The following is a 72,089-nucleotide window of genomic DNA, read 5'->3' as shown; positions in this document are numbered from 1 at the left end:
ATTGTTATATCCCAGGGAAAGGCTAGTGGAATGTAAACGCCTGTTTGGGGTTCGCTTTGGCTGATTCGTCTTTCATTTTGGCTGACATGTACCTCAGATACCCCAACCTTAGTCTTACTGTATAGACAGGTTTGCCTGCTCTTGGCATTTTCTTATCCATTATTTGTTTTTTATTTAACTAGGCAAGTCAGTTAAGAACAAATTCTTATTTTCAATGACGGCCTAGGAACAGTGGGTTAACTGCCTTGTTCAGGTTGCAAGATCAAATCCCCGAGCTGGGCAGAACGACAAATCTGTTGTTCTGCCCAGCTCGGGGATTTGATCTTGCAACTTTTCGGATACTAGTCCAATGCTCTAACCACTAGGCTCCCCGGCCACCCCATGTCAAATTGAGAAGTTTATATTTTTTATATTTTTTTATCATCATATTGCCAATTGAATCTATGGACCATACATTTTCAACAAAGGAAAGCATAACTACTGTGCCTGATCCTCCCTGCAACATTTCCACTCTTACCACTGCTACAAGGTCTCTATTTTATAGGTCGCTATGGGAAAACCAATACTCTGGTTTTCAAGCAATAGAGTTACTGTCCTATTGTGAGTTTGGACCATTTATTAAGGACCTTTATTGAGAACTGATCCCATTATCAATACATACAGTAATATTTACATTCCATAGCAAATCCATATTGATGCATGTTTTCATTTGATACCCTGTCATCATTTAAAAGATTGTGGAACAGGTGTACCATTACAACATTTCTCTCTCCTTTCTTTGGAGGTAACTAGCTGTGTCAGTGCCAATGAGAACTTGATCTCTTTGGATTCTGACCAACATACACTGCACCAATCAGCTATGATTGTATTAGTCATTTGAGTGGAGTTTTCATTCCAAAACAAAACACTGTTAATTTTGTTTGAATAGTCAGTGATTGATATGTGACCACTGCCAAGTTGGGCATTATATGCTGCCGGCTACTGATGTGAGCGCATAAAATTATGTTTTGCCTGACCTTCAGACGGCTATATTGGTCCACTAATACAGGACTCGTAAAGGCCACTAATACAGGACCTTGTTTGGCTGGGCAGCCAGCTCTAGGAAGAGTCTTGGTGGTTCCAAATGTCTTCCATTTAAGAATGATGAAGGCCACTGTGTTCTTCAGGACCTTCAATGCTGCATAAATGTTTTGGTACCCTTCCCCAGATCTGTGCCTCGACACAATCCTGTCTCGGCGCTCTACGGACAATTCCTACGACCTTATGGCTTTTGTTTTTGCTCTGACATGCAATGTCAACTTATATAGACAGGTGTGTGCACATTTCCAAATCATGTCCAATCAATCAAATGTACCACAGGTGGACTCCAAGTTGTAGAAGCATCTCAAGGATAATCAATGGAAACAGCATGCATCTGAGCTCAAGTCTCATAGTAAAGGATCTGAATACTTGTATGTTTTCATTCTCAAAAATATAGACTCTTAGCTTTCATTTGACACCCAATTTGATATCCTCCTATAAACTTCACATGTTTGTGCTCATGAGTCCTTTTCATTGAAATGCCCTTACATAGATTTAAAATCAAGGTTATTGGACAGTTCAATGTATGGATGCCTTGAAAGATGCACATTTTCGTTGTGCTAAAAATCATTAGAGACAAGGAATGTTTTATGGCATTCCCATGGTTGGATTAATGCTTACATAATAGAAAAGCAACCAAAAATATGTATTGGGTTCAGATACACAAGTACAATTCAAAAATCACTAACCCCTGAAAATGTTTGTCGATTTTTATTTTCTTCTGAACAGAGGCGATCATTCTTGAGTGCAACAGCAACAAACTGGCAGGTGTCCAGCTCCATTTTGTGAAGAGAATCAGTTTCACACAATTTGCCTTGAAATAGGGCAAGACAACCACAAAAGAGCACTATTGCACACTTGAATGATTTCTACACAGTCCAAGGTCTTATGTGATTATTGGAAAAGTTTCAAGTCTGTCTCAGAAAAGCTCTTCTTGGTTTCAATGGGCTTGGGTATGATAGGTAGGTGTGCTGAGTGAATGGTTTTTTTAAAGGAATTCTTTGTGGCTCTCACAACAGGAGCAGCCAACTCTGAAATGAGAAGGATATGATGTCTGCATGCTTACTAATCAGGTATAGGACTAAACCACCGGCTTCAGTCCATCTCCTGAACATGGATGGTAATCTATCGACACTGACTTAATCAGGATTAGTTCAAACAGGATTATAGTGGTGCCGGATGTGAACAAAAGTGCTGAATCTGTAAGACCAATGTTGACATTGTAATGCTATAGGAGAATTTATCAATCTACATGTGGATAATAGTCATGTCATTCCCTTCTATAAGAGTTAAAGGAGACTCTCAAAACACTTTACTCACGGTATGGGTTCCCATAATAAGATAAGACTACATTTCATTGCCTTTGGAGGGGCAAAACAGATGCCGTTGAATAGATATCTAGTGAAAATATTCCAAATTCAACCCCTGAATATAATCAATAAACACAACACCAGAACACCTTGGTCTCTCTGCTTACAGGTCCTTTGATAATAGAAACTCCTCAAAGCTCCTATTGATAAGTCACCCTCTGAAAGAAAATATTTATGTTTGAGTTTGCTTGTCCTTGGCTTCCTGTCCAATCAGTGTCTCTCAGCCTGAATTGCTGCCAGTCCCTGGGATGGATGAGTAGCAGACAGCCAGACAGACAGACAGACAGTCCCCTGGCCTCCTCTCCCCTTGTCCTCACCACATCACCATGACATTAAGATGACAGAAATGTCACGGGTGTCAGTGTGGCATCAGACCACAGAATAACATGGGTATATACAGGCATGAGGAGAACAGTACAGCAGAGAGTGAGAAAGTCCAGGAGAGGAGAGTTGATTAGGCCACAGTGGCAGGTGTCATAGCCCCACCTTGTGTTCAACACCAGGAAATGATTAATACACACTAATACATTAATACACACTGAATCTCAGGATGTTGAGCCATTTCAATGTATTTTATGCCAGACAGGATCTGATCACTGTGTCTGCCATTGAATAGGGCCTTCAAATAGATTCAACATATAAATGTTGGACAACAAGGGATGCACCGATATGCCATTTTTGGCCAATACCGATATCCAACATTTTCCTTGCCAAAAAAATGATATTGATTACCAATATTTAACATTTTAGCTGCCTTTTAAGCATTCTAGTACAGTTAAATAGTTAACACACACACACACACAGACGCAGCGGTCTAAGGCACTGCATCTCAGTGCAAGAGGTGTCACTACAGTACCTGGTTCGAATCCAGGCTATATCACAGCCGGCCGTGATTGGGAGTTCCATAGGGCAATTGGCTCAACGTTGTCCGGGTTTGGCCGGGGAAGGCCATAAGAATTCGGTCTTAACTGACTTGCCTAGTTAAATAAAGGTTACACACACACACACACCACACGCTGACCAAAAAGTTATTTTGTTGGCATTTATGTACTGTATGTCCCCATTACCAGTAAAACATAATCAAAACCTATTTCTTTCAGTTACTTGCTGTTCTGTTTCGTTATTCATTTGTTCAGTCGTTTCATTCTCAACCAGGATTTCATCATACATGTTAAGAAGCGAAGATTCAGCTCTGTCTGTCCGTGGCCTCTCTTCCTCCGTGCCCACTGTCACTGTGTCCATTTCCATCTTGTCCAGCTATGTCTGTAACATTTCACGTTAACCCTGCATCTTGTCTGCATCGAAGTAGCGGTCCTTGTACCGAGCATTGAGCATGGTGGCGACACAGTAAAGAGGCTCAGAGAGAATGCCACTAAATCACTTGTTCACAGCCTCCAATACTTTTGCAAGTTTTAACCCCACGGTCTGTGTCAGCAGTTTTGTTGAGCAGGCGTTTCAATGCCATGACAGAGGGTATCATGTCTGCTGCAGACGCAGTTGATGAGCTTATTTCTTCAGTCGGTTGTTCGAATGGAGCGAGGAGTGTGTTCATGTTTCCAAGTTTCAAACATGTTCTCAAATGCCACTGAAATGACAGCAGGTGTATGAGAACCAGCACACTCCAGCCCCATGAGCATGCAATACAGCTTTCCTCAGTACGAGATCCTCGTCGACCCACTGTGCTGTCACACTGAGTATGCTAATGGGGCTGACATCGCTGGTCCAAATGTCATTCGGGAAGCTAATAGCAGTGACGCCCATATCAAGTAGCTCATGGATGTGTTTCAACAATAGGGCAACATCTGAAAAAATAGCACCTACTGTAGGTGGTGTGTACCGGTGCTCGACCAGTCGGCGAAAGCCAAAATCATCTGCGACAGAGAACGGTTGATTGTCAAGGGCAATGATTAGTTTGGCATTAACGGACTTCACCTCTGAGTTGCTGAAATTGTCTTACTCTTTCAAATGACTGCTCGACTTTAACTTGTTTAGTTGTTGGAAGTGTGCGCTTAGTATTTTTCTGCTTTTGTTCTGTGTAGCACTGCATTTTTAGTGGTGTCATTACGTCATCTACCTATGTTTTTAGTTTTTTTTATCCCTAATTTCGTGGTATCCAATTGGTCTTGTCTCATCATGGCAACTCCCATACGGACTCGGGAGAGGCCAAGGTCGAGAGCCATGCGTCCCCCGAAACACAACCCAACCAAGCTGTGTTATATGGGTACATGTATGGGTACATGTATGGGTACATGGGTACATGTATGCACGTCAGCTTTGACAACGGGTTTTGCACATCGGCGATAAACTAGTCATCGGGTCGATGCCGATGTTGCTATTTTTAGCTATATCGGCCGATTCCGATATGCTCACCGATATATCGTGTATCCCTAATAACAACTGATGTGAGCGCCATCAACATAAAGCCTTTATAATACACCCTGCCGCTGGGGCGGTAGCCTAGTGGTTAGAGCGTTGGACTAGTAACCGGAGGGTTGCAAGTTCAAATCCCTGAGCTGACAAGGTACAAATCAGTTGTTCTGCCCCTGAACAGGCAGTTAACCTACTGTTCCTAGGCCGTCATTGAAAATAAGAATTTGTTCTTAACTGACTTGCCTAATAAAGGTTAAAAAAATATATACACTGCTCAAAAAAATAAAGGGAACACTAAAATAATACATCCTAGATCTGAATGAATGAAATATTCTTATTAAATACTTTTTTCTTTATATAGTTGAATGTGCTGACAACAAAACCACACAAAAAATGATCAATGGAAATCAAATGTATCAACCCATGGAGGTCTGGATTTGGAGTCACACTTGAAATTAAAGTGGAAAAACACACTACAGGCTGATCCAACTTTGATGTAATGTCCTTAAAACAAGTCAAAATGAGGCTCAGTAGTGTGTGTGGCCTCCACGTGCCTGTATGACCTCCCTACAACGCCTGGGCATGCTTCTGATGAGGTGGCGGATGGTCTCCTGAGGGATCTCCTCCCAGACCTGGACTAAAGCATCCACCAACTCCTGTACAGTCTGTGGTGCAACGTTGGTGGATGGAGCGAGACATGATGTCCCAGATGTGCTCAATTGGATTCAGGTCTGGGGAACGGGCGGGCCAGTCCATAGCATCAATGCCTTCCTCTTGCAGGAACTGCTGACACACTCCAGCCACATGAGGTCTAGCATTGTCTTGCATTAGGAGGAACCCAGGGCCAACCGCACCAGCATATGGTCTCACAAGGGGTCTGAGGATCTCATCTCGGTACCTAATGGCAGTCAGGCTACATGCACATGGAGGGCTGTGCGGTCCCCCAAAGAAATGCCACCCCACACCATGACTGTTGCATGCAGCAGAACGTTCTCCACGGCATTTCCAGACTCTGTCACGTCTGTCACATGTGCTCAGTGTGAACCTGCTTTCATCTGTGAAGAGCACAGGGCACCAGTGGCGCATTTGCCAATCTTGGTGTTCTCTGGCAAATGCCAAACGTCCTGCACGGTGTTGGGCTGTAAGCACAACCCCCACCTGTGGACGTCAGGCCCTCATACCACCCTCATGGAGTCTGTTTCTGACCATTTGAGCAGACACATGCACATTTGTGGTCTGCTGGAGGTCATTTTGCAGGGCTCTGGCAGTGCTCCTCCTGCTCCTCCTTGCACAAAGGACGGAGGTAGCGGTCCTGCTGCTGGGTTGTTGTGCTCCTACGGCCTCCTCCACGTCTCCTGATGTACTGGCCTGTCTCCTGGTAGCACCTCCATGCTCTGGACACTACGCTGACAGACAAAGCAAACCTTCTTGCCACAGCTCGCATTGATGTTCCATCCTGGATGAGCTGCACTTGTGTGGGTTGTAGACTCCGTCTCATGCTACCACTAGAGTGAAAGCACCGCCAGCTTTCAAAAGTGACCAAAACATCAGCCAGGAAGCATAGGAACTGAGAAGTGGTCTGTGGTCACCACCTGCAGAACCACTCCTTTATTGGGGGTGTCTTGCTAATTGCCTATAATGTCCACCTGTTGTCTATTCCATTTGCACAACAGCATGTGAAATGTATTGTCAATCAGTGTTGCTTCCTAAGTGGACAGTTTGATTTCACAGAAGTGTGATTGACGTGGAGTTACATTGTGTTGTTTAAGTGTTCCCTTTATTTTTTTGAGCAGTGTATATATATATGCATAATGCTTAACTGAGCCACTCTCTCAGGTCAAATCTTGGACATTTGATGGCACAATACTTACTTATTCCTCATGCTTTGCTGCGGAAGGTATTGAATATGCTGTAGCTAATGCTATGTTGAATATGTTGTAGCTTAAATAACTCTCTATAAAGATGTTATGTCGTTTTCATTTAATTAGTGATTGTGTTATCAGTGGACATGTAGCCTATAACAAACTACAATTCAATATATCAAATATTGATACTACTTCCAAATAATCCTACATTTGCTCAACAGCTTTATCAGTGAAATACTATTTACACCCCATACAATCCACTGACACATTTGCCCAGATGGACCTAATTGAATGTGTTTCTCTCAAGCAGCACAACATCTGTGTTGAATTTGGTGAATCTAATGTCACTCAACTCAACTGTTCAACGCACACAAAAAGCACAACAGCCACAAACTCAAGTTCCAGCCAATCTGAAGACAAGCCTAGTAGGCCCTAACTATGAACTGCCTCAGGAGACTCAGCATTGGTTTCGTTGTGGAGAGGGGACCTGATGAACATGGAGGACGAAGTTCCCAATTGTTCTGGGTTTAAACTTATCCACTGCAATTTCCATCACAAAGGCCCTCCGCACAGTGCAGAGCTGACCTTGAGCCTTGTCGGGGGAGACTCAGGAAGTGCTTGTGCTGCAGCCAACTCTATTCACACACTGGCCCGTAGGTCGCTGTCAGGACCTTCCACGGCCGAATGCTATTGTTATGTTGATCTAATGGCTGTGAAGGGTAATCCAAAAGGCCTTCATTAGAATGAGGATCAGAATTCATAAACATTCAATGATGGAGGAACATGGAGGCATTGCGTGGGAGGGCTACATTGAATTATTTGATTGAATAAGTCTGGATCAAATGGTGTGTCAGTGTGTCATAATGAAGTATCTCACAGTCCATACAGGAGAAGCTCTGCCCTGCACAAGAGAAGCTCTGCCCTGTATGACAGTGTGTTGTATTAGGCTATTTTTGCAGGGAAAGACTTTGTTTGAATTCAAACCTTAAATGTTTGAATGAACATGGCCTTGTGCCTATTACAGCATATTGGATGACTATTCCATGTTACATTGAGCTGGATGAATATTCCATTCATCCAGTTCAATGTAACATCGATAGGTTGAGGCTACTACATGATGCTACAATTTTCCCTGTACCCATCATGAGGTTGTTACAACCTAGCCTATGAATTAAAGTATACAACGTAGGTGCACAGGTCGAGATATTTTTATGTAATCAAGTTGAGAGACAGTGACACATTCAATACCGCCTTGCACACTCTTGCCTCCATTTAGCTGATCTAGGGTGTAATCATTAGTCCAGCAGTTGCAAACGAGAGTGTCTATTGGACAAATTCAGATATGTTTATCCCTGTTTCGTTCAGTTTGCTTCCGTTTAAGAAAAGGTTTTCAACAGAATCTGCGCAATGAATTCACCCCTGAGCACACGCAAACACAGTTCACTTTCATAGCAGCCACATACAAACAGCTTGTTGTATATACAATTCCTTCTTGCATCTATCTATGTGCTCTCCTCCATTGACCTTTTCCCTTCGCTTGTGGGCTTCAGTGCACAACACATCAGCTGTTTGTGGCGGGAAAATAATTCCAAGCCAAACCTTCATAGTCAACCTAGCTCAGTGTTACTCACTATTTTCTTTTGTAAGGGGGTCACTTTGGGTTGAGACAATTATTCAGAGGGCCACACAGATCTTAAATGTGTTGTACTTTTTCTTCCAATATGATCAATTATCAATTGAGAAAAGATTCAGAGCAATAGAGCACATGCAATTGATTTGATGTACAGCACATTACAAACATATACATACACACATCAAATAGGCTACATCACATGTATAAGACCCATATTAAGGGTTACCTCAGTAGTTGGATGAGCGAAAATGTCTCTTCTTGACTGAATTAATTCTAAATGTATAGTCTCTTGTTGCTATCCTTGTGATGCAATCCATGTGTGCATTGGTCAGTCTGTTTCTCTGTTTTTGTTTCACAATGTTCATTGTTGAAAATGTTGCTTCACATATATAAGTGCTGACAAAAAATGGCACTTTTTGCACACACTGCTTCAGAAGTGGATGCTCTGTGTCTGACACAAGGCTCCAGAAATGGGTAACACCTGATCTTAGTTCACCTTGCAATGTGTCATTTGCCTGCAGCTCCACTATCTCACTCTCTATTCCAGCACGGTCAGGACAGAGGGCTGTGATGACAGGGGTCAGAGATGACACTGGCACATGAAAGTGGTTCTCATGAAGTTGAAAAACTCCTTGTACTCAAATCAAATCAAGTGTATTTATATAGCCCTTCTTACATCAGCTGATATCTCAAAGTGCTGTACAGAAGCCCAGCCTAAAACCCCAAACAGCAAGCAATGCAGGTGTAGAAGCACGGTGGCTAGGAAAAACTCCCTTGTAAGGCCAAAACTTAGGAAGAAACCTAAAGAGGAACCAGGCTATGAGGGGTGGCCAGTCCAAATCTGGCTGTGCCGGGTGGAGACTATAACAGAACATGGCCAAGATGTTCAAATGTTCATAAATGACCAGCATGGTCAAATAATAATAATCACAGTAGTTGTTGAGGGTGCAACAAGTCAGCACCTCAGGACCTTGGCTTTTCATAGCCGATCATTAAGAGTATCTCTACCGCTCCTGCTGTCTCTAGAGAGTTGAAAACAGCAGGTCTGAGACAGGTAGCACGTCCGGTGAACAGGTCAGGATTCCATAGCCGCAGGCAGAACAGTTGAAACTGGAGTAGCAGCATGGCCAGGGGGACAGCAAGGAGTTATCATGCCATGTAGTCCTGAGGCATGGTCCTAGGGCTCAGTTCCTCCGAGAGAGAGAAAGAAAGAAAGAAAGAATTAGAGAGAGCATACTTAAATTCACACAGGACACCAGTGTCATGACGTTGGCCTGGGGGTGACAGTCATAAATACATCTTCCCCCTTTTTCCTCTCTCTACCCTACTGATGTAACATTTGCAAAACCCTTGGTTAACATAGAGATTCTGGGAACATCAGAAGGTGGGGGGGAAATTAACTCTATTCTGGTAATCCGACCAATTGAACATATGCAGTGGTACTTAATGAATATGATGTCAGTTCGGTTGTCATCTGGGACATTTTCATCAATGATAAGATGACATAAACTCTACAGTGGAAAGTCTACACATCAGAGTTATCGGATTCCAGTGGTGGGCCGTCAGGGCCAGCAAGGCCTTCTCTGATGGCCTAAACATCATCAGAATATATATATTTTTTAAATATATTTTCCCACAAATATGTATTAAATTATTCCCCAGAGTAAGAGTTGCACTCTTCATTTCATAGCTTTCCTCTCGGTTGCACTGCTTCCAGCCCCAGGTTGAGATTTGGAGGGCTGGTCTTAATGTTAGATCTTTTATCCAATCATATTCAGCCATCATGTGTTGCCAGGGGTCTAAAATCTGCCCTCGGGCCTTCAGAATCAACAGTGCGCTTGTAGCTTAAAGTGAATGGAAATTAAAATTTAGTGTCAACCAATCAGCTTTAGAGTTGGCTATTGTACGGCTGCTGGCTGGCTCCAGTGTTACACAGGTCTCAGAACAAGGAAACTCAGAACTAGGAAACTGAAATTGATAAACAAATTAATTTGCGTACTACTAAGCTGTTTTTTTCAACCCACAATGGCAGAAGGAGAAGATATCGATTTGGTCGAGGATATAATTATAATTCTCAAGACAAACTTTTCAAGAAAAGTTAGACATTGTCAGGAGTGGTCGACGCCGACGCTACAAAGCCTGTCACAGGCGGGAAAGGGGTTCGTTCGCCACTTTCAAAGTTCCAACTACGAGCTATCAATGGCTCACAGGCTCCGAGAAGCACTGCAAACTGTACTGCTGGGAATGCCTATTATTTGCAAATGATCGATTTGGTGTTTGGAGCCACACTGGCTTTGCAAACCTGAGTTGTCTAACCAAGGCAGCAACGAGACACCAAAGTACGGCTGGGCACTTACAAGCAATGGTGCTTTTGAAAACTTTTGGGGACACCCGAGTGGATCTACAGCTCAACGAACAAGCGCGCAGGGCAACGAAGCTGCACAATGAAAAGTTATTGTACTCTTCCCCTGCAATTCTCTGAATAGAAATGTCAATTTCAAGGTGACGCAACGCCTGGTTATACTGCATTTCTGTCTAAATGTATAGTGTCTAGAGCCATGGCATCATAATGATGGTAATAAGAGGTGGATTAATTTGGGTGGGACTGTGTAGGACTTCACTGAAGGCCCAGGCCCCAGGCCCCAGGCCCACAGCACGTCACTGTTGGATTCACATGGAATTGTTGTTCAATTTAAATGTTTGAATATGAAATTATTCGGGATGAAATGTGATTTTAGCTTCTAAAATGTGAGATTTGGGTTTTCATAAGATAGGGACATGGGCTATAAAACTTTTCAAGCACGCCCTCCTCTCCCTTCCTATATAAGCCCTTGACGACAATATAACGTCCTGTTCCGAGGATGTGGGGACGACGGTCCGATGTCAGAATGGTTCAGATAATAACTACAGAATGAAGCCAACATCATTGTGAGCTTTGGTTGCGAATGGTATGAACTTTGAACTCTTTTTCACTACAGAAGTAATACCTCCTAGCCGTTGAGTTAGCAACAGCTGCTGCAAACGAGGCTTAGGAAGGAACAGACAGAGTATCCCGTCTATCACACAACAACGTTACTACAACATATCCAATTGACAACCAGAGAAATTTTTCAAAGTACAAAGGACTTGGTTGGGCAACAAGGCCTTCCATCTACCACCAACCTACCGAAGCGCAGCTCAGAGTAAATATTTATTGCATTTTCCTTTTCCAAATGGGCGGTAATTTAGAATGCATAAGATACTGTATTTACGATAGCACAGCTTCGCCCTTTGTTCCTCAGTCTTCCTGCTCTTTCACTCAAACCCAGCCCTTTTCTTTTGTGTAACCAGGTGTCTGTTCTGCCTGCTAGGGACTCTTTCCTTTATGACGTAATTTGTAATCAAGTTATGATATAAATATGTGTATGTATAATTCTGTGTGATTAGTTAGGTATTTAGTAAATAAATAATTAAACCCAATTTTGTATTGCTGATTCAACTTGTTAGCCAGGGTTCATGCAGATAACTAAGAATTTACAACTTTCAGATGAGTCTGAAGTAAGATGACGATTAATATTGACTGCTATTGATGTAAAATATTACTAGGTCTTTAAGAGTTTATTCGGAAGATAACAGCTCTATAAATATATAATCAGGTAATATTAATTACGGAGAAATTATTTTATAGAATAGCATGTCATATCACTTAATCCGGCATAGCCAAAGACACGACACCGGATAAGACAGGAGAAGTACTCCAGATATAACAGACTGACCCTAGCCCCCCGACACATAAACTACTGCAGCATAAATACTGGAGGCTGAGACAGGATGGGTCAGGAGACACTGTGGCCCCATCCGATGATACCCCCAGACAGGGTCAAACAGGCAGGATATAACCCCACCCAATTTGCCAATGCACAGCCCACACACCACTAGAGGGATAGCGTCAACCACCAACTTACCATCCTGAGACAAGGCCGAGTATAGCCCACAAAGATATCCGCCACGGCACAACCCAAGGGGAGCGTCAACCCAGACAGGAAGATCACGTCAGTGACTCAACACACTCAAATGACACTTGAATCTAGACTCAAACTCCAACTCTTCCAACACACACACAAAACACACACACAAATGCATGTTGCAGTATGTTTGGGTAGGATGTTATGACAGCTCTGAGTTTTGGTAAATGAACAAACATTCTATCAGGAACATGTGGTGATTTTAATTTGAAATTCTGTGACCACACGCAGCATTTTGCCCGGAGTTTTAGTTTTCCCTTGGAACTGGAGGTTCCCCATGTTCAGGTGACAGGTGATGTCGGTTACAAAAGCCAGCTTTAATATCCACTGAGGATCACCCAGCTCTGGCTTCTCTCTCCCCCTGCTTGCAACAAATTCATGGATTTGAGGGAGGAGAGAGCGAAATCTTTCCAAAACTCTGCCACGAGACAGCCATCTCACCTCATTGTGAAATATCAAGTTGCTGTATTCTGTCTGGTATTCCTCCAGCAGCTCGCAGAATTGCCTGACAGAATTGACAGTGTCCTCGCAATAATAATGTTCACCACGCGCACGACTTGCTGTAAGTCACAGTCTTTGAGTTTAGTCACAAGTGCTTCCCGATGAATGATACAATGAAACGTAACAAATTTGGGAATATGTTCTCTCTTTCTCATCAAGCCTATGAATCCTCTTTCTTTCTTATCAGGCCTATGAGTCCCTTCACCTTCCCTCGCATGTTTGGGGCACAGTCAGTGCACACAGATGCCAGATTTGACCAGTCAATATAATTATCAGCAAAAAAATGTAACAAGGGCTTTCAGAATATCCTCTCCTCGTGTTTGTCCCTGAAGGGGCAGTAAACATAAAAGTTCCTCTCTGAACAACTCGTTTTGAGGGAAGCGGACCCAAACACATAATTGGGTATTGTCACTTACATCAGTGCCTTCGTCAAGCGCAATACTAAAACACGGCGCCACGAATATGTCAGTAATCAGTTGCTTACCGATGTCCTCGCCAATGACTTATATGCGTTCATTTAGTTTAAAATAGTTTCCTTGTTCGTGATATCAGCATACAATATTTCGTCCAAAAAACATTATTTCACAATCTCCGCATCTGTGATGGCCTTCTTGTTTCTTGCGAGTATCCAAGCAATCATTGTTTTCTCTGCAACAGTGCTAGATCTGTCCATCATTTGTTGTTGTCCTTTGAGCTGTTCTTTGAGTTGCACTATTTTGTTGTTTCTGAGGTTGCTTTGTGTCGGATATGTTTTGTCAATGTGGGCAAGGTGTTACTGGAAATGTTGCTCTAAATTTGCTTGTTTAAAACAATTGATTGCCTCCTGGCAAATAAGACGAAGTGGCCTAGTCCCATCATGCAGTACAAAAAATACTTGTCTGTCCATCTCTTGGAACTTTCTGGGTTCTTCTTGAATCAACCGTATCCTTCTCTTAGCCACCGGAGCCACGTTAGCTATGTTAGCTAGCTGCATTTCTCCATCGCCATCTTCCTGATTTTTCTGGTTCTCTGGTGGTTGTTCGTTCATAATTGTCACGTTGTTCTCCAGCTCTTCCCCTTCATTTTAATTGTCAATAGATTTACGTTTATTTTTTACAATAAATCAATCCATGTCGACCAGACTGCAAATTTAGCTAGTAGCAAACTGATATGTGTCGGTCCCTGTAGCTAAGCAGTTGCGTTCTATTTTGGCAAATGTTCTATTTAGGATTTTCTGTTCATCAGCTGTGCTATACTGCTATCTATCTGCTGTCCAGGGAACAATAGTTATATTCAATGAAATGATTCAGGCCTGCACTAACCACGTTGAATTGAAATTGCGTTAGTAAACCAGCTACGATCATGCAGTACAATGTACAGTCAGCAGCAAGCAGTTTAGCAGTTCCCCGGCGGGCCCTGGTGGCAATACATTTATAAAACCAAGAGCTTACCTTGACTTGGAAGAGTTCCAATGTTGGATAGCCATAGCTAACATAGGATCCCTTTCTGTTGGAGTCGGGTGTTTGAGTAGGCTAAACTAGTGAAAGTTAGTTAGCTCACTCTCTCTCTCTCTCTCGCTCTTGCTTTTGGAAGAAATGTATTTGTTCAAAACTGTTAAACTATTGTAATTTCTCTCTTTGAGTCAACTACTCAGCACATGTTTTGCACTGCAGTGCTAGCTAGCTGTAGCTTATGCTTTCAGCACTAGATTCATTCTCTGATCCTTTGATTAAGTGGAGAACATGTCAGTTCATGCTGCAGAAGCTCTGATAGGTTTGAGGACATTCTCCGGAAGTTGTCATAATTACTATGTAAATCTATGGAAGGGGGTGAGAACCATGAGCCTCCTAGGTTTTGTATTGTAGTCAATGCACCCAGAGGAGGACGGAAACTAGCTGTCCTCCGGTTACACAATGGTGCTACCCTACAGAGTGCTGCTGAAGCCACTGTAGACCATTACAAAACAGTGTTTTAATAAATGATTTGGTGATGTGAATATATTTAGTATAGTTGTACTATTTATTTATTTTGAAATTCAATGAGGAGGATGGTCCTGCCCTTCCTCCCCTGAGTAGCCTCCACTGATATGCACATACACTATTCATCCCAATTACACTTAAGTTATGTTGCCCATGGACAACTATGTGTGGACAAAGTCTGTGTTTCCCAAAAGCATTATAGCACTAAGATCATCTTTCGTCCATTTAGTTTCAATAGAATTAAGATGATCTTAGTGCTAAGATGCTTTTGGGAAACCCAACCCAGGGTGTTATGCCATGCTTTGTTGAGTATCTTAATGTACAAGCACGTTGTCATATCCTACCTTGCTCACTTGACCTACACTGTCCATCATTTTCAGTAGTTTAACTAGTAGTTTGACTAGTTAAATTCTATCTTTGCTGTTTTGAATATTACAACTGTTTTGTGATAAAGCATACAGATTTGTTTCATCTCCGGCCACTGGGACCATCACACGTGCACGAGCTGCGCGCGCAATATGAGAGCGCGCGTGGAGGCGGTCCGGCTTCTTCAGTTTTCTGTAATCGCTTTTCGGTTGCTACCTTCAGTTAAATAGCAAGGACACGAGTGCGAGCAGACGGCCGTGTGTGTTGATATACTTTTCACCTGGGATTGTAATACTAAGTACAGCATCGAAAGTCAGCTGCCAGGTAATATTTATGCACGCATGTTACTGTCCTTGGTATGTGTACAGAAAGTAAGTAAATGTCCCGTGAAAGTGGCATTTTCCGATGAGGGGGTGTGGGACGTGCCTCCCTTTGTGCCTGAGCAGTTCAACGCTTTCTGTGGACACTTGAGAAACGTTGGATTCACACATTTTCAAGCCGTTCATTTGGCCCTCGCGTCGACTGGCCTTGACGAGCCCTTGATGCCTTTTGTCGAAGAATCTCTAAAACGTGAGGTTCTCTGCATATTTTCCCGAGTTTTAAACGCTCAGGCCTCTTCGTTTTAAATTCCCCATAGCAGGACATAGCACAGCGGGTGCAACTTTTTCCCTGCAGTGTTATTGATGTTTGTTATGCATTGTTTTTTTTGACAGCTCTATTTATGTCGCGGGCACATGTTATTTAAAAAAAAAAAAATTCAGTCGAAAGGGGGAGGCTTTGAAATTGTTTTGACCTATTGCTCAGCTGGGTTCGAAACAACGACAGAAGAAAGTGATACATTGTTGTGTCCTATTTATTGAGGCCCCTATAGTCAACATGCGCGTCGTCTTTGAGAAATGTAACTAACAATGTTCAGAATTAATATAATTTCCCCAACGTTGCCGTCACTCACCTCTTTCGCAAGTTGATACATGTCTGGCGAGTGGATACGCAAGTAGCGTTTATGTCCTTATCATAACACCCCCGGGAAAGCTAGTGGTTAAGCACTACTGACGGTTTGTATCTTTCACGGTGACGTTAGTCCTATTCCCCAGGCTTTTTTTTATTCGAAACAATATAAACGGATATCACTGACCGTGATAGATAAAAAATGACCTCACCTCATTATTATGATCAAAGCCTAAGGCGATATCTCAGTCATCTGATGCCCTTTGTAGAGGCACATGCCTACTGTTCTAGGGTCTCTTTATCCTATTGAACTCAACTCCCTGATTAGTTGGGTTTAATCGCCTAGTGTCTCTTTCGATCTATGTTCCAACAATCGATGTGGTTAACTATTTAAAAGGTTCGTGAGTGGTGATATTGAATTCATTGTTTAAGATAAGACTGTTGTCAGTAGGCCTGTGACAAGTTGACTCCTCAAGTCCAGGCTAGTCAAGACATCTTGACAGCATTGTTCTTTCATACTAGGCTATATTCCATTACATCTCACCGGGCATTTTTCTAATGCATTCCAAAAAATGTGTAGGTGGTTTGTTAACATGGTAATGTTTAATCTTCTTGAATGAGTTTGAGATCTTAGTAGTTTGTCATAATACTGTTGAACCGCTCGCAACCTTTTATTTTACAACACACAAAATAGCTTCACCACCTTGCCTTCAACACATTAACCAGCAAAGTGAAACAGACTTACATAATTACCCTGTTGTAAAAATAATTTCCTCCTGCTAGGACAATAAGGTATTCTGTTCTACTCAACCATGCAATGGAGGCAGGTAGCCGTTGTTGTGTGGTTAGAGAGACGAGCCAGCAACACGAGGGTTGCCAGTTTGTGTCTGGGGTCCAGCGGGAAGTGAGCTGGCAACCGGAGTGTTGCTGGTATAAAATCCTAGATGCCATTGCCTGCTGTTGTGCCCTTGAGGTAGGTACTTAAACCCCCCACAACAACAGCTTCCCGGGCGCCTAGTGTGGCAGCCCCACGCACCTCTCCCCCCAAAAACTGTATTGGAGGTGTTGGGTTAAAAGTGAAAGTCAAATTTCAGTTGGACTGTGTGTGCAATTGACCAATACAGTCAATTGACCAGTGCCTTGCTCAAGGGCAGAATGGCAGGTAATGGCATCTTAATCTTAACCTGTCAAACAGCACAATGACAAGTAAAATTATAGAATGTGCAACTTTGGAACCCCGGCAGTCCACACAAAGTAATTTTTTGAAATGGCCTGGGAAGGCTAACATACCATTACACCACTCATTTATTTTGTATAGAAAACATAATGAAAGATAAAGCTGTGCTGCTTGGTGTCTGTTTCCCAGGGCCAGGATGTCCAGTGAGGTGCAGAGACCGGACGACAGCCCCAGCACCAGTGGGGGGAGCTCGGATATCGAACAAAGAGAATCATCAGTACCCCCAGAACAGGAGCGGGAACAAGCACAGCCCAAAAAGAAGGAGACTAAGATCTCCAGTAAAACAGCTGCCAAACTCTCAACCAGTGCCAAGAGGTAAACCTTGAATCTGTCTCAGTTTAGTGGTATTTAAGTGGGGCAGGTTTGAGCACCTTCCTATCCTCAGGGTGGTGAGTTGCACTGAGTGTACAAAACATTAGGAACACCTTCCTAATATTGAGTTGCACCCCCAGAACAGCTGTAATTCAGAAGGGCATTGGCTGTACATGGTGTCGAAAGCGTTCTACAGGGATGCTGGCCCATGTTGACGCCAGTGCTTCCCACAGTTGTCAGGTTGGCTGCATGTCCTTTGGGTGGTGGACCATTCTTGATCCACCTGGGAAACTGTTGAGTGTGAAAAACCCAGCAATGTTGCAGTTCTTGACACACTCAAACCGGTGTGCCTGGCACCTACTACCATACCCCTTTGAAGGCACTTCAAATATTTTGTATTGCACATTCACCGTCTGAATGGCACACGTACACAGTCCATGTCTCAAGGCTTAACAATCCTTCTTTAACCTGTCTCCTCCCCTTCATCTACACCGATTTTGAAGTGGATTTAACAAGTGATATCAATAAGGGATCATGGCTTTCACCTGGATTTACCTGTTCAGTCTATGTCATGGACAGAGCTAGTGTTCCTAATGTTTTGTACACTTAATGTATATAACACTAACCGGTCCTATGGACATCATTATTTTAGTCACACTCATGCTATTAATATATCCATTAGATGTAATCCATACAAGATATGTAATGAAAGGTAACCTTGATCTATCCCATCATGACACTGTAATGCCCGTCATTCATCTGACAGGCAGATTACTATGATGACTATGCTCCCCGAGTCTTTCCTAGAGCTGACCAGGAAACACTCTGGACCCGGCCTGGTTATCCTTGGTTATAGCATTTTCATAGAGCTTTCGTTAGTTAGGTCCGGTGGCTTGAGCCCTAACGATGATGACCATACTTTCATTCATATCACATCTGTGTGGTTAGTGTTGTCACGAACAGCATTCCCACTGTCGCCCACCTAGCCTTGCCAGTGGAAACACAGATTGATGCGGGGTGATGATAGAATTATGCAACCAGCTGAGCCAGGGATTGGCTGAGGCTACAGTGCTTTTTATAACTACCCTCTGATATTTGGAACATCTTCCTGATGTGTAGCGCACTTATAAGACAGTCCACTGTGCTCAAACCCAGGGCTTTAGTATTACGACCGCAAAACTGGACACCACAGCTCTCTGTTGATTAAAGGGGTGCAGTCAGTGATGGTACAATGTGTTTCCATGCTGTTTTCCCCATGCCTGGTTCAACACAGATGGTTGTGACATAACATTATGACTGTTATGTCACAAGATACATTGCACTGTTGAGTGTTTAATCATTGCATGTCATTGTGATTCGTCATCCTTTTTATACAAAGATGTTTATATGATGTTATTAACCCTTCCCTCGCAGGTGACTGCTGCGTGGGTGAATTTGAAAGAGTTATTGAAAGATGTTTACATTTGTGCAGTTCTATTGTAATAACACACACACTCTGAAAAATCATTTCAGGTTTGAACCTTTCAGGATCTGCAATTTGACACTGGGGTCAAATGCATTCTGGGAGCTGTTTCAGTTATGTGATTAGAGATATTCATTGCCACAAAGATTAAAAGAGAGTATCATTGTTTTTCAGGATTCAGAAAGAACTTGCAGAAATTACACTCGACCCACCTCCAAACTGCAGGTAAGGAAATATTTCTCTTTACCAGCATTATGTTTATTCACCTTGCTCATGTTATGGGTTTGGGATTTCAGGATATACTGTATTTCTGTTCGGGATTCTTGGTTCTAAGAATGAAGGTTGGACTTCAGTCTTTCTGGTTTTACATAGGTGGTCGGTTATGACAGTGGTATTTATTGCCTTACCTCCCTAATCTTACTACATTTGCACACACTGTATATAGATTTTTCAATTGTGTTATTGACTGTACGTTTTGTTTATCCCATGTGTTTTGTTTATCCCATGTGTAACTGTTGTTTGTGTCGCACTGCTTTGCTTTATCTTGGCCAGGTCGCAGTTGTAAATGCCTTCCTGGTTAAATAAAGGTGAAATAAAAATCTCTATATATCCTTGTTATGATAAAGATGTTTATCATGTGCGTAAGAGTTATTACGCCAGCACTTTTCACAACATTTCTGTAGTTTGTTCTTCTACCTAACACAAGATGTAGGCCTACTTATCTAACCGTATAGGAAACGTACCATTTTAGATCCTAGAATTTCAGTTGAAAAGACCATCTAAAAAGGGAAAAGAGAACGTGTGATTTAAAAAATAAGTTTAGATTCTCATGTGGTTCTGCTGGGGATTTTCCATAGACAGACAATGGTTATTGTGTTCTGCTGCCTGTCCTTTGAAGAAGAGATATGGTGTTCAGCTAGCGAGTGGTAGACCGACCAAATGTGCATCAGCCGCTGAATGACAAAAGGCATCCCAGGGGGACGTTGTGCAGAGGCCTTATTAACTTAAAGAACACAAAGTGACGTTGTCATTGATTATCCCCCTGTTTATAACAGCACAGTAATTACCTCAGTCTCAGCATTCAAAGGCAAATTACCAGAGAAAATGGAGGCCAGGCACAAGGCAAGTTTAGGCATTTATCTGCAGGAGATGGAGTGCAATAGCAGATGCTGTTGCTTTTTGGCCATTTTAGATTGGTTGTGTTAATTTTATATGCACCTGTTAAAACAACAAAGAGAAAAGGCCCTGAGTGACTCATCCAGCTCTGTGTGTAGTGCTGTGCAGGAACTCATCACTTTAACTGAGTTTCATGTAACACCCTTGCTGGAAGGATATATATATATATATATATATATATATATATATAATGTGTGTAACCTTTTCATTCTAATTCAAAATGTAGTTACTGAAGGGTAAATTAGATATTGAGTATTGGCTCTTTACTCAAGGACTTCAAATACTCTGTTTCAATGGACTCTGAAAAATGAGGTTGACGCTTTGGAAATAATTTCGCTTGAGGCTACACAGGATTAAAGGCAGCATCATTTTTAAGTAAAATAATCACTAACAGAAATATACGCAGCCATAAAAATAACTAGTTGCCTGGAAAACAATTAGGTATTTTAAAGATAATCCTCTCTGTGTATTCCCAGGCTGCATATTCATGCTAATCCCATAACAACTAGGGCTGGGGCGATACCAGTATCGCAATATTTTTTCTGTACACAAAAATGAAAACACGAAGCAGACCAGACTCTTTGGTCCTTTCTAAAAAAAAATCAGCTCTATGTAAAACAGTGTGTGCTATAGCTTGAAAATAAATACATGTGACTGGATGACATCATAATGTTTGTTTCCAACATCAGGGCTATTTTCCTAAAGAAGTTAAATCCAATTTGTGTTTGGATTTTGTTTCCTTGCCACAATACTGGTATCGTCCTGGCCTCAATAACAACTGAAATACTATGGATTTTATAACACATTCCAATTCATGTTCTTCCATTGTTATAATGGTCTGATTAGGATTATAGAATATGTATAACGGACAATTTAATTTATCCTTAAGAGTCTATTGATGCACCTTGTGCGTCAATATAAGTAACAAAATGCAAAAATCTGTCACATTAAGCTAGAGAGATCTGCATTCGCCTATGTCGGTCTCTCGCATCTGCGGTAGAAGGTGGCCGAACTATAGCGTTGTTTGTCAGACCATGTGGCATCCCGAAAATCGGTCTTCTCACGAAGCGGTTTGGTTCTATCGTGGAACATTTCTGAAGGTAACACATACAAATGAATAGAGGTAGTTTTGTGCCAACACAAATAAGGGGTTAAATATGTGTCCAAAACTAAAATATTTCCTGAGCATTCTTATATCCTAGGACATATAGGACAGACACTTAAATCTTATTCCGTATGATTTTCCTTTCCTGTCTTTTTTTGCCATTTAAGAATGTGTTATACAATGTTATTTGTATGGTTTATAGTAGCCAAATTCAATATTTTATCAATTGTTTTGTAGATATTTTTGATGCCTACAGGGTTCCTAAAATTCTAAATCCAATTGCTAAATGATCCATGGTATGACCATCTTAAAACAATTCCATATGTTAGCTTAGTAGAACCCCCCCCCCCACCCCCAAACACACACACACTTTAAAAAAAGTAAATGTCAATAAGGGCAAAAACAATTATTTGCTTTGCATGAAAAAGAGGCTTGTCAAAGTCGTCATTTATGCCTTACACACCGCTCACTACCGACCAGGTTAGTCCCAAAGGTTATTCATTTTATTTCACACTGCAAATGGTGTCACTGTCTGTTGGCCCCTTCAGGAGACAGTGTGTGTTGTGTTGAAAAGATCACCTCGGCATATTACACACAGAGCCGGAGTGGCTGATTTATTTCCTCTCGTCGCTCACCCCACTGAGAGGCCTGCAGTCAGACATCCCCTTTGTTCAAGCAGGGGAGAGTCTCCCAGCCTTATCCTGTAATAAAACATCTCTGGAGATTCGGAGACTGGCCACCAAATTTAATCATGAGGTGATTGTGGAAGGTTGAAAGTAATGGTTGATGTGTAGTTGGCTACTGTCTAATCACTTTCTAGTACTCTGCTTTATAACAGTCCTAAGCATCCATGATCTGACATTCTTTCATCAGCACTGTTACTAAATATTTGTTAGAAATTGTGTTTGTTTCAAGCGGTTTGGAGCCTGTTGGTGCTTTTTCAGCATGTGAACACGAGGGCAATACGATGACATTTCCAGCACCAGTTTACTAACATTATTGTGACAGCTCTCACCTTGTCATTGTCACTCATCAAACCAAATAGGAATTGGGAATTGTGATTTTGCTAACTATCAGATATTTCAAGTATTGCTGTACAAGCAGCAATGTTTGTCATGAAACAATGAAAAGAGTCTGGAGCAGAGTAGCATTTATTCTGACTGAATGTTGCCATTGACGTATAGCCTACTGTAGCACTGGACACGTCTCTCATGAGACCAGATGCACTCTAATTAGGATGATTTACACTGTCAGTCTTCAGCACAAATAGCTTCTGCTGGCCTCTGAATCCAAATGGCATGATGTAATGCCTTTAAAGATGACCAAACCGTGTCACTTTCAGACAATGCCAGGCCCAATGGGAAATGTCCGCACTCAGCAGGATTTATAACATGACATTGTATGTTGTTGACTGGTTGCTTGTTGCCAGACTTATTGTCTACATGCATTCTCTGAGCCATGAGGCAAATAACCAATAATACCCACACAGATCTCCATCCCCCTTTACACGATGGAATCATGACTGAGTGACTGCTGCTTATTAGTGTTGCGTTGTGGCCCTCTAGGTGTTCTGTGGGAGTGACAAACTCGGAGCCATTTTTCACAGGCTTTACCAGGGGACTTCACATCTAAGAGGCCACAGCAGGGGAGTTATCAATATTCATGAGGGGGGAGGAGATGTGCGCCACAGTTGCCTCTGGGAAATATACTTGATCATTGTCATTTGCAGCTCAACTTTCAAGAATTTCAGCACATATCTCCAAGATTCGTGAGATTAGGGTTGAATAACGGGAACCAGGTTACTAGGATATCCCGTCCAAACCCACTCCTGTTTCCCAGGATAAATATCTGCGAGAAACTGCTAAATGATAATAAAAATGTTATATGAACAGTATGACGTGAAATGGAACTGTTAAATAATACAGAGTGGCTACGGATACAGAATTTCTGTATCCCAATTTGCCCAGGCTAAAAATACAGATATTTCTGCGCATGTGCCAGATTCTTTTTTCTACGTAGCCGAGTGCCCACTCAGCTTCCTAGTAACTACTGTGCTGAGTGCTCCGCTGCCGCTCCCCTTCCTTGATCGCCTTTGTCTGGTCAATGGTGTAGCTTACAAACTTCATGTTGTGCACCACTGTTCGAACGATTGCCTTCCATGCCTCAGTAAGAAAAGCACGAGTTCATGTTTTTTTTTTTTTTTTGGAGTGGAGTAGGCTACATTCAGCTATTTATGTGTTTTATACATAATTGACATGTTTGTACAAAATTTGTCAGTATGGCAAACATAAGCACAACACAAACGGGCAGGCTAGCGAGTTACATGCAGCTAGTTAGTCTCGTCACGATATCAGCATAAACAAACCCGCCCATTGTCAGACTATTTTCACTGGTGAGGATACATGCTTGGCTGCCTAGAATGTCCGGCTGCCCAAAGGTGGAACGCAGCAAGACGCCAACATGCAGTCTAATTAGCAATTGAATGTTTGTTGTTTTCCATCATCATTGCGAATATTGGCAAAGCTGCAGTGTTTCCTCTGCAAGAATGTGTAGTGGGGGGGGGTCGCTGGGGGTGTCCAAACTATCAGGTATGCTATTAGCAAAATTAGCATCACCATTACAGCACTTAAGTCCCTCCCAAAACATTATTTTGAGGTAGGGTGTCGTTTTACCCCAAGTTACCCTACAATTGAGCCCAGTTACATTTAACTTTCATGTTTTGAAAACGTTTTGAATGGTACAATTCCTGCATATTTAAAAGTTGAGAAATAAAGTAGGAATGGAAAGCTGGGATCCCCCTCTTTTTAAGAAAGGCCATTAAAGCTGCTTTTTCCCCCAGCGATTGCAAGAATTTTTGTGCATTGACTGCTTGTCAGAATGCATGTTTTGCCATGTTCCCCATTACTTGAATGTGTTTTGAGAGGAATATGTATTTTGCATAGAACACACAACTACAAGCTGACCTTGGTAAATAGAAACCATTCTACTATGGGGTTGTCTGCTGATTTTTCTTTTTTCTTTATTCATTACTTTTTTTGTTTGCAGAGGACTGTTCTAGCATCTTCAAAGTGCACCTCGGTGCAGATCTTTTTTCCCATGTTCCATATTTGTTTTGCCGTGGGCTCAGCGCCACTGCTTGCAGTGGAAAACAATGCTAAGCTCACCGAGAGGCAAACAGGAACTACAATATGGCAGCAGTTAAAGATTAGCCATCACACACAACGCTGATCATTTTTTCCCCAAGGTGTCGGGACTGCTTCCTGCTTGTGCAACTGCAATATCTGTTCTGACAGAGAGAGAAGGTTGTAGCCTTTATAATATATATTTTCGAATGTTTGTTCAAATCGCTGTAGGGTTTTTATTTCAACTGTTCAGAAAGAGGTAGAGACGGGCGACATCATCATGGTTAAGAAAAGGGTGAGGTAAAGAGCAAAATGTGAAGGGAGGGGTAGTGTGAGCAGCAGCTACGTTAGGAGAAATGAATGTCTGCGTAAAATAACACATGTGCAGAACATGATTGGGAACTTTAGCTTTGAGAAAGAGGATTTCCTGGTGCGGGGCATGGGCGAAAACTCACGCGTGATCTGAAAATGTGGTCGGAGGCGCCATATGGATGGTGTGACGCAATTGCGGAGCCTCCGGAGGCATGCAGAGGCCAAATTGAGCTCCTTACTGCATCGTCGTGCACCGCACAATGCGGAGGGCTCCGTATAGCTCTGCATTGACATGGTTGGTTGGTTGGCGGGAGGTGGGGGTGGAAGGTCCTGTATTAACACAAACTCACTTCCTTGACTACTTCCTTCATAACAGTTCTGTGCTGCTCCACGAAGCGCAAAAAAGTATGAATGCCCTGACTTCTGCATAGGCCGTATCACCCTAAATGCTGCACGGCCAATGCAGATGTCAGATTGACCATGCAGCGCCTTTAAATTATATGCAATGTCTAAATCTGTATTCTCTACAGCTTTCTCTGTTCTGCTATATGCATGATCAATCATCAACGCTCAGGGTAGGGACAGGCAAGTGAGAGAGGTACAGTTTCTGCAGCATAGCTTGTTCTACAGTAATGATTGGTGGAGTGCTGCAGAGATGTTTGTCCTTCTAGGAGGTTCTCCTATCCCCCCAGAGGAACTCTGGAGCTCTGTCGGAGTGACTATTGGGTTCTTGGACACCTCTCTGACCAAGGCCCTTCTCCCCCAATTGCTCAGGTTGGCCCGGCAGCCAGCTCTAGGAAGAGTCTTGGTGGTTCCAAACGTTTTCCATTTAAGAATGGTAGGGGCCACTGTGTTCTGAGGACCTTCAGTGCTGCAGACCTCTTTTGGTACCCTTCTCCAGATCTGTGCCTCGACACAATCCTGTCTCGGACCTCTACGGACAATTCCTTCGACCTCATGGCTTGGTTTTTGCTCTGACGTGCACTATCAACTGTGGGACGTTATATAGACAGGTGTTTGCCTTTCCAAATCATGTCCAATCAATAGTATTTACCACAAGTGGACTCCAAGTTGTGGAAACATCTCAACTGGTTAGACAGAGACCTAGACCTACAAGCCACAGTGTCCCAGTGAAATTTGGTGGAGGATCGGTGATGATCTGGGGGTGCCTCAGCAAAGCTGGAATTGGCAGATTTGTGTGTGTGTGAAGGACGCATAAATCGAGCAACGTACAAGGTTGTCCTGGAAGAATACTTGCTTCTTTCTGCTCTGACAATGTTCCCCAACTCTGAGGATTGTTTTTTTCCAGCAGGACAATGCTCCATGCCACACAGCCAGGTCAATCAAGGTGTGGCTGGAGGACCACCAGATCAAGACCCTGTCAGGGCCAGCCCAATATCTAGACCTGAACCCCATTGAAAAGCTCTGGAATGTGATCAAGAGGAAGATGGATGGTCACAAGCAATCAAACAATGCCGAGCCGCTTGAATTTTTGTGCCAGGAGTGACAGTCACTCAACATCAATGTGAGACTGGTGGAGAGCATGCCAAGACGCATGAAAACTGTTATTGAAAATCAGGGTTATTCCACCAAATATTGATTTCTGAACTCTTCCTAAGTTAAAACATTAGTATTTTGTTTTAAAATTAATATTTTAAAACAACATTTTCTGCAAATAAATTCTCTAAATTACAATATTTTTTACTTGGAATTTGGGAGAAATGTTGTCAGTAGTTTTTATAGAATAAAACAAATGTTAATTTTACCTAAACGCATACCTATAAATAGCAAAACCAGTGAAACTGATAATTTTGCAGAGGTCACTTAATTTTTTCATGGGCCGTAGTATATGGATGTCCTAGCCAACTTCTTTTAGGTAATACATTCAATGCAGTGTTAGCTCTCCAATGGCCTCCCTCCTTAGCTCTTATGCAGCCCCAGGAAAAGGTAGACTAGAATTGCTTGTTGGACATTTTTTTGTGCAGTTCTTATACTAATAGACTATTCGAAGAGGGATGCAGCCTTGCTCTTTTTGGCTGAATGTTAAATACAGCAGCCAAAATAACTTGTGGGGAATTTGAAAGGAGAATGGGAACTCGTTATGGCGATAGGTTATAGCAGTTATTTCTTCAGACCATAACCATTCTGTTTGTGAAGAGAAGCGAACTCCGTCTGCATCTTAGACATTACAACGCGTATTTCATTTAACTTTTGAGAGCGAGGAAGGAATAAAGCAACAGTTGAGAGCGAAAGAAAGTAATACGCACGTCTCACAACATTAGGAAATATTGAAAGGTAGCCCATGCGTCAGCCTACTAATTATCAGTGCTTGACTTGGGCAGTCCGTAGCGCCACACCGGCACCTATAATTTTTAGGGAATTACATACAAGCTCCTCTATAAAACAAAGTATCCTATCTCTGGCCCAGTTTCACACATCGAGGCAAAAAAAGTTAATCAAAGTGGAATGAAGACGGGGTCTGCATTGAATAGCAATGGAGAGTGGGCATTAATTTCTGATTCTGCTTTGTTCAAGTTTATTTGCTGTTTGTCTGTGAATCTCGACGTGACAGTAGGCTATTTGAGATTGTGCAGATTGAAAATGCGCATGCGCTGCTCCAAGTTGCCAAATGAGGTCATAAAAATTAGTTTAATCATTTTTGTTCGTGTAATTCATCAAGGCACGCTTTTAAATTGTATCAATCACTCACTTAAACTACATATCAACCATCATCGGAATGACCCTTCAGTGCGTGAGTGTGTGTGTGTGTGCACGAGTGGGCCGTTGCCCAAGGGGGGAGAATATGACATTTCAGCAGCAGGGATAAAATGACAAGCAACAGACTGACTAGATAACTTGTAGTCGTTATGTTCTGAATTGTAGTCGTTATGTTCTGAATTGGCTATCTCGCTAGTTAATTAAGCTTTAATGTCATTGTTGCCTTTCCACCAGCACTTTGGAAAGCCTGAAATAAATATGCTGGAATTCCCCTTGATTAAATAAGATGGTATTCCCCTCTATTAAACAATAGCCATGTAATTGCAACAAATAATGTGCATTGATCTCCCCTGAAACATGAATATTTTAGCTTTAAAGTAGCCTATCAAATCTAATTGATTAATTGAATTAGGGAATAATTTTATAAAGACAAAGGTATTGGTTTGCAATGTTGCAATTATGGCAACCATCCTCCAGGATAGCTACTGGGTGTGCAGGCTTTTGTTCAAGCCCTGTCCTAACCACGTTGTAGCTTAAACATCGACTGCTCAACATTATCTTGATAAGCAGACTTGGGTGTTGCAGGGCTGAATCAAAAGCCAAGCCTGCACACCCAGGAGCTCACCAGATAAAAGGTTGACCACATGTTGACAACGTGACTGACAGGTACCTTGATCAAGGGCACTATTGCAGGAGATGGTAGGTCTACATGGGATCAGACACAGCAGCCTTCCAGTAATAATGCTTACTTTTCATGTAGGCTATAATAATGGACAGTTGGTTAAAAGTGTATTAACCCTTAACAGAGAATAATCAGAGGTCTCAATAGCATAATGTCATTTGTGAATTTCGGTGAAAATGGTCTAATGGACCGACTTGGGAAAAGACCGCTCCTGCATTCTTTCATCCCAAGTCAAGCACGGCTAATTATACAAATTGTAAATGGACCCTAATTATATTTCAAAATCAAATTGGTGTTAGTGGTGGCGGAGTTGGTGTTAGTGGTGGTGACCAACCCTCTACCTGAACAGAGTGCTACTGGGTCTGGGTGTGCAGGGTTTTGATTGACATCTGATTCAACTAGGTTTTAGTGTAAAACTGGGATATCCTGATGGCCAAACATCCATAGGATTACAACATAAACATCCATGATCAATTTCCCTATCATAATGTCTGGGATTGGTATTTACAATGTGGGTGGGTGGTTTAGTGATAAACTGATGGCAAACATCCATGGCATTACAACATAAACATATCGCTGATCAGTTTCACTATCGTAATCTAATGTCTGGGATGGGATTTGTTTTATTTAGGGGGTTTCTGCATGCATGTTCTCCACCAGCATTGCGTGTTCTCTCCCAGCTTCATGGTTTGAAGGGGGTGTGTAATTCCAGTCCATATAGTACAGTAATACAATCCACACTCAAAAAGATTACTGGTGCTTGTTTAATTTATTTACCCAAGAGAGCATATATATATATATATGGGCTTTTATGTTTTTCTGTCGTGCGTAATGTGCGATAGCCTATCATATGCACACCTATTGGATAACGGCACAATCATTGGTGCTTTTTGGTGTTTGGGCTCCTAAAATGTGTTTTAATGTAGGGCTCATAATCTGGCTCAGGTAGCATCAGGCTTGAATTTTCATCCCGATCAAATCCAGACATATTTATATGCTTTAGAATGACACTTACAGTTTTGGCGAGAAATACCAGGTTACTCTGGAGGAAAGCGATTTATTATTGGGATGGAACATTTTGTAAAACACAGGGAAAATATTAAACCCTAGTACAAATACAGGATCTTCATTTTATCAGTCTTTTGCTGTGGCAATGTAGGTCAAACTGAGATCCTACACCTGTACAAGATTTCAAATGTTTCACCTCAAATGCTTTTGATAAAACTGAGCTGGTGTAGCATCTGTTGAACCAAGCATGTTCTAATGAACAGTCTGTCAGTTGTTTTGCAGAGAAAGTTGAGTGGAAAAGAAATTAGCTGTGAGTGACTGAAGTTAACATGCTTTGTTCCAGACCTCAGACATCATCTCACTTTAATTTATCCTTATTGCCCTCCACCAAGGCACTTGTTTGAAAGCTAACACAGCCTGTCTTGATTCATGCGTGTCATTGGATTCTCAATGTCCTCGTTTGTGCAGCACTTCCCATAAACATTTGTCCCAAATGTTAATGTGTTCTATGGGAATCCAAGTGTGACACATCACGTGGCCACTTTATGGTGAAGTCTAGCCATTATACAATTGGTTTACAGAAGCCGTTTAGGTCATTGAGACTGACAGGATGGTAATCCACAGCTAACGTGTAAGCAAACAGTCAAATCTTGACAAAGGAACAAATAACTCCAAAGTAAACAGTTGCTCTTGATCGCATTACCATTTTGGCAGGGATACCATCTCAAAGCTTAATGGGTTTCTCCGAGTTACAAATAATAGACCGTCCCAAGAGGATTAGGTTTCATTTTACCATCTGTTATTTCTATTATACAGACAAATGTACAATTTGTTCATCAAAATCAACTGAGATTTCTCGTGGTGACAACGTGTAAATGACGTGTGAGTCAGATGAGTAATAACCTGAGAGCCTATATGAATGAATAATACCTTTTTTTTCTGCGATCTCGGCACAAATGTGGCCGAGGCCTAAAATATTTAATCAGCAGGACAAACTTTTTTTAATGAGGCAATACATGATACCGATAGGGCTGTGACTGATGGAACTTTGGTTACCGGTAATTGGCCAGCCAAATGACCGCAATCTCCGTAATAACGGTTTGAATAGCAAAACAAATTAAAATGTATACATTTGTTTTTTTGGTGGGGGGCACATTTCCTCCTTTCCTCCAATCCGGACAGCATGTGCTGCCATAGAAATAGAATGTCAGTGATCGCATAATGGGTGGACTGGCGGCCATTGCCAGTGTACCCATAGAGTAAAAGCATGAAGTGTACACATTAGGGATGTTAGTCGGTTAGTTGCCGAAAATACATTTGACCCGTCATGCTTATTGCGCTATGGGGTAATTTGAAAAATTTTGTTGAATCCAATTGGTGCGTGTGTGTTTTCGTTAGTTGTCATGCATTTTTTTTAATCACAAGCGCACAGCATACAGATCCTAGTTTGAGGAGCGGAATAGCCCACCACCTGTAAAACAGCGGGAGAGTTGCTCCTCAAAACGCCTGTAGGCTACTGGAGTGAAACCTGCTTTTGTAAGCTTAGTCATTGCGCAAAAAAAATAAAAATTCTAAATGAAATCGTGTGATAACTTTGGTGGCCACGATTCATTAAAAAATTAGCTATTTTTATTTGTCAATCGTAAAGCGTGTTCTCCCATTCTCCATGCTTATGCATAGGCTATAGCCTACCTATCAGAGCGCCACCCACCACTTTGCCATGTGAGCTTGAAGCGGTATAATTGTTTGAAACCTGAACGTTTTACTTTACGTCAAATAATGAGGCATGTCTTACCTTGCTTCAAAGTAGCTCTGCGAAAATCATCCATAGAAACGTGGAGGCAATTATGTTATAGACTTCCTCATGCCATAAATGCTAGTTAATCTCTTGTTCTATTGGTTTTCATATCAACTCTATCGTTGTCTAGAAGCCAGAGGCACAATCTTAGTCATTTTAGCAACCCATCATAGTTGCTATTAGATTCCCCCTCTAAATTCCTAACTGCGATTTTAATCTCGGTCAAATATGGAACTGCTCGCATTAGATGCGCAGTTTTCCGCAAATGTTTGAAAATGTGTTTTATTAACTGCTTCATTACATGAGTTGCATGTTCAATAATAGTCTATAGCATTTTGACTGTAGGACGATAGGCTTGCTATTGTTTCATTTTTCCATGCGTTTAATAAAAAATGTCCGGTCCTTGTATGCATATGCATAGTATCAGAGAGGAATAGGCGAAGTGAGAGGTTTTACTCTCACCCAGATCTGTCCAAAATAAATCCAATGCGTTTCTATGGGCTTATTTCTATGGGGCCTAAATTTGTCGCCTGCCTTCCCGCCTTGGGACGACTACCATCGTTAGTGCGGAAACATAAGCATCTCGTCATTGTATACAGATCTCTGATAATATTTTCTGTTGGTCAAGTCATTTTACTGTTTATGAAAAAAATGTGCCCGTTTGTTGACCGGTTTAGGGCCAGTTAGTCGGCCGAAATTTGAATCCCAAGTACCCATCTATATGGGCTGTGATTTACTGATTTAACTCAGCTGAGAGAACTAAAAACACATTTATTTGCATGAGCCTCATCAGTTAACATAATTTGAATGAGCATTCTACTTTACTATGTCAATTATTGCATCACAATACCAGACAGCTATTGCGATTGTACCCATGAGTTTACCAGTCAAATTGCCAGCCCAATCTATTCTTGTTTGTATGGAACACAGTTTGATACACATCAAATAACACTATCTGACGTGTCAAATAAGCTTGTTGACCAATCGGGACCCGAATATGACTGCACGTGATGTAATAATTTTAACACGTTCATTAATTTGACGTAGTTATATTACACATAGATTACACGATCACTCATATTTCATATGTCACATTGATTCACCGATACGTATGCTATGATGCTGGTAAAGTTTTGTCTGGCGCCGTTGGTAAGAGCACAGAAACGCTTCCCCAAGCTCTGGACAGTGCTGGACAGTGCTGGTCGTAAAAAGGCTAGCAATCTAATGGATGCAAACAATGCTCTTGATGCCTAACAGTTGGGGATAAATTAAATGGGGTAAGATGGGGTTTGGCTGTACAATGCAATATGAATGTCAATACGCACAATAGGCAGACTAGGGAGGTGATTTTCCATAGTCAAAGTCCCACAATAAGAGCTACGACGCTAATATTCCCGTAAACTCTACACAGTTGTGTTCTCTGGGTGTATGTGTTCTCTGGGTGTATGTTCAATACGTTCAACTGTAGAATCAGTGTAGTAAAATAATGTCAAACCTTGAAATGTCAATGGTTGTATGCAATTTGAGGCCAAGATATAGTTTTACATCAGTCCAGAACACTTCACTATATATTCTAGTTCACAAAAACTGCATTGACTGGTAACATCAGGTATATATTTAGAAATCAAGCTATTACATGGATAGAATCTATGGATAATCTTAAAGGAGATCTCCTTTACTTTATTGGTCATCATACATTTGTGTGGAGTGAGCCAAGCACGGTGCCAGTTTACATCAAACGATGAAGCCCGACAAAATATCGCAGAGGGAATAGACTTCCTGTAGAAAATATCCCTTAATAAACGATTGTTGAATTTCGTATTTAGTAGACCTATGCCGTTCGCATGGATATCGCTTACAATCGTGGATATTCCAAAATATGCATTGTTCTGAAGTATAGTTTTTATCCCACTAGGTATAGCTTTAATAACAGTGTAATATGGGCGGCAGTGGTTAGAGCGTTGGACTAGTAACCGGAGGGTTGCAAGTTCAAACCCCCGAGCTGACAAGGTACAAATCTGGCATTCTGCCCCTGAACAGGCAGTTAACCCACTGTTCCTAGGCCGACTTGCCTAGTTAAATAAAGGTAAAAAAAAATATTCCTTACTTGAAACCTCAAAGTAAATAGATTATCACTAATATTAACTAATTGGCTGACAAGGACAATGTTTTTCGAGAACCATTTATGGTAAAATAACATAATGTAGTATTGTTCCATGTAGTATTGTTCCAAATTAAACATTTATGAGGTGAAAAGTTGTGTTTATACAACGAAGCCCATCTTTTTCAGATGTTACAATCTGCTGGATTGTAACATCTGGATTGTCTCTACTTGCACGTGCAAATTCAGCACACACAACATTCTATAATAGAATTGTGTTATTTGACGTGTCAAATGAAAAGCTTATTTGATGCGTCAAATAGTGTTTTGAAGTGTACATTTTTTGGTTTCATGAGCTGAAATGGTCCCAGAAATGTTCCATGCGCACAAAAAACATGTTTCTCCCAAATTTTGTGCACAAATTTGTTTACATCCCTGTTAGTGAGCATTTCTCCTTGCCAAGATAATCCATTGACCTGGCAGGTGTGGCACATCAAGAAGCTGATTAAACAAAGTTATCATTACACAGGTCCACCTTGTGCTGGGGACAATAAAAGGCCACTCTAAAATGTGCAGTTTTGTCACACAACACAATGTCACAGATGTCTCAAGTTTTGAAGGAGCGTGCAATTGGCATGCTGACTGCAGGAATGTCAACCAGAGCTGTTGCCAGATAATTGAATGTTCATTTCTCTACCATAAGTTGCCTCAACGTCTTTTTCGAGAATTTGGCAGTATGTTAAACTGGCCTCACATCAACTGCAGACCACGTGTAACCACGCCAACCCAGGACCACCATATTCAGCTTCTTTACCTGCGGGATGGTCTGAGTCGAGCTACCCGGACAAACTGTGGGTTTGCACAAGCAAACAATTTCTGCACTAACTGTCAGAAACCTCCTCAGGGAAGCTCATCCGTGTGCTCGTCATCCTCACCAGAATCTCGACCTGACTGCAGTTTGGCATCGCAACCGACTTCAGCGGGCAAATGCTCACCTTCAATGGCCACTGGCACACTGAAAAAGTGTGCTCTTCATGGATGAATCCCAGTTTCAACTGTACCGGGCAGATGTCGTGTGGCTGAGTGGTTTGTTGATGTCAACATTGTGAACAGAGTGCCTCATGGTGGCTATGGGGTTATGATATAGACAGGCATAAGCTACGGACAACGAACACAATTGCATTTTATCGATGGCAATTTGAATGCGTAGAGATAGTGACGAGATCCTTTGAGCCCATTGTCGTGCCATTCATCCGTCACCTCATGTTTCAGCATAATAATGTATGACTCCATGTCACAAGGATCTGTACACAAATCCTGGAAGCTGAAAATGACCCAGTTCTTCCATAGCCTGCATACTCACCAGACATGGTGCCCGTTGAGCATGTTTGGGATGCTCTGGATCGACGTGTACGACAGCGTGTTCCAGTTACTGCAAATATCCAGCAACTTCGCACAGCCATTGAAGAGGACTGGGACAACATTCCACAGGCCACAATCAACAGCATGATCAAGTCTATGCGAAGGAGATGTCAAGCTGCGTATGGGAAATGGTGGTCACACCAGATACTGACTGGTTTTCTGTTCCACGCCCCTACCCTTTAAAAATAAATTAAGGTATCTGTGATCAACATATGCATATTTGTATTCCCAGTATTTGTGAAATCCATAGGTTAGGGCCTAATGAACTTATTTCAATTGACTGATTTCCTTATATGAACTGTAACTCAGTAAAATATTTGAAATTGTTGCATGTTGTGTTTTATATTGTGGTTCAGCTGCTCTGATCACATTGGCTGATGGTAAAAATGCATTAAATGGGGAAACATCTGTTCTTCCAACACCAAATGTTTGTTTCCAATGAAATGTATTACATCAGAATTCCCAATGTTTGAATGTTTCCAATCAAATTTATGAAGTAAATTATAAAGTTTTGCTCTGTCTCATTTGCATAAACATTGTGACTGGATGATAGCTGTGCGGGTTATCGATTTGGGATCAAATCCTTTGATCTCCTCGAGCTCATTAATGATAGAATTGCCGAAAGGAGTGGAAGGTAATAGCTGAATAGAGACGGAAATCAGGCTATAAATCATGTGCTTCACCAAAGAATAACACCACACCACTCATCTCTGCAAGTAACCTTCTGGTAACGAGTCCATTCCCTTGGCCACAAGGCCAAGCAACTGCCCTGGGAGCTGCAGCTTTGTGGGGGGGTTATGTGTACTGAAAAAAAACCTCTGGTCATGGCTGAATGGTTAAGGGTTTGGAGTGAGAGCAGTGTTGCTTTTCTGATGTAGCTACTTAAAGTATGGCCTCCTTTGTTTGTTGTTTTTTAATGACTCATCATTTTGAGTCATTCATGTATGCAAAGCCTGTGTATTATGATATATGCTATACATTATTTATGGAGAGTCCTGAGACACATTTGCAATGCATAAGAAAGCTTGCTTCAGGCACCAGCAATGCTGTGAGGAGAGCGATGTTTACCCACCAAAGTCCCTGTTTTTCCAGAAACATCTTAGTAAATTAAAATGGAGGAATGGGAATAGAAAATATTTTATTACCTATTGATGTCATAAAAGTATCTGAAGTGCCTTCCAAAGTACATATTCTCATCAATACCAAATGGAAGGTAGTTTAAATGGATTGAACCAGCATGTGAAATGGCCTGTTAGGGGTAAATATTGGTATGTGGTTCACTTGGACTCGAAGAAACCGTGCACATATTCAACCGTTTCTACCAGAAATGCTTGTTTCAGGATAAATCACAGGCAAATAATTGCAGTATTCATAGTAATGATGAATAATAAAACGCTTGATTTAAAAACAAACCATGTCATTTGTGCAAATAAAGACGAAAGTCTGGAGAGGGAGGTGTCACCTCTGCTGCTGAGCTACATGGTAATTGGTCGTCGGCGCTTTGCTTTCACGGTCAGGGGAAACGAAGATTGCGTCATTAAGTTCCCTTTCTGATAACCGCCACAGCCGCCGCGCCAATGGAACAGAAGATCTTAACTGAATGACTATGCCATTAGCAAAGAAAAGTGCCTAAGGGAAATTAACTGGAATGGTGCATAATTAAGATAATAGCTCTATTTGCACATGGCAGCATTAAAAAGCACCAAAACCGACTGAATGACAGTCAATTATGGGTTCCGTTACTCTTTTATACAACACCTTTTGCTGTGGCGGTCAATTTTGAGACCTTTTTATACAGCAACATACTGAACAGCTTGAGGTATAAAAGGTTATTGCTCAATTATTTTAAGGAACTGTGGTCCTGGAGGATTGGGCCACTTACACCAAGCACATGTTCAGTTGGTACTGCAAAAGAAGGTACTTTCTCTAGTCTCCACATCCATACGGTTCCCTGGCCTTGTACGTTAACAATTCAACACATGAACATGTATCCAAATGCCTTTTTAATTTGTTGATTTAGTATGGTTGTTGCTACTATGCCTTCTGGCAGCATACATGAATTATTATTATTTTGTACGCTTTGACAGTTTTTGACCTTGAACTGAACTACAAATTCTGGCATAGTTTATGTCTGTGTGCTTGGTTCTGTCTGTCTTCTGCAGTTATTAGCTTGTTGTGTTAATAAGTTGAGGAATAAATTACACTCTCTTAAACTTTTTGTGCTCTCTTGTCTCTGGCTGCACAGCAGATGTCAAAGGTGGAATAGAGAGAACATTTTAGACATTCTGCCGAACAGACACACTCCTACACACAGTGAGTGCTTGCCAGAAAATAACCCACAATTTAATAAATACTGTAAGTGAACAGCATGGGCCCTCCTAGAATGGTCTGAGTTTTGTGGATTTTTGTCTGTCTCATGCGCAATCAAGCAATGTTCCCTGTAACTGAGGTCAGCAGCGGTAGAACACTGTCATCGGCTTGTCTCTGTCATCATGAGTAGGATAAATGACACAGGCTGATCACCTGTCTGCATCTGCTCGTCAACTCAACTGCTTCCCCGATGTCAGGGAGAATTACCAGAGCTGGCGATAGCCCGGGGAGGGAAGGTCACCGATTTGCCTGAGATTACTGTAATCGCCATACAACAAGATAAAGGTTTTGGCATGTTGGCACAATCTCTAGATTGTCTGGAATCATGTAATATAGACCATGTTAAATGGGACACGGGGTGCACTAGTCTCTCACAGCCACTGCAAGGAAAGGTCATTCAATATATATGGAAATTATGTCTGGTCTCCGTTACTTATGGATCACAGCTTGTTACATGGATAGTTTCCAGTAATGTTGGTGTGAAGTGGAACGGTGTATGAATGGAGAAGACCTGCAGTACACCGCCTCCATAAAAACAACATTTTGTAAGGGTTCCTTTGTGTCAGCCAGCCTAGTATATTTTATATTGAAATGGTGTTATTTGTATTTATTATGGAGCCGCAGCAGCTAATCTTTCTGAGGTCCGGCAAAATTAAGGCAGTAATGAGATGTATTTCAGAATAGATTCTTTGTCCACTGTCTATGGGCATGTAAGAGCATGCATGAAATGAACATGGTTCATTATGATATGTATGTGGTTTGTCCATGTCGTCGTTCAACATCATGTAGACGATCTAGTCAGTGGTTTTGTGTCTGTGGTCATATGAATAGCCATCTTCCGTTAATTGAACATGTCTATATGTATGCCAGATTTACCAGTGTATTATTCCATTTAGAATATGGCATGATAAAAGATGAGATACAACCTGTATCATGTTAAAAAGGAATCAACCATGCCTAGCTAACTGACAAGCATAACATGTTTTAGCTTGGCATTTCATTTTTAAAAATTTGGATTCGAACAAGATGATAAGTGGTTTGAAAGCAGAGTAAATCGGGCCCGAGGGGTTTTATTTGGGGATTCTGTTGGGTTGCATTCTGTTGCGGAGGCAGCACTCCAGCTGTCGGAGCCATTCCCACATGAGTGTAATCGCAGAGGATGGCTAGTGGTAGATTCTCACGGACACCCGCACACTAATGCATCCCAGATTCTTGGAAGAAATGACCCAAATACTCTGTGACTCAAAGAAATCTACTGACGTACTGTAGATTTATTATAACTCTCGAGTCGCACAGAGGATATTATTGTAAACCGTAGCGATTTCATGTTTAATGTCATGTGTATTGAACTCATATGTCTGCATTAAAGGATGAGTGTTCCCATAGTAGAGCGAGGAGAGCTCTATTACTGTTGCGAAATTGCAGTATTCGGCTATAGGCCTATATGCAGTCAAATTAGTCACGGGTTAGATCTGGGGTTAAAGTCTAGCGACTTGACGTAAGATTTTGAGCAGACACATTCATTCCCTCTAAATGTTATGCATCCAAAATTGCAATTCTTTGACTAGCATTAAAATCATTGGGCATTTTAAAGTGGTTCAGTAATGATTACTTATACCCCTTGCACAGTTTTGGGCTTGGTGAATAGGATCTGCTATAAAACATCTCTATTCATCCCATGACTAAAGCAGGATGTAAGGGTGAGCAGAATCTCCCTTGACACCTAAACCTGGCCATTCAGGATGCTGATTCAGTCGATATCCTTAACCTAGACAGCCTCTCTCTGTCTCAGTCCGATGCTGTGGCCTCGGCCCTGCTCTCCCACTCCACTGTTCTAATGAGACACTGTCAGTCAGGTCCTGAATGCTTAGGCAGCCTCCACAAAGCACCGCAATCCCTGCTGCTGGGGTGGGGGGGCGGTTGCCGGGCAACCTACAGTCGTGGCATGTACTTTAAACTATTGACTTAGCCTTTACCCAGAGGTCCGTGTGTTGTCAGATCTACACAGAGGTGGTGTAGAGTGGATCCTCTGCCATGCTGTCTCATCTATCTCATCTGGGCTGGAAAGTGATCGGCCTCAAAGGACATGAAAGAGTCCCTGTATCTGTGCTGCTTTGAAAAGGATCACACATCTGGCACAGTGGGAGGTATTTATTTTTTATTATTGCATCAAGCTACAATGAGTTTTTCACCTTGAATCATGTTTTATGTAGGCGCTTGATTTAAATTAGATTTTTTTCCGTGAGTATTGAAAAGGAAATTGCCTACAGCTAAAGTGTGCATTCAAAATGGCACACTGTAACAAACCCTTTACAACGGAAAATGAAAACCAGTAGTTCTCGTTGTATAATTTCACATACAACCTTCCCATTTTACTCATCTTTCTTCCGTTTTGGGCCTTATGAATATGACCCATTGAATTTGCAGATTACCTCTGGTGCAGGGATGTGTAGATGAGTAAATAACTTCTTCCCCCACCCACATAAAAACTATTCTCCCTGTGTCTGGTTGCAACTCATTTTCTCCATAAACAGTGCAGGGGTTACCTCACCCACCAAGCAACATCAGAACATTTCTTCATTACAGCTAGCTATTAATAGGCCACATCTGCCCTGTTGCAATGCACTGACAATGAATATTTCCCAATATGGTCTCCAGATGATATGCTTAAGTCATTTCCAAATCATACCAGTATAAAACAGATTTCCTTTGTGCCTCATCAAGATAAGTCCATATTTGCATTGCTCTTATGGGCACAAAACAGCTATTGAAAAATATTCAAGTCCCTTAACTAATTAAAGAAGGCTTCGAATAGTTGCTTTAGAAAAATAAATAGTATAAGATGAAATCTGAATGTGTTGACACTACAGGAAAGAGGAAGTGTCTTGTCCTTTCATTCTATTTGTGGAGATTGATCCATTCTCATGGGCATGCACTGAGTCAGACACTTGTTTGATACTCAAGTCGCGCTATTTGAGGTTATTATGTTGTGGAGAAATCATAACTTGCTTGTCATTTCATTCTGACATGGCCACCTGGAAACGTCAGTCACAGATTATTGGTGCTTGTCAAGATGAACAAAGCGATTGGTGACTTTGCTAGTCATGCGTTTTCTGTGCTGCTGCAATCCTGCTCCCAATCTCTAAGTATGTGTGAGCATCTGTGTGAGCAGTCGTCGGTGTGTGTGTGTGTGTGTGTGCTCTTGTGCACCTGTGGGTTTGGTCGATGTTAAAGTTCATGTACAGTAATGACATGAAATCTGAGGAATTGCTCATTTGTCCTGGGATTTCTGATCTGGTCGGTGTTCAAGACAGTCTTATGTTGGGGGAGGGTGGAGACTTAATATGGAAATTACATTAATTACCAGACTATCCAACAGATGTGACCCTCACCCCACTCAACATAACTACACATCTAATAAAGGACCTTCAAGATACAATTACATTTGTGTGTATATATTGTATGAATTGACATAGCTAAATTGTTCTCTATTTGTGAAATGATAATCCTCAATCCAACTAACAAACTGTTTATTTCAATGGATGGATGATTATATTAGCCTTTGAATGTTGCACATTTTTGGGGGTTTAAGAATGTTTCAGATTTTCTTTGGTAGCACAACCTAGATAGCTTGAGTGATAATCATTGAACAGAACTAAAACTCAGGCTAAAAGTACAAACTGAGAATCTCAAATCTCTGCTTCATTAACTCGTCAGAAACTAGCATTTCCTCCTCTCTTGCTCACTTGGACTCAGACTGTCTACTCTAGGCTACTCTGTCAGTACCCGGTTGTCAATCCCAATGCCCTGAGTTGCTTAACATATTGACATGTTTCTGTTTCAGCGCCGGCCCCAAAGGAGACAACATCTATGAGTGGAGGTCAACCATCCTGGGACCACCGGGCTCTGTTTACGAGGGAGGGGTCTTTTTCCTGGACATCGCCTTCACACCTGACTACCCCTTCAAACCACCCAAGGTCAGCACCCACCACCACACTGTGACCACAAATGGTTTATAGCTTTAGTGCCATTGTGCTGCTCTCTTCCTGTGTGGAGAACTCTTGCTTTAATGTAATTTCAACAGCTAACATGATTTTCTGGAAATCTGGTGTGCTCCGCCAAGCCTTTACCAGTTCACTGTTCATATTTTCAATTCATTCTTTATTAGCCTTTTCATGAAACGTACCCTGTGGAGTATTTTCGGTTGTTGAGTGGATGTCATTATCATTGTATGAAATGTGCTTTTGGATATCTCTTTGCTTCTTATAACCCAATTTCCCTCTCACTGGCTTTCATTTTGAGTTCTGACTCTCTGTTTCCTCCCCCCTTCTTTCATTCTCTCTTTTTGTCTCTGTTTCTCTCTGAGCTGTGTAAGAACCGGCTCTGCTGTTTGACAGCAGACTCAAACAAATCCACAGGCTCTGCTCAGTGTAGCCAGAGGGCTCAAGTGTTTTGTCCCACTGTGATCTGTAGCCAGTCCTTCCGTCACTATAGCACATGATACATGCTCCATTGGAGTTTTGCTGTATACTATACTCTTACCATAGCTTTTTTCAAGCCCCTAACTGAAACTCCAGTTTGACAAGCTTGTTGGACAGATTGGAAGTATAAGATTCAGTTGTTAGGGTTAGTGCGGCAGAGTGCACCATTGTGGGGTTATTTATAATGAATGTCCTGTTCTCTGTGTGTTCAGAATGCCAAGGCTCATTAGAAGTTTCCTCTGCAAGGTCAGGGTCAGTCTGTCCAGATGTTGGTGATTGGAGGACTGGGCTGGTGTCAGGTGTCAGACCTAAACAGATGTCAGACTCACGGTCAATCAGAAACATGATAGTAAACTTAACAGGGATGTTTGTGTGGATGTTTCTTGTACAAAGGTTTGACGTCAGCACATTTGAAACGAAATAAAGTAATTTTGACCCCTTATTTGAATCCCTGTTAAAGTCTTATGGGAATGATTGTTTTCCTCTCAAACTAATATATGTAATGTTTTTTTCCTGGGGCATTTCATGACAATTATACATATTTTTTGCATATTGGTAAATGCACCATGCTGCCCCCTGTTGGCTATATTAAAGCCTATGGAAATTAGAAGGCATATGAAAATTCTGGTATTTTGTTATGGTATATCGAAGGTCTGCAGCCGTGTTATAAGAGTTGTCACCATCTGCTCAACAAAGAAATTACACATACTGCTACTTTATTTTGTCCAATTCAGACTATTCTACTGTCAGTATTGCTGCTGAACCAGGCTTCTAAACTATAAATGCTGTCTTTTCCTGTACTTACCAGGTAACGTTTCGGACAAGGATCTACCACTGTAACATCAACAGTCAGGGTGTGATATGTCTGGACATCCTGAAGGACAACTGGAGCCCCGCCCTCACCATCTCCAAGGTGCTGCTGTCCATCTGCTCTCTGCTCACAGACTGTAACCCAGGTAAGAGACCCGTCAATGTCCACATCAGGATCTGCAGTGTTCTCATTTCAGCTGGTGATTCATGACTGATTTTAAATGACATTTGAGTTTACACTATCTACACACAGAGATAGCGATAGTGTAAACTCACTGCATGAAGCATTATCACCATCTCTGTGTGTATATAATGTAAACTCACAGCATGAAACATCTATACACAGAGATGGTGATAATGTTTAATTGATAACTGTCTGCAGCTCTACTAGCAGAGTTCTAGCGTTCCCTTCCCCAGGGACAGTAGCTCCGTTGCTGTTGAACCTGTTGATGGATTTTAAATTATCTTTAAAAAAAAGTCCTTATTCATATTTTAATACAATGTAATAATATGCTCTAAACTCTCTCTGGGTCCAAAAACCATACACCTGTGAAATGCTATTCATTAATGCATGCTCTGATCTGCATCCTTTTCCTTTTGTCATTGCAGCGGACCCTCTGGTGGGGAGCATTGCCACACAATACTTGACCAACAGAACGGAACATGACAGAATAGCCAAGCAGTGGACGAAGAGATACGCCACATAGATCCCCGTCTGACTTTTCCACTGCCCCCCCCACCCCCCCACACACACCCCTCCCCCCCACAGTACCTCTCTACCTCTCTCCCCAGCCTTTCAAAGCACACTCACTAAGTGCAACGGTATACCTGTAATCCTCCCCCTAAACTTTGTATCTACCTTTTATTTGTAAAGACTGTCCTTTGTTCCTTGTTGACTTGAAAGCTTCTTTTTTTATACAAAGAGTAGATTGGGATTTTATTTTCCAATATCTGAATGTTGGAATTGTATTGAAAAAATACTATTATTCTGATGAGTATTGTCCCTCAACTATACAGTAGGTATCCTTGTTTTCATAGTGGCTCCAGGAACAAAATGCAGATTATATACTCTTTTTACTGTACCCTAGGTTCTTTTGTGTTTTTTAATTTCATATTCCAGTCATCAATGTTATCTGCATGGAACAGGAGGAAGATTTGCATCAAATGACATGTCATGCTCCTCTGCGCTCTTTGGTTTTGTTTGTACTGTATGTATTTTTTCAAACGCTTTTGAGGCAGACCACAGAAATATAGGTCTGCTTGTGAAAGAGGCAGGACTTGTACATTTACTGGCTACTCTGGCATGGCAGGGTGGTTTGTTATGACTTGTATTAATGAAGCACCCAATAAAACACTGGTTGGCTTGTGACTATACTCTCTGTTCTGTAACTGTGAACCCTCTGGTCTGTGACAGGTGTTAAAAGGATCATCTCTGGACCTATCAGTCTTCTGCCTCATGACTGACTGACACACATTGCCACTGCCTGTGCATATAATGAACTCTGGGGAATCCAGGGAATTTACCAGGGTAAAATAGACTACATCAGAACAAACTGCATTACAGGTCTAGGTTAGAGGTGGGCATGAACCATAGACCATATATGAACCTCTCTCACCCTGACTTGGTAACACCATATTCAGTGATACTCCACATTTTATATTGGCCCTCATCCGACAAGTGCTTTTTCGTGCATATTTTTCAAATGTATGATATCAAAATGTCATCAGTCTACCATGACCTAATATTGAATGATCCCTATGCGCCGATATACTGTCATCATAGTGAGTGCGCGATATGATTCCACTGCACCCGCGGCACTTCCGTTCCACAGAAGGCGATACGCACGAGCTCAGGCAGTGGGGAGATCCAGACACAAAGGAGGTAATTTGCTACTTGGCTAACGTTACTTTTAATATTGAATACGTCTCATGATTTATAAAATACATTGACGTTCAATGAGTGTATTCAACTTGTTTTGTATTGGAAAAGACGGCTAGTTAACGACTCGACAGACACATTTGTGGTGACACTGCCTGGCTCAGGAAATAAATCTAACGTTAGCTAGCTCAAGCTAGTAATGTTAGTAGCTAAGCTAGCTTCACTGTATGGTGTAACGTTGTTTGCCTTACAGCTAGATAGCCAACTAACGTTAGCTAAGTTAAATATCTCAGAACGTTGAAAGGTTGAGGTGGGCGTCAACTTTCATGTAACTACAATATTTTGCGAACTTTGGCTACGGTCTGGGCAGTCAAACGGTCGGCTAATAAGGGGGGCGAGGAAATCAGGTCCGCGGTTTGTGACTAGCGTTAACTAGCTAGCTAGATGGTTATGCTAGCCAACTGTTAATGTCCACATAGTTAACCAAACCTAGTCCAACCAGCTTGACTTGGCACAAGCAGTTGCAAACATAAACTCCATTTGTTCCTCTGGGCGCTTTTATTATTAGCTGACGGTAAATGAGCTACATTTTCACATATCATTCATTATCTATTACATTTGGGGAATCATGGAGGCTTGCCATATCAGGGCTGGCCAACAATGTTTGCGCAACCATCCATAATCACAATATTATTGCCAGGGGGTGGCAGCTAGCCAGTTACTTATATTTCAACTGAGCACTAGCCAAGCAGTATGGGACTCCCTAACCCAGTGGTTCCCAACCAGGGGTACTTTGCCTATCCACAGAGGGTACTTGAAGACTCATGAGACCATATGCCTGCTGGTAAAATGCACATGAGGGGGTACTCTGGGCAGAGCAAAATTCTGTTGGTGGTACAGTGACCGAAAAAGGTTGGAAACCACTGCCGTAACCTGAATAAACTGTATCCCTGAAAAGCAGATGCATCAGGTTGTTGGCATCTCCGCTAAGCCTAGGGACTCCCTAAAAACATGCCACCTCAATACAGCTATGACCGGAAGTGACTTTTCCTAGCAGGTTAGAAAAGCATTTTCACTAAACCTTTTCCTAACCATAACCTAATTCTCCTAACCAGCTGCGTTAATTCTCCTAACCTGCTGCGTACATTCTCCTAACCTGCTATGAAAAAATCACTGGTCGTAGCTGTGTTGAAGTGGCTTGTTTTAAGGTCTTCTCAGCAAGCTATGTTGAGGTAGCTGTTTTTTCCTAGAATGTCTAAGGTGCTCTGTCATAACTGTAACGTAACTTCATTTTGTAAATAGCTTGAAAGCAATTTCATTTGTCAAAGCTACTGCTTTTTTGTTCTTCAACTGCTGCATCACAATCGCATTGTAGGTTCCTGCTCATTTCTTGTCCAAACCGGTATGTCGGATGAGGAGTCGCGTGTCAGCACCAGCTCTTCATCTTCTTCCTCCAATCAAAACAAACCGAAGGACACACCTTGCAAGAAACGGGAGAGCAAAGCCAGTATGAGCAAGACCTCCAAGCTGCTATCCACCAGCGCGAAGAGGTAACACCCAAACCTCATGAAATATTGTCTGGTTGTCACACACAACACCAACAAAGTGACAGTCAGAGGGGTGGGTTAATCTCCTAGATGATATTCTCTGTACTTTATTTGTTTAAAAATATTCTAGCCTCACTGTATTCGACCATGGCTGAGAAAAAACAAAGGTGTGTAAAGATACGGCTGGGCAATCAATGATTGATCTGAAGGCATGTTTGTTTCTGCAGGATTCAGAAAGAGCTGGCAGATATCACGCTGGACCCTCCGCCAAACTGCAGGTTGGTTTTATTTGAGCTCATCTTCTCTGTTCTAATCCGTCCGCAGTCTTTCGTATTGCCATGGTCAATACCAACATGCGACTCTCCAAACAATAATGATTTGAACACTTATTCATAAAGGCTTGCATTACTTTCTGATTTTTCTCATGTCCCATATGCTGATAAAATAAAGCTGCACCTTCTATTTTGATCAAAATGTTTAGACTTGAAATGCCAGGCTGGATTAAGATGGTGGGGAAAAAGGTGTTTAGAAATCAACCGAGTATGATTTTTCGATATCGATTTTATTGGAGGACCAAAAAAAGCTGATACCGATTAATCGGACAATTTTTCTATATATATTTGTAATAATGACAATTATACAATACTGAAAGGACAATAATTTAATATAATACATCAAATCTATTCTATTAGTCTCAAATCTATTAGTCTCAAACAAATAATGAAACATTCAAAAATTTGGTTTAAATAATATAAAAACACAGTGTTGGAGAAGAAAGTAAAGTGCAATGTAAAAAAGTAAAAATAAACATTGAAGTTCCTTGCAGCAGCGTAGCCTAGTGGTTAGAGCGTTGGACTAGTAACCGGAAGGTTGCGAGTTCAAACCCCCGAGCTGACAAGGTACAAATCTGTCGTTCTGCCCCTGAACATGCAGTTAACCCACTGTTCCCAGGCCGTGATTGAAAATAAGAATATGTTCTTAACTGACTTGCCTGGTTAAATAAAGGTTAAAAAAAATAAATAAATAAAGTAAAAAAAAAAAAAAAAAGTTTTAACTTCTTATGGCTGCAGGGGCAGTATTGAGTAGCTTGGATGAAACGTGCCCAGAGGAAACTGCCTGCATCTCAGTCCCAGTGGCTAATATATGCATACTATTATTAGTATTGGATAGAAAGCACTCTGATGTTTCTAAAACTGTTTGAATGATGTCTGTGAGTATAACAGAACTCGTATGGCAGGCAAAAACCTGAGAAGAAATCCAAACAGGAAGTGGGAATTCTGAGGTTGGTCGATTTTCAACCCAGCCCCTATTGAATACACAGTGGGATATTGGTTATTTTGCACTTCCTAAGGCTTCCACTAGATGTCAACCATCTTTAGAAACTTGTTTGAGGATTCTACTGTGAAGTGGTACCAAATGAGAGAGAAATGAGTCAGAGGTCTGCCAGCAGTCACGCGCTGGTCACGCACATTTCACATTAGAGGTAGCTGCGTTCCTTTGCTTTTCTGAAGACAAAGGAATTCTCTGGTTGGAATATTATTGACATTTTATGTTAAAAACATCCTAAAGATTGATTCCATACATCGTCTGACATGTTTCTGCGGATTTCGTCTGCAACTAGGGAACGTGCTTCATGACTTTGGATTTGTTTACCAAACGTGCTAACAAAAGTAGCTCTTTGGACAAAAATGATGGACATTATCGAACAAATCAAACATTTAATGTGGAACTGGGATTCCTGGGAGTGCATTCTGATGAAGATCATCAAAGGTTAGTGATACATTTTATCTCTATTTGTGCTTTTTGTGACTCCTCTCTTTGTCAGGAAAAAGGGCTGTGTTTTTCTGTGGCTTGGCTCTGACCAAACATAATCATTTGTGGTGCTTTCGCTGTAAAGCCTATTTGAAATCGGACACTTTGGTGGGATTAACAACAAGATTACCTTTAAAATGGTATAAAATGTATGTTTGAGGAATTTTAATTATGAGATTTCTGTTTGAATTTGGCGCTCTGCACTTTCACTGGCTGTTGTCATATCAATCCCGTTAACGGGATTGCAACCCTAAGAAGTTTTAAGTTCCTTGCTCAGAACATGAAAGCTGGTGGTTCAATACTCCCAGTTAAGAAGTTTTAAGTTGTAGTTATATGAATTATGCCGTGTCGACTATTTCTCTCTATACCATTTTGTATTTCGTATACCTTGGACTATTGAATGTTCTAATAAGCACTTTAGCATTGCCAGCCTAATCTCAGGAGTTGATAGGCTTGAAGTCATAAACAGCGCTGGCAAACGCAGTAAAGTTTGAATGAATGCTTACGAGCCTGTTGCTGCCTACCACCGCTCAGTCAGACTGCTCTATCAAATCATAGACTTAATTATAATATGATAAACACAGAAAGATGAGCTGTTTGTCATTAATATGGTCAAATCCAGAAACTATCCTTTCGAAGGCAAAAAGTTTATTCTTTCAGTGAAATATGCAATCAATCCGTATTTTAATGAATGGGTGGCATCAATAAGTCTAAATATTGCTGTTACATTGCACAACCTTCAATGTTATGTCATACTTGTGTAAAAGACTGGCAAATTAGTTCACAACGAGCCAGGCGGCCCAAGCTGTTGCATATACCCTGACTCTGCATGCAATGAACGCAAGAGAAGTGACACCATTTCCCTAGTTAATATTGCCTGCTAACATTAATTTCTTTTAACTAAATATGCAGGTTAAAAAAAACATATACTTCTGTGTGTTGATTTTAAGGAAGACATTGATGTTCGGTGAAGTACATTCGTGCAACGAATGCACCCATTTGGCGAAGTAGGCTGCGATTCGATGATAAATTAACAGGCACCGCATTGATTATATGCAACGCAGGACAAGCTAGTTAACCTAGTAATATCATAAACCATGTGTAGTTAACTAGTGATTATGTGAATATTGTTTTTTTATAAGATACGTTTATTCCAACTTCCGCGACGCATATAAGGCCCTGCCCCACTCTCCTTTCGGAAAAGCTGACCACGACTCCATTTTGTTGATCCCTGCCTACAGACAGAAACTAAAACAAGAAGCTCCCGCGCTGAGGTCTGTTTCTACGCTGGTCCGACCAATCTGATTCCACACTCCAAGACTGCTTCCATCACATGGACTGGGATATGTTCCGTATTGCGTCAGACGACAGCATTGACGAATACGCTGATTCGGTGTGCGAGTTCATTCAGCTCTCCTTCACTGCAGCCGACGTGAGGAAAACATTTAAACGTATCAACCCTCGCAATGCTGCAGGCCCAGACGGCATCCCCAGCCGCGCCCTCAGAGCATGCGCAGACCAGCTGGCTGGTGTGTTTACGGACATATTCAATCAATCCCTATCCCAGTCTGTTGTTCCCACATGCTTCAAGAGGGCCACCATTGTTCCTGTTCCCAAGAAAGCTAAGGTAACTGAGCTAAACGACTACCGCCCCGTAGCACTCACTTACGTCATCATTAAGTGCTTTGAGAGACTAGTCAAGGACCATATCACCTCCACCCTACCTGACACCCTAGACCCACTCCAATTTGCTTACCGCCCAAATAGGTCCACAGACGATGCGATCTCAACCACACTGCACACTGCCCTAACCCATCTGGACAAGAGGAATACCTATGTGAGAATGCTGTTCATCGACTACAGCTCGGCATTTAACACCATAGTGTCCTCCAAGCTCGTCATCAAGCTCGACACCCTGGGTCTCGACCCCACCCTGTGCAACTGGGTACTGGACATCCTGACGGGCCGCCCCCAGGTGGTGAGAGTAGGCAACAACATCTCCACCCCGCTGATCCTCAACACTGGGGCCCCACAAGGGTGCGTTCTGAGCCCTCTCCTGTACTCCCTGTTCGCCCACGACTGCGTGGCCACGCACGCCTCCAACTCAATCATCAAGTTTGCTGACGACACAACAGTGGTAGGCTTGATTACCAACAACGACGAGATGGCCTACAGGGAGGAGGTGAGGGCCCTCGGAGTGTGGTGTCAGGAAAATAACCTCACACTCAACGTCAACAAAACAGATGAGATGATTGTGGACTTCAGGAAACAGCAGAGGGAACACCCCCCTATCCACATCGATGGAACAGTAGTGGAGAGGGTAGTAAGTTTTAAGTTCCTCGGCGTACACATCACAGACAAACTGAAATGGTCCAACCACACAGACAGCATCGTGAAGAAGGCGCAGCAGCTCCTCTTCAACCTCAGGAGGCTGAAGAAATTCTGCTTGTCACCAAAAGCACTCACAAACTTCTACAGATGCACAATCGAGAGCATCCTGTCGGGCTGTATCACCGCCTGGTACAGCAAACTGCTCCGCCCACAACCGTAAGGCTCTCCAGAGGGTAGTGAGGTCTGCACAACGCATCACCGGGGGCAAGCTACCTGCCCTCCAGGACACCTACACCACCCGATGTCACAGGAAGGCCATAAAGATCATCAAGGACAACAACCACCCGAGCCACTGCCTGTTCACCCCGCTATCATCCAGAAGGCGAGGTCAGTACATGTGCATCAAAGCTGGGACCGAGAGACTGAAAAACAGCTTCTATCTCAAGGCCATCAGACTGTTAAACAGCCACCACTAACATTAAGTGGCTGCTGCCAACACACTGACTCAACTCCAGCCACTTTAATAATGGGAATTGATGGGAAAGAATGTAAAATATATCACTAGCCACTTTAAACAATGCTACCTAATATAATGTTTACATACCCTACATTATTCATCTCATATGTATACGTATATACTGTACTCTATATCATCTACTGCATCCTTATGTAATACATATATCACTAGCCACTTTAACTATGCCACTTTGTTTACATACTCATCTCATATGTATATACTGCACTCAATACCATCTACTGTATCTTGCCTATGCCGCTCTGTACCATCACTCATTCATATATATTTATGTACATATTCTTTATCCCCTTACACTTGTGTCTATAAGGTAGTAGTTTTGGAATTGTTAGTTGGATTACTTGTTGGTTATTACTGCATTGTCGGAACTAGAAGTACAAGCATTTCGCTACACTCGCACTAACATCTGCTAACCATGTGTATGTGACAAATAAAATTTGATGTTGATGTGATGATGTGCTAGCTAGCAACTTACCGTGGCTGCTTGCTGCACTCACGTAACAGGTGGTCAGCCTGCCACGCTGTCTCCTCGTGGAATGCTATGTAATTGGCGTCCAAAAATGCAGATATACTGATTTGTTATGAAATTTTTTAATCGGCCATGCCAATTAATCGGTCGACCTCTATTAGAAATCTACATGAAGCTGAATTTTTACATCTCCCACGTTATATTGGATCACCCTTGTAGTCATCACTCCCTAGATAATTCCCACTACATGTTCAGCATGTACCAAGGATAAAGGCTGATCTGCTCTGAGGAAATCAATATGGGTCATGATACAGAGGCACGTCATCAGGGATTGGTTGTGAATGGAGGCTTCTTCTTTGACGCTTGAGAGAAAATGTACTGTTCTCTCAAGCAATATAAAGCTGTGTGGTCACCAAGCGAGTGTAACCCCAAGGGCTAATAGGCTCTAAACAGTTTGACAGACACGTTTTTTTTGCAGGTGCAGTAGTTTAAAGGGACAATCGATTAATCAATTTTGGGACTTCTGAATTAATTACCCATAACTTATTCTATAACCTTATGAGCTTAGTTCAACCCATCAGAACCCAAAATATATACCGTTGTTTCACTCCAATGGTTGTAAACAAAGTAAATGTTAACCATGTTTTGAGGCTATATAGTGATTGTTAAAACTATCATTTTGAAATCTTGTATGGTCAGTCTCAGCATCCATTGCTCTGCCTATGAATTTGAGTGGTTACATTTCTCTAGCCCTTTTAGCTTTTTACATAAACGGGTGGGGAGAACTGCTGATTTGCAGCTGCTGATTTGCAGCTTTAAATTATCTGTCCCTTGTGGCAATGAGACAAAGTACACACACACATAAGTGACCTGAGCCATAACAATAACAAAGAACGTTGTCTGGTTTACACCAATTAGGGAGACTGTTCTCCTTTGGTTTACCTGGTGGGTAACGACAAAGGAGTGGGCTATAGCACTTACAGATCTGTGACCAGGCTAATAGTTAAAAATAATCTGTAACTTTCTCATTTAATACCAGCGCTGGTCCCAAAGGAGACAACATCTATGAGTGGAGGTCAACCATCCTGGGACCACCGGGCTCTGTTTACGAGGGAGGGGTCTTTTTCCTGGACATCGCCTTTACACCCGACTATCCCTTCAAACCACCCAAGGTACTAGGCAATCGTCAGCTTCCAGTCACTACTTACTCTCTACAAAACAGTCATCTTGGTTTAGTCCCGCGCAATGAATGGGACAGATTTACTTAGTATTAATTTGCTTGTTCTTCAGGGTATACACAGCAAAAAATGTGACCGGCGATGACGACAGTGTTTCTGTTATATTACACTGCTGCTAAATTGTTGCCGCCACAGCAAAAAAAAAGAAAACAAGAAACTAGACTCGCTTTCCAGATGCTAGAGAGCTATTTGCATGTGTGCCTCTGTTTGTGCGTAATGTGTGTGTGCAAGTCGGGTCATTTCCAGAGAAGGAGGAGAGCCAGGTAGCCTATGCAATTTGATACACAACAGCAACACAAACTAAATAGACAATTTGAAACATAGCTTGTAGCTTGGCTAGTTAGCTCACTAGTTAACTTTTCCGTTCTAAGTTTAATTCCATGTGCTAAAAACGAATCCAAACGTTTCATAAAAATTTGCTAAAATGAAATTCTATTATATTTGGATTGTTTTGTCACATTTGATCATTTCATTACAATATGGAATTTCTCTTTAAGAATGGTGAAATGAGGATGACTGAATTTCCTCCCGTTTCTAGAACACAGCAGGCAGCATATCTACAGTACTTACCATCCCTGCGGTTTGACAGGTTTTCCCTGTTAACATGTGGAAGTACTCTCATTAACCAACACCTCCACTTGGGTGCCAGAACAGTCTATGGATGTGATTTTCTTTCACAGTTAGATATTTTCTGCCTTGTGTGTTTAAATGATTCTGTGAATATTGGTTAGTCCCATAACGCCAGGGTAGTGGGTTCGATTCCCGGGACCACCCATACGTAGAATGTATGCACACATGACTGTAAGTCGCTTTGGATAAAAGCGTCTGCTAAATGGCATATATTATTATTATTATTATATTGCTCCTCAGTAGTTGACGCTTGAATTAAGTCCAGGACGATACCAGTATCACAATTTTGAAAAAATGGCAAAAATGAAAACACGAAGTAGACCAAACTATTTGGTCCTTTAAAGCCTTTTGTATAGAGCCTCCCGAGTGGCGCAGCGGTCTAAGGCACTGCATCTCAGTGTTTGGTTCCCAGGCTGTGTCACAACTGGCCAGGACCAGGAGTCCCATAGGGCGGCGCACAATTGGCCCATCGTTGTCCGGGTTGGGGAGGGATTGGCAAGGGGGAGTTTTACTTGGCTCATCGTGCTCTAGTGACTCCTTGTGGTGGGCAGTGCGCCTGCAGCCTGACTTCGGTCGTAAGTTGAACTGTGTTTCCTTCCGACACATTGGTGCAGCTAGCTTCCCGGATAAGTAGGCGGGTGTTAAGAAGCAAGGTTTGGTTGGTCATGTTTTGGAGGACGCATGATTTGACCTTCGCCTCGCCTGAGCCCGTTGGGGAGTTGCAGCGATGAGACAAGATTGTAATATCACGATTACAAACAAAAAAATGGTGAATAAACCTGCTGTATGTAAAACAATTGTGATGTAGCTTGGAAAATAAATGTGACTGGATAACAACGAATTGATGTTTGTTTCCAACATTAGAGCTATTTTGCTAAAGAAGTCAAATCTGCTTTGTTTTGTGTCCTTGCCACAATACTAACAAGTATTGCGATACTGGTATCATTCCGGCCCGACATGTATTGTCTTTTGCCCCAATAAATGTTGATCCACTTTAATAAATAACTATACTGAACAAAAATATAAACGCAGCATGTAACAACTTCAATGATTTTATTGAGTTACAGTTCATATAAGGAAATCAGTCAATTGAAATAAAATCATTAGGCCTTCATCTATGAATTTCACATGACTGGGCAGGGGCGCATCTAATCAGAATAGGTTTTTCCCCACAAAGGGCTTTATTAGAGACAGAAATTCTTCTGTTTCATCAGCTGTCCTGGTGGCTGGTCTCAAACAACCCCGCAGGGCTCCCGAGTGGCGCAGCGGTCTAAGGCACTGCGTCCCAGTGCTAGAGGCGTCCCTATAGACAGCCTGGTTCGAATCCAGGCTGTATCGCAACCAGACGTGATTGGGAGTCCCATAGGGTGGCACACAATTGGCCCAGCGTCGTCTGGGTTTGGCCGGTGTAGGCTGTCATTGTAAATAAGAATTTGTTCTGAACTGACTTGCCTAGTTAAAGAAAGAAAAAAAAAATTACGAGGCAGGATGTGGAGGCCCTGGGCTGGCATGGTTACATGTGGTCTGCGGTTGTGAGGCCAGTTGGACATACTGCCAAATTCTCTAAAATGACATTGGAGGCAGTTTATGGTAGAAAAATGAACATTTATTGCTCTGGTGGATATTCCTGCAGTCAGAAGGCTAATTGCACACTCCCTCAAAATGTATTTGTGGTGTTGTGTGACAATACTGCACATTTTAGAGTGGTCCTTTATTGTCCCCAGCAGAAGGTGTGTGTAATGATCATGCTGTTCAATCAGCTTCTTGATATGCCACACCTCTCAGGTGGATTGATTATCTTGACAAAGGAGTAATGCTCACTAACAGGGATGAAAAGCAATTTGTGCACAAAATAAGCTTTTTGTCCAAATGGAAAATGTGTGGGATCTTTTATTTCACCTCATGAAACATGGGACCAACACTTTACATGTTGCGTTTTATATTTTTGTTCTGTATATATTTTGATCTGGATCTCTAGCCTTGTTATTATGTTTAATATGCACATGGCATGTATGTTTTCTACTTTTGTTTTTCCTCAAGGTAACGTTTCGGACAAGGATCTACCACTGTAACATCAACAGTCAGGGGGTGATCTGTCTGGACATCCTGAAGGACAACTGGAGCCCCGCCCTCACCATCTCCAAGGTGCTGCTGTCCATCTGCTCTCTGCTCACAGACTGTAACCCAGGTAAGATATCCATCGGGGAGCCTAATTGGCTTCCTTGTCCCCTTTTACTTGTTTCTCTTCAGATCTGCGTCTGTCCCAGGCTGGAAATATGATACCAGAACAAATATGAGTATTCCTGACTCTCGAAGGGTCAAATTTAATCTGCAGGTAACATGGTAAATAGCAAATACCTGTCCATTTCTTTGGTGTCATTTTGTGCTCAGATATGGATTACTTTTTTTAAAGTTATGGGTATCACTTTGAGGCCCACACATAATGCCTTATATTGCATGTATAATTCCTTATGATACCACTACAAGCTGGCATAACTCATAAGTAGTTATAAAATGCTTATAATTCATCACTTGGAGCAAAGTAATTGTTTCAAGATTCACCACCCTCTAACTGTTATTTCCCTCATGTTGATTTTCACTTTCAGCTGATCCCCTGGTTGGAAGCATAGCCACCCAGTACACGACAAACAGAGCCGAGCATGACAGAACAGCCAAACAGTGGACGAAGCGGTACGCCACATAGGCCCATAGAGCACAGCCGTGTGGGGGGGATTTCTATTTCAGATTTTTAGTACTTTATTGTCTGGTATATTTTTTGGTTCCTGATTAAGTTATCTGTGCAGATATGGAAATAAAGAAAAACAATGAAAATATATGTAATGCCATATATTTTATTACTCTCTGTAGGATACTCCACTGCTTAGCCTATTGCTAATCTTCTGAAATATAGTAGGCTGTCCCTCAAATAAAATGCAGAAACAGTGCCATTAAAAACATGGATTTCACCTTTTAATATGGAACTACAGTACAGTTGTACCACAATAGCCACGAAATTTAAGTACTCCTTTACACAGTTCTGTTGTCCATGTTTTACTTTTAATAGCATTTAGTTATTGCAAAATAACATGGTAGTCTCACTTGAAAAGCCAATGGAATTTGGTGCTAAAGGAACAGTACAAGCTCATATACATACCGAGTGTGCTTGGTTATGGTCAGATGAAGGAATAGTGATAAATTGCCTCTACTGCAGTGTTTTCAAGAAGTATTCAGACCCCTTAACTCTTTCCACATTTTGTTACGTTACAGCCTTATTCTAAAAGGGATTACATTGTCGTCGTCGTCCCCCCGTTAATCTACACGTAATACCCATATTGTCAAAGCAAAAACAGTTTTATATAAAAAATATTTAAACCTTATTAAAAAAAAAATCACTCAGTATTCAGACCCTTTTATTATGGAACTTTGTTGAAGCACATTTGACAGTAATTACAGCCTTGAATCTTGGGTATGACGCTACAAGCTTGGCACATGTTTTGGGGGAGTTTCTCCCATCCTTCACTGCAGATCCTCTCAAGCTCTATCAGGTTGGATGGGGATCATCGCTACACAGCTATTTTCAGGTCTCTCTAGAGATGTTCTATCAGGTTCAAGTCCGGGCTCTGGCTAGGCAACTCAATGCCATTCTGAGACTTGTCCCAAAGCCACTCCTGCATTGTCTTGACTGTGTGCTTAGGGTCGTTGTCTTGTTAGGGGAACCTTCACCCCAGTCTGAGGACCTGAGCACGTTTTCATCAAGGATCTCTCTGTGCTTTGCGCCGCTCATCTTTCCCTCATCCTGACTAGTCTCACAGTCCTCACAGCATGATGCTACCACCACCATGCTTCACTGTAGGGATAGTGCCAGGTGTCCTCCAGACGTGACGCTTGCCATTCAGGCCAAAGAGTTCAATCTTGGTTTCATCAGACCAGAGAATCTTGTTTGTCATGGTCTGAGAGTCCTTTAGGGGCCTTTTGGCATACTCCATGCGGGCTCCCATGTGCCTTTTACTGAGGAGTGGTTTCTGTCTGGCCACTCTACCACAAAGGCCTTATTGGTGGAATGCTGCAGAGATGGTTGTTCTTCTGGAAGGTTCTCCTATCTCCACAGAGGAACTCTGGAGCTCTGCCAGTGACCATCGGGTTATTGGTCACCTCCCTGACCAAGGCCCTTCTCCCCAGATTGCTCAGTTTGACTGGACGGACAGTTCTAGGAAGAGTCTTGGGGGTTCCAAACTTCTTCCATTTAAGAATGATGGAGGCCACTGTGTTCTTGGGGACCTTCAATGCTGCAGACATTATTTGGTACCCTTCCCCAGATCTGTGCCTTGACACAATCCAGTCTCGGAGCTCTGCAGACAATTCCTTTGACCTCATGGCTTGGTTTTTGTTCTGACATGCACCATCATCTGTTGGACCTTTTATATAGACCGGTATGTGCCTTTCCAAATCATGTCCAATCAATTGAATTTACCACAGGTGGACTCCCAGGTTGTAGAAATATCTCAAGGATGATCAATGGAAACAGGATGCATTTTCTTTTGTATAAATTTGCAAAAATTTCAAACAACCTGCTTTTGCTTTGTCATTATGGGGTATTGTGTGTAGATGTATAAGGATAATAAGGCTTTAATAACATAACATAATTTGGAAAAAGTGAAGGGGTCTGAATACTTTCCGAATGCACTGTATGTACAACATGCCAATGTGGCTTTGCAGCAGTCCAATAAGTGGCTGTTTTACCCTTCCTAAAGAACAGCTGTTCTAAATGGATGTGAAATGATTTGAATGAAACTACAGTAACTTTGGGCCCTGAGGTTTAAACCATGAAATGAATAACCAGTATGGCAATATCTCTTGGTTTTGTATTTATTATTTTTGTTGAAAATGGACGTAAGCATTTTAGAAGCGCACTCTGTTGGACAATGTTTTAGCTGCTCGGTTGAACAATGATTTTAAGCTGCATGAATATACATAAAAACAATACTTTTACCAAAATATTTACCACTTATGCAGGTCATTCCAATAATAACAACAAATATCTATTTCCATCTCACATGGACCCTAGACAGTCATTTATAGTCCAAGTACACTCACTCATCAGTAGTATTAGCCAGATTACTTTTAATCAAACTAACTCTTGCCTGTCAAAATACATCTGGCATTTGATGTTGACAGACTTTTACCTGCACTGTGTGACTTTACTAGAGCAGTAGGTACATGATAGGAATGATACAGGCTTTTGAATGTTAATGACATCAGTGCTCAAATTTGTATGCACACAGATTGTGTAACTTTCCAGTAGGGACACAAAGCTTTCTAGCATATTCTTTATTATTGACATTAATAATAGTAGTACCCCTATGTACCATTAGGAGTTTGTAGTTTTTGAGTTCTATTTCTGAACTATACATATGTTGCATTCCTTCTGTACCACCTTGACGTTATCCAATGGAGGATGGATCATCACAATGCGCTGCCTATGGATTTACGTTACGCGAGGCAGTCAACGTGAGAGCAGTCCAGAGATTGGCTTGGAGCAGTCCCGATTATGTTTATCAATTGTGTTAAAGGTCCAATGCAGCCATTATTTGGTTATCTCTATCAAATCATTTCTTGGTAACAATTAAGTATCTTAGTGTGATTGTTTTTCCATTTTAATGGAAAAAACAACAATTAACTTCTCAGAAAATAGCAGTTTCTCAAGCAGTAATATTGCTAGGACTGTTTGGGAGTGGTCTGAGTGGGGAGATGAAAACTAGTTATTGGCAGAGAGGTTTGGAACTCTTATTTGTATATTAACTAATTTGCCACCTGGTGTTGTCACCAGGCAGGCCAAAACTCCATCCCACCAAAACAGGCTGAAATGTCAGGTGGTCTTTTCAATCATTTTCATAGTATTATTCCAAGCTCATAGTGTGCATATATAGTGTTTGTGTGTATAACACAGATAATTCACGTTTTTGTGTGCACTGAGCCTTTAACTCTGCCTCTGGTCTGTAAAAGTGTGTCACTGGGTTAAAGTGACTCAAGCGCCCAGGCAAGTGGGAGTGGCTGACAACTGGGTCACATGGTTAACGCACTATTTAGAACATTGAGTACAGAAAAGTCGTTCAACAAGGGAGTTCGTCCAGCGTCTTTCATCTTGTTACATATTTTTAAATGTACAAAAACTATTCAGGTTGTATTAGATGCGGCATAAAAGTCTCGGGAATTTTGACTGAAAGAAGATCGGGAACTTGTTTTGTTCAGGATACTGACATGAGAGTGCAGATAATTATATTCATGCTACCAATATTTACTACAGAAATGTAGTTGAGACTGAATTAATATACAGTGTTGAGCTTTAGATGATCGACGCTTTTAATTTGAGTTTGTTACAGTGTAACCACTGTGCTACTAAGGACAATAGAACTTTGCAATCCTTAAAGTCAAACTGGCGAGTTATTGACAATACATTTAGTCAGCATAGGTTGCTTGATCCAAATATTCACGGAATCGAGGCGCCTGCAGACATGGGATCAATCAAGACTGGTAAGACCGGCTTTATTATCCGTGCTATTACAATGTTACATGTAATTGAAAGTGTCCACCTCTCGCTACATTGATCAGTTACTTGTTTGCAAATGTGTTACTTTGTTACAAATATAGTGTTACTGTTGCTGTCTAGAATCAATGTGTCGTGCTAAGAATCGGTTCTAGAAAAAAGCTTGTGCAATCTGATTTATCTGTCATTTTATTTAGTTGTGTGCTTTTTATACGTTATATGTGGACCACAATTAGAAACCTTCTAATGGATTATTTAGCTTTTGTGGTCTGCTTATTGTCAAGCCATGTATATGGGTTAGGAATGCCACTGTGCTACGTTTGTGTTTGTTTTGACACTACAATGTTCTACTTTGCTTCACCTCACATGGACCAAGCTGCCTAGCCATGTGCCGATGCTTCTCGACTCTCACTGCTCATTGGTCGAGAAGAGGCTGTGACGCAATCAGTGCACACATCTGCACTGAGTCCAAGCTCGCGGGCGGCATGCAGGTCCACGTGAGCCTGAAGGAGGCTGTTTTGGTGACCTAGATTTAATCTCTTAGACATGACAGCTCCACATGTGGGTGGGTTTTGGAAGAGAATAGTCGTAGCTGGTTAGGTAATCATGGCCAGGTCTTCGAGACCATTAACTACATTTAGGGCTACATAGTATAGTATAATATATATGTTGATTTTGTGACAGTACACCAAGCAGCATGTGTATTATTTTCCTAGTTTGTCTTATTTAGCCCATATTTAAGCATTTGGTTTAATGTCTACATTCTTATGTAATAATGTTATTTAACACCAATGACTACAAGAATAACTTTGATTTTGCCAGAAACTAAAATATGATATATTTTTGTGCCCTGTCAAGCAAAAGAGCAGTAACTGCTCATAAATGGAAACTTAGAAAAATGACTTCAGTGTTTTTTAATTGTGGAGCCAAATGAATTGTAGTCAGATCATTGGAGATGTTAACTGTTGTCTTTTTTCCCAGTTTATTTTGTATTCATATTGACCCTGACCTCTGGCATTATCTGGCAGTTACCGCCTTCTGGCTTGGTACACCCACTGGAATGACGATTTTCTTTTACAATGCAAACTTGTGTTCGTACATGTATTTGTATGTGGTTGTCAGTGTCATGGTTTGATACTTGTTTCAACAAACAACAATAAATTGGTAAACCATAGTAACTACAGCCCAAAGCTTAGTGATTCAAGGTTAAAAATAAATAATTAAAAAGCAGTAACTGAGGTGAGCGATTGCATTTAATGCTTTTTGTCTTTGGTTTCACTAACTTTTACCAGCCACTGCAAACATGACATCCCATTTTATCTGAAACACATTTTGTCCACATGATAAATCATGTATTTAATGTATCATAAATGTCAGCAGTCTTTTCAGGAAGCAAAGCCCCATGGGACGCAGTGCCACTAATTGGTAAGATAAAGTCACCTTTTAACATGTTTAAATTGAAATAACTTTATATTTAAAAAAATATGTGCATGAGTATGTAAAGAAGTATGTTTGATTGTTTAAATACTTATTTAGTTTGTATTTATATACTAAAACCGTTTTTTGGTTTGTTGCCTCAGGGCAACGTTGTGCAGTTGGACCACCTTTGTTCAGGCAATAACATGCTAAAGTGTGGAGATGTGCTCAGGTGCATAATTATGACCATAGTCAATGTTTTTACTTTACTATCTACTGATATTTCCAGGAAATGGACACAGCAACATTTTATGGGTGGAAGGAACATCATCGAGAAGTTAGTCATTCCCTCTGACAGTGAGCTTGAGAGTCAGGAAGAGTGGATCCCCGAGACAGTTAAGAGGTCAGGGATCAGTTAGGGGTCAGTCAGCAAAGTAATGTGTGTGTGTGTGTTTGCATGCGTGTCAGTGGATGAAGAAGGGTATATGACACATTCAAATGTGTGCTTCCTGTTTTCTTTTTTAAAGGAGAATGCCTGTCTGTTGACAATGAGACTGAGTCTGAGGATGAAGATGTATCAGAGGTTGATATTCCACACCTACCCCGGTGGACAACACCCCACAATGCATACTTCAATGCTTACCCAGAATGGCAGGGCCTGCTTTCAAGATCTGATGATATCATGTCCCCCCTCCAGTACTTCATGCAGGTTTTCTCTGAAGACATTCTGGAAGTTATTGTAGGGCAATCAAATCTATATGCGGTACAATGTAACGCAAACAAGCCCCTTAACCTCACAACAAAATAATTGGAGCAGTTCCTGGGTATTATGGTGTACATGTCGTTGTTTGGTTTACCCGGCACCCGCATGTCTTGGAACATCCCCTGCCGAGTGTCCCAAGTAGCTGACACCATGATACTGAATAGATGGGAGGGAGGCCATCAAAAAATCCCTGAGGTTGACAGGTGGGATCTCAAGCGAAAGATGATCACATAAGTGTCCTGAATATGGGTGGGGTGGGATGGATCTGCTTGACTCACTGATTTGCACTGTACCGGAACAAAATCAGATCAAGGAGGTGGTACGGCAGGCTGGTGTTTCACTTCCTGGATATGATCATCGTGACCACCTGGCTGCTCTACTGAAGAGATTGTAAGGGCACTGGCATGAGAAAGAAGGAACAAATAAGCTGTATACCTTCAAGTTATACATCTCTGAAGGCCTATGCAAAAGTGGAAATAGTCTGGAGCGCAAGAAAGGTCGTCCCAGTTCCACAATTGCTGGTGAGTATGAGGAGAAAAGGGCCCACTGCTCCAATTCCAGTCCCTGATGTGCACCTGGATGCCACGGCCCACTAGATGATTATGGCTGAAACGAAGGGGAGACGCAAGGTACACCAAAATCCAAGTGCCAGAATTGTGATGTCCACCTCTGTTTCACATCCACCAGCAACTGCTTCCTGAGGTTCCACACAGAATTGGAAATCAGAGTGTGCTTTGTCAAAAAGAGAAACACTGATTCAAACATTAACCCACACAAACACACATTCAGAAACACTCAAACACACACACACACTCGCACATATAGGCTATACCCTCCAAACACACACACATATACACCACACACACACAGTCATTTGGATATTGGTTTATATGTTTATATGAAATGTGAGAAACATTTATACATGAGGTGTTAGTTGTAGTTTGTTTATTTGATTCTTGATGTTTTGACTTTAAAGCTTCTAATTGTGATTGGTTGGAAATAAAACCCGTTCCAATTCATATATTACTTATTTTCCTTATTCCGCTGATCATATGTATTATAGAAAACTAGACACATTTTATGATGGATATATTAATAGGGACCTCCAAGCTCCCAAAGAAATTGGGTGAAATATCTTTTCCCCCACAAAATAATTAAGGGTTAAGTAATTTAGGTCAAATGGAAGATATTTGCGATTTTTATTATGTTTCTGTGTGTCATGTAACACACTTTGTCACCCTGTTCCCAAACGTCTTTAAATAAAGTATTTTTGTGATTATTTGTGTTTTTGTTTAAAACAAACCGTCAATAATGGTGACATGCATGACCCTGGCTGGGACTGCAGGCTTTGCTGTACTGTTTAGAATAAACACCCATAGAGCCAGTTTGTTATGTAACAGTGGTGTTATTGTATCGCCAGGCATGAGGTAGTAAAACAGGTCAAGCCTCCCGGGTGGTGCAGTGGTTAAGAGCGCTGTACTGCAGCGCCAGCTGTGCCACCAGAGACTCGGGAGGTCCGTGGGGCGACGCACAATTGGCCTAGCGTCGTCCGGGTTAGGGAGGGCTTGGTCGGTAGGGATGTCCTTGTCTCATCGCGCACCAGCGACTCCTGTGGCGGGCCTGGGAGCAGTGCCCGCTGACCAAGGTTGCCAGGTGCACAGTGTTTCCTCCGACACATTGGTGCGGCTGGCTTCTGGGTTGGATGCGCGCTGTGTTAAGAAGCAGTGCAGCTTGATTGGGTTGTGTATCGGAGGACGCATGACTTTCAACCTTCGTCTCTCCCGAGCCCGTACGGGAGATGTAGCGATGAGACAAGATAGTAGCTACTAAACAATTGGATACCACGAAATTGGGGAGAAAAACGGGTAAAACAAATTAAAACACACAAAAAAAACAGGTCAATATAGAGCAGGACAACAGTCATGCTCTATATTGGAAGTGGCAAAGGTAATCAGGCAGATGTTTTATGATTTATATATGGTTTATTATTTACCTTTTGAAATAGTTGGTCGATTTCCATCACTATTATAACCTTACTCTGACATACAATGGGGTAAAAACTTAGAATAATAATTTGTGTCTCTCTTAGTTGTTACAAAATATTTCGACTTCAATATTATGTTTTTGATATGACATATATTTGATTTATTTTCCAATAACCTTTTGTGTTTTTTTTCCTTCTCCCCTCAGGTGGTGTAATAACTTACATCTCCTCTGGCTCCGCCTCCAGCCCGGAGTCTTGTTTGAGTGACAGTTGCAGCAGCAGCTACCTGTGCTCCTCTCCACCTCATCCCTCACTGCCAAGCCGGGCAGTAGGAATCATGGTGGACATCGCCCGCACTACAACAGCCAAGCACCCACGTAGCCACGGCACAGAGAAGACTGGGCGATCTACCTCCGCTAAGAGCAGCATCACCAGTGAGTGTATTTCAGTCCTGGAAATACATTCAGTATGGCAAAGGACACTAGATATGTTCAGAATGGCAAAGGATAGGAAATGCATTGTATGAGTTGCCACACTAATCCAGGTAATAGGTGCATTTCGTTTTCTCAAGTCTACATGAGTCATTATCATGTACAGGTGGACCAGTACATTTGTTAGAGAGGTGTGAATTAGTAGTAACATTGCTGTGCGCTTCTCCTTACAGAGATCAACGGCATGGTGTTGTTGTGTAAGGTGTGCGGTGACGTGGCCTCAGGGTTCCACTATGGCGTCCACGCCTGCGAGGGCTGTAAGGTAAGACTAGTCCTGACTGCTTCTCATGGAATGCCACACGGCCAGTCCAAGGTTTCATTCATGTTATTCAATGGCTCTGTGTCATCCGCGTTTTAACTTGGTAATAACTGCGCACGAACAATGTTTTCTGTGATTGTTCTCAGGGTTTCTTCAGGAGGAGCATCCAGCATAGCATCCGGTATAAGAAGTGCCTGAAGATGGAGAACTGCACCGTCATAAGGATCAACAGGAACCGCTGTCAGCAGTGCCGCTTCAAGAAGTGTCTGGCTGTGGGCATGTCTAGAGACTGTGAGTCTCCACTTTTAAATGTACATGTAAATAATAACAGAATTTTTCCCAAACGGAAATACAATGGTTCATGGGGGTGAGGGGTTTCCTTTTACAAGTTTGATGGATTGACTGACTGTAGGGATATTTCAGCCCTTATGAGTGATTTATGTACTAATGTGTGTTATTTGATTTCCTTCTCCAGCTGTTAGGTTTGGCCGCATCCCAAAGAGAGAGAAGCAGCGCATGCTGCTGGAGATGCAGAACGCCATGAACAACATGATGATGAACAACAACAGCCAGCTCCGCAGTATACTCCACGGCACCCAGAGTCCACCCTGCCCCATGGAAGGGCTCCCCAATGACGGCAGCTCCTCTTCCTCTGCCTCTTCTTCCTCATCTAGCTCGTCTTCATCAGGCTCCAACCCTTCCTCACCCCGTTCCGTTCAAGACTCCCTGGAGACCAGCTCTAGCTCCGCCTCTTCCTGTTCGTCGGATAGCGGTGATGACGAGGTTCCTCCTTCCAGGGTGTGTCACCAGGGCACATTCACGTACCGCCGTGAGCAGCAACAGTCCATCAAAGAGGAAGCGGAGGAGTCACCTTCGCAGGTCGCCGGGGAAACTGTAAAAGACAGGAGAGACAGGCGCATGGAGGAACTGCAGGAGAGCTGGAACCGCTGCAACGACGATGCCAGGGGCTACCAGCCTAGTTGCAACAGTCATCAACAAGTCTCCAACGTTCCCTACCGGGAAGAGAGAGTTGTTTACCAGCAACAGCCTGCGCAGCTAGACGGCGCCCCCAGTGGTGGCATGCCAGAAGACTCCTGCAGCCTCCATCACAGGAGCGACAACACAATGCACAACGTACAGACCGTCTCCAATGACTACAGTGGACCATCATACAGCCTACAGGACCACAAGACAAACTTGGTGTGTGTCCTTTTATCATTTAATTAGCCTTCGTTGAAACATTGAGGAGATTGGAGGTCTCTTTACAAAATGTTACAGTAGAAATGCATTGTATGCTGCACACCTGAAATTACCCCATAACCATGCCTAAAGCACACATGGAAAATACCTAAAAAGGCCTATCCTCTAAATCCCCCCATTTAGTTTCTTCTGCGTTTTTGCTCCTGTGTCCTGCTTTCCACAACTGAGGGCCCTGTTCTCGACTCTTGTCACCCCAGGTCATTCCTAGTCTCTATGTGGACACCAGCCAGCGCAGCCAGGAGATCTGGGAGGAGTTCTCCCTGAGTTTCATCCCGGCCGTGCGCGAGGTTGTGGGGTTTGCCAAGAGGATCCCGGGCTTCCGAGACCTCCCCGAGTACGACCAAGTCAGCCTGCTCAAAAACGGAACGTTTGAGGTAAGAATCACTGGACTCTCTGACACCAAAAATAGATATTTCCCAACTCTGGCTGTCGTGTTCCAACTGAACATTGCACTCTTCTTAACTCTGAATTGGCTAAATACATTACAGTCTGTAGATAAGTTATGGAAGAGTATCAGTGTATTTTAACTCAACATTGAACTCTCTCTAACCGAGTTAGGTGGGCATTATCACTGTTAAATTCTGCCAGTATGTTGTCTAGTGCTAGTCACCATAGTGCTAGTCACCATAGTGCTAGTCACCATAAACCCCCGTTCTAACACACCCTCTCTCCCACCTCTCTCTCTCCAGGTGCTTATGGTGCGCTTCGCTTCTCTGTTCGATGTGTCCGAGCGCACTGTGACCTTCCTGACGGGGAAGTGTTACAGCTTGGAGCTGCTGCGGGCCGGGGAGCTGCTCACCTCCATGTGTGACTTCAGCGAGAAGCTGGCCGCTCTGCAGCTGGACAAGGATGAGATGAGCCTCTTCATTGCCGTCGTCCTCGTTTCTGCCGGTAAATAACACTGTCCCTGTAAACAGTGTCCTTGTAAAACACAGTGTCCTTGTAAAACACAGTGTCCTTGTAAAACACACTGTCCCTGTAAACAGTGTCCTTGTAAAACACAGTGTCCTTGTAAAACACAGTGTCCTTGTAAAACACACTGTCCCTGTAAACAGTGTCCTTGTAAAACACAGTGTCCTTGTAAAACACAGTGTCCCTGTAAACAATGTCCTTGTAAACAGTGTCCCTGTAAACAGTGTCCTTGTAAAACACAGTGTCCTTTTATACACACTGTAATTGTAAACACACTGTCCTCATATCACTGTATTCTGGCTGTACTCTGGCTGTACTCTGGCTGGCTGTACTCTGGTTGGCTGTCTGTCCTCTGGTTAGCTGGCTGGCTGTTCTCTGGTTGGCTGGCTGTCCTCTGGTTAGCTGGCTGGCTGTCCTCTGGCTGACTGGTTGTCTGGCTGTCCTCTAACTGGTTGGCTGGCTGTCCTCCGGCTGGCTGGCTGACTGTATTATTTACCTGTTTAAAATGACACCCTATTCCCTATATAGTGCACTACTTTGGTCAAAAGTGCCATTTAAAACGCAGTCCTGTACATACCATTCAGCCACTGGTGATAACACAAAATACTTTTGTGTACGATGAAACCTAAAGCCTTGTTTGATACAGACTGTTCTTATGCTCTGTTCTGTGATCAGATCGTTCGGGGATCCAGGACTTGAAGTCAGTGGAGGCGCTGCAGGACACGCTGATCCGAGCGCTGCAGAGTCTGATCATGAAGAACCACTCCAACGAGACTACCACCTTCACCAAGCTGCTGCTGAAGCTGCCCGAGCTGCGCTCCCTCAACAACATACACTCTGAAGAACTGCTGGCCTTCAAAGTGCACTTGTAATGGGACACTCACAATAGGGCTCATCTGACTCCTAATACCCTCCTTCCACACTTTGAAACCAGGACTGGCCTCGTCTGCCACTCCTATACGAGGACCCAGGGGAGAACTTAGGGACCTACCGTTTGCAGTCAACCAACTCAGTGTTTTTCTCCAGAATGTATTGAGAAGGTCTTCTTTTGAACTATGTTGATAGGGACAAAGGTCAAAGAAGAGAAAATACTGTACTCTCGTCATTGAAGGCTTGAGAACTGAGCTATTGCTCGTGTGTGTGTGTGTGTGCGGGGCTTGTGGTTTTACCAAGTTAGAGGCACCTTTCTATTTTTAAAGAAAAAGATGAAGAAATGCTATATCGGCTTTTTGAAATGATGAAGTGCAGAACTACTTGGTTTGTTTGTTAAATCCATTTAATTCCAAAGTGAATTGCTCACGAGCAGTGTGAATGTGATGATTATGCCACCTATTGGATGTTTCATTCGAAGCGCAATATCAATTGGTCATTGTTTGACCCAATATGTTTGATAAAAGCCCTCAAGACTCAATGTAAACATCTATCTATCAAAAAGAATGCTTGATGAATCTGATAATTGCCCTAATTGCATGGCTATCCTTAAGTGAACAACTTGAAATTTTCCTCCCAACCCTCCGAGGAAGGACTCATATATTTATTTTTGAATTGTTCAACTGTATTGTTATGTTTACTGTCCTTTGTGTAGGGTATTTCATTTGTCTGAATATTTCATTTTTGCATGTCTTTGTTAGCTGCTACTGCCACGCCTCCTTCTGGAGAGTTGTTGATAGTACACTTTTTCAGCAACACAACTTTGCACATTGTGTTGTGGACTGTCAACCTCCAAAATCACACACGTGAGCACAGACCCACATCATGTGTGCTTGATGTGAACACGATGAACCTGAAGTGTTCCTTAACTGATTCCCCTCCTTCCTCACAGTGAGGAGTTACTGGGTGGTTTTGACTTTGCCTCCTGACATTTCAGCACTGACTTTAAAACTGATAGTTTCCCCATCTATTGTGTTGTTGTTGAACAGTCTGTATTTGTCTCCATTTACTGACAAGATTGCCATTTGTAATGAATAGTTATGCTATATGTCTATCATATAAATATATATAAATAGTAGAAATAAATACAAGTGAAGTTATTTACGGTGTTGAGTTCTTTGTGTGCAATATGTTTGAACTGGTTTGGTGATCTAAGATGAGCATCTATGAGGGGTAAAGCATTAAGAACTGTAGGTATGTGGTTAGTTACGTTGTGATATCATTTGTAGGGGTACTGTTATTGTATAGTGATTTTCCATATTACAAATCAGGTTCAATTTATTGGTCTAAAGCACAGGTGTCAAACTCATTCCAAGGAAAGCCGAGTGTCTGCGGGTTTTCGCTTCTCCCTTGTATTTAAAAAAAGGACCTTTATTTAACTTGGCAAGTCAGTTAAGAACAAATTATTATTTACAATGACAGCCTAACTCAGATGACACTGGGCCAAATGTGCACCCAATCAATTGTGCTCCAAATCACAGCCAGATGTGTTTCAGCCTGGATTCAAACCAGGGACTGTAGTGTTGCCTCTTGCACCGAGATGCATGTTACGGTTTTCTTCCGTTGAAGGAGAGTCGGACCAAAATGCAGCGTGGTTAGTTCGATACATCTTTAATGAAGAAAAACACGAACAATACAAAAACAACAAACGGAATGTGAAAACCTGTACAGCCTATCTGGTGACAACTAACACAGAGACAGGAACAATCACCCACGAAATCTTCAAAGAATATGGCTGCCTAAATATGGTTCCCAATCAGAGACAACGATAATTACCTGACTGATTGAGAACCGCCTCAGGCAGCCATAGACTATGCTAGACACCCCACAAAAACCCCATGACAAAAACGCACCACAATAACCCATGTCACACTCTGGCCTGACCAATGAAGACAAACATACATTACTTCGACCAGGGCGTGACAATGCAGTACCACTTGGGAGCCCTTGGTTGATGAATTAAGGTCACTAATTAGTAAGGAACGCCACACATCTGGTTGTCTAGGGCTTAATTGAAAGGAAGAACCAAAAACCTGTAGACACTAGGCCCTCCATAGAATGAGTTTCACAACCCTCACTTAAAGTGACCACTCAACTCTGAAACCACAATGTGGACCTGGAATGCAGTGACTAGGTTCCTCCACAAGGGCGTGCTGTCCACATTTTTATGTCGTACCACTATTTCCATGTTGGAAAATGATATCAAATACAGTAGCATAGAAATGTACACATGTTTATTTCAGAAGAATAATTTGGATTTTTTTTTGTAGTACAAAGTACAATGTCCAAAAACAACAGCAGAAGAACTGCCCAGAGACTGACAGAAGTGGAGTCTTTGTAGCCGGTTTATACAGGTAGTCTAGTGGTTAGAGCAACTAGTAACTGAAAGGTTGCAAGATTGAATCCCAGAGCTGACAAGGTAAAAATCTCTCATTCTGCCCCTGAACAAGGCAGTTAACCCACTGTTCCTAGGCTGTCATTGAAAATAAGAATTTGTTCTTAACTGACTTGCCTACTTAAATAAAGGTAAAATATATATCACACCAGCCAGTGTAACGGATGCTGCGTGAGTGTAAGGTAAGTACAAAGTACACTCAATTCAACAAAATTCTGACTTATGAATAAGTTATAGCATGTATTTGAATGGATGTAAGACTGCATTAAAATGCCCTGAAGAAGCAACAATGAGCATCAATTAGCTTTAAATATTGAATATTTGTATAGTTGCATGGACAGTGATAGTTAGAATGTATTAGCGAGACAGGAAGGGCTGAGATGGGATTCATACACACATCGCCAGGGGTATATGTGGTCTAGGGGGCCAGACTCTGGCACAATGAGCATCAATTCTGTCCTAGAATAACACATTTCATTTCAGCATGCTCAGATAATTGTTTTACACATAGTATTATCAGGGATTGTGCCCTCCCCACACACACACACCGTCATTCAGGCTGTCATTGTAAGTATGAATGTGTACTTAATTGACCCGCCTAATAAAATAAAGATTAAACAAAAACTGTCTGATCAAACAAAAGGCAAATGCTGAGGGACGCCATATAATTTTTAGCGTTAAAGTTTGAGTGTGAGTGTGTGAGTTTGAGTGTGAGTTTGAGTGTGAAGGCCTACCAAATTCTAGACCACTAATGGTTGAGAATAGACTCTGGGAAACACACAGTACTACATCTGCTATGGTTGCAAGCCAAATAACCCTTATTTGGCACTATATAGAATTCTAACTCTTCTAAGAACTTTGCTAAGAACTCTTCGAAGAACGCTTTTCCATAATACACCCCACCCATCCTCATTCCTCACCTCACCTGACCGGTACCCAAACCGAAAACAGATTTAATGCCTCGCTCAGTTCAGTATAGAGTCATGTCATCATGGAATGCTCTGCAACCAGAGGCTACTGCAAAAAGCAAAACATCTGATTAAAAAAAACTATTGTATGACAGAAGCTCTCCTCTTTTTAAAGATCTAATTGAACTGTATTGTATATAAGAATATAAATATGTGTATATGAATAGTGTGTAAATAATATTTTTTGTTGTCTCTTGGTGTCTTAAATTTTTTATATCTTATGCTGTTCTTGTTTATAACAGTTCTGTACTTTTTCATGTATTTGTAAGTTTTATGTAGACCCCAGGAAATGTAGCTACTGCATGTCCGAATAACTGAACTGAACCATGTCCCCAGGCTAATTGCTAGAGCTGGCTGGTGGACGAGACTACCCCTGACCTGATGTGACCTGCAATAACCCCACCTCACCTTCTACACACTAAAAACAAATGGATCCATAATGTGCCTAAGAAGAGTTCTTTGGCTTGTAACCACAGCGGAACACTTTTTGGTTCTATATGGATTTTTTTAAAGGTTTTATAAAGTACCATGCTCATCAGATCCTCAATGGAACCTGTATGGTGCTATAAAGAACCATTTCATATGGTTCAATAAAGAAACATTAAAAAAAGGTTCTATATATCACCAAAAAAGGGTTCCGCTATGGTTCTAACCCATTTTGGGGCTATATAGAACCCCTTTTTAATGGTTATTTCTATAACCTTTTTGGAGAATGGTTCTTTATAGAACCAATCTCAAATTCAAAGGTTCTTTGTAGAACCATATAGGGTTTTTTATTCTAGTTTAATAGTCATATTATATTGTAAAAATTCTGTAGGTTTTAATATTGTGTTAATTAACAAGTTGAACCAGGTGTGCTAGCTCTGGAAAGGCTGCGGGTCCCTGAGGAGAGAATTGAGAACTACTGGCTTAGTCAATCGTTCTCAATTGACACACGGCCATACGTGAGTCTTTCACAGGACACCGTCACTGGACATAGCCATAAATAACACGTACTAGCATAAAACAACAGATTGGATCAACTGGAATGACGCTCACTCACGATTGCACAAAAAGAGCTGTGAACAAACCACGCTCCAAAATATTTGAATGAGACGCTTCTACATTTTAATTATCACTAAAAGAGGAAATAACCCTTTTCTGAAAAGCAAATAACCATTGAAGGGCTCAAAGGGTTATTTGAGTCAGTATGGTTCCACACAGAACCATCAACTGTTCCCAAAAAACCCTTGAAGAACCCTAATTTATTGCTACACAGGAGGTTGGTTGCACCTTAATTGGGGAGGACGGACTCAAAGTAATGGCTGGAATGGAATTTATGGAATGGTATCAACTCATCAAACAAATGGTTTCCATGTGTTTTATACCATTCCATTCACTCCATTCCAGTCATTGTAATGAGATGTCCTCCCTCCTGTGGTTTGCAGCTTTTCTACAGGAAAACATACATCACAAACAAGTTCTCCCTTTTCAGGATTCATCCCAGCACATGCCTTCCCTATGACTATTACTATG

The 72,089-nt window shown here is 41.9% G+C and overlaps 3 protein-coding genes across 10 annotated transcripts; all 3 read left to right on the top strand.

The window, feature by feature from the left end:
- Nucleotides 1–15,281: 15,281 nt before the first annotated feature.
- LOC118367437 (ubiquitin-conjugating enzyme E2 E2) lies at nucleotides 15,282–43,580 on the top strand. Its single transcript, XM_035750918.2, has 6 exons — nucleotides 15,282–15,471; nucleotides 17,462–17,647; nucleotides 19,281–19,331; nucleotides 40,765–40,897; nucleotides 42,210–42,357; nucleotides 42,821–43,580. The coding sequence occupies exons 2-6, from the start codon at nucleotides 17,469–17,471 to the stop codon at nucleotides 42,916–42,918; spliced, it is 609 nt and encodes a 202-aa protein (XP_035606811.1). The 5' UTR covers nucleotides 15,282–15,471; nucleotides 17,462–17,468; the 3' UTR covers nucleotides 42,919–43,580.
- A 366-nt stretch (nucleotides 43,581–43,946) lies between these two features.
- Nucleotides 43,947–55,488, top strand: LOC118367436 (ubiquitin-conjugating enzyme E2 E1-like). Its single transcript, XM_035750917.1, has 6 exons — nucleotides 43,947–44,093; nucleotides 45,466–45,640; nucleotides 45,865–45,915; nucleotides 51,824–51,956; nucleotides 54,693–54,840; nucleotides 55,259–55,488. The coding sequence occupies exons 1-6, from the start codon at nucleotides 43,961–43,963 to the stop codon at nucleotides 55,354–55,356; spliced, it is 738 nt and encodes a 245-aa protein (XP_035606810.1). The 5' UTR covers nucleotides 43,947–43,960; the 3' UTR covers nucleotides 55,357–55,488.
- Nucleotides 55,489–58,615: 3,127 nt separating this feature from the next.
- On the top strand, nucleotides 58,616–68,311 carry LOC118367434 (nuclear receptor subfamily 1 group D member 2). Of its 8 annotated transcripts, none has more exons than XM_052494236.1 (9): nucleotides 58,679–59,183; nucleotides 60,577–60,621; nucleotides 61,140–63,793; nucleotides 64,024–64,112; nucleotides 64,256–64,400; nucleotides 64,585–65,309; nucleotides 65,567–65,743; nucleotides 66,059–66,260; nucleotides 66,957–68,311. In XM_052494236.1, exons 3-9 carry the CDS (start codon nucleotides 63,697–63,699, stop codon nucleotides 67,151–67,153), a joined length of 1,632 nt encoding a protein of 543 aa, XP_052350196.1. In that variant the 5' UTR covers nucleotides 58,679–59,183; nucleotides 60,577–60,621; nucleotides 61,140–63,696; the 3' UTR covers nucleotides 67,154–68,311. The 8 variants fall into 8 exon arrangements, with proteins under 8 accessions (XP_035606803.1, XP_052350196.1, XP_052350192.1 ...); XM_052494232.1 differs by having other exon boundaries at nucleotides 60,902–63,793; XM_052494234.1 differs by having other exon boundaries at nucleotides 60,574–60,621; nucleotides 60,902–63,793.
- Nucleotides 68,312–72,089: the final 3,778 nt, after the last annotated feature.

This window comes from Oncorhynchus keta, chromosome 34 (genome assembly GCF_023373465.1).
Source record: "Oncorhynchus keta strain PuntledgeMale-10-30-2019 chromosome 34, Oket_V2, whole genome shotgun sequence".
NCBI classification, from domain to species: Eukaryota; Metazoa; Chordata; class Actinopteri; order Salmoniformes; family Salmonidae; genus Oncorhynchus; species Oncorhynchus keta.
Note: the sequence above shows the minus strand (reverse complement) of the source record. Positions and strands in the feature narration are given on the sequence as shown.

Coding starts and splice junctions, on each gene's coding strand:
- LOC118367436 (XM_035750917.1), top strand. CDS start 43,961: ATGATCCCTATGCGCCGATATACTGTCATCATAGTGAGTGCGCGATAT. Junction 45,641..45,864: donor CTATCCACCAGCGCGAAGAG/GTAACACCCAAA, acceptor TTGTTTCTGCAG/GATTCAGAAAGAGCTGGCAG. Junction 51,957..54,692: donor ATCCCTTCAAACCACCCAAG/GTACTAGGCAAT, acceptor TTTTTCCTCAAG/GTAACGTTTCGGACAAGGAT.
- LOC118367437 (XM_035750918.2), top strand. CDS start 17,469: ATGTCCAGTGAGGTGCAGAGACCGGACGACAGCCCCAGCACCAGTGGG. Junction 17,648..19,280: donor CTCTCAACCAGTGCCAAGAG/GTAAACCTTGAA, acceptor ATTGTTTTTCAG/GATTCAGAAAGAACTTGCAG. Junction 19,332..40,764: donor GACCCACCTCCAAACTGCAG/GTAAGGAAATAT, acceptor TTTCTGTTTCAG/CGCCGGCCCCAAAGGAGACA.
- LOC118367434 (XM_035750910.2), top strand. CDS start 59,000: ATGATCGACGCTTTTAATTTGAGTTTGTTACAGTGTAACCACTGTGCT. Junction 63,794..64,023: donor CGCTAAGAGCAGCATCACCA/GTGAGTGTATTT, acceptor TTCTCCTTACAG/AGATCAACGGCATGGTGTTG. Junction 66,261..66,956: donor CGTCGTCCTCGTTTCTGCCG/GTAAATAACACT, acceptor TTCTGTGATCAG/ATCGTTCGGGGATCCAGGAC.